The sequence below is a fragment of the Pan paniscus genome, chromosome 6 (genome assembly GCF_029289425.2).
Source record: "Pan paniscus chromosome 6, NHGRI_mPanPan1-v2.0_pri, whole genome shotgun sequence".
NCBI classification, from domain to species: domain Eukaryota; kingdom Metazoa; phylum Chordata; class Mammalia; order Primates; family Hominidae; genus Pan; species Pan paniscus.
The window spans coordinates 53,959,242-54,031,330 of NC_073255.2; the positions used below are offsets into that span (position 1 = coordinate 53,959,242).

At 38.5% G+C, this 72,089-nt stretch overlaps 1 long non-coding RNA gene across 2 annotated transcripts; it reads left to right on the top strand.

The window, feature by feature from the left end:
• Positions 1–21,251: 21,251 nt before the first annotated feature.
• LOC103784782 (uncharacterized) lies at positions 21,252–56,448 on the top strand. 2 transcript variants are annotated; one of them, XR_008626243.1, is made up of 3 exons: positions 21,252–22,008; positions 30,995–31,064; positions 52,630–56,448. It is a non-coding gene; the product is annotated as an uncharacterized LOC103784782 (long non-coding RNA). The 2 variants fall into 2 exon arrangements; XR_008626244.1 differs by lacking the exons at positions 21,252–22,008; positions 30,995–31,064 and adding an exon at positions 45,697–46,393.
• The last annotated feature ends 15,641 nt before the right edge of the window (positions 56,449–72,089 follow it).

The window sequence follows — 72,089 nt, forward strand, 5'->3', positions numbered from 1 at the left end:
ATATATACATATATAACATATATACTATATAAAGGTAAAAAATAAGATATGAAAGACAGGATGATAATATCTGAAATATATCCAATAAAAATATTGGAAGAAAAATTGAGTGAATTGTATAAAAATAGCATTTAATAAAAATGCCTGAGAATTTTATAAAAATAATGAAAGATTTCCTTCATATTTAAAATTTTAAGTGGCACTCTCACCATAAAAAATTGTAAATTGGTGAGGTGATGGATATATTAATTACCTTGACTGACTCTTTTCATAATATATTCAAAGATCAAAACATCACATTGTGCCCCATAAATATACAGAATTATTATTTGTCAATATAAAAATAAAAAATAAATAAATAAAATTTAAGTAAAATTGCTGAATATTAAGGACGAAGAAGAATCTCAAAAGCACCCTGTTTACTTAAAAGGATCACAACAAGGCAAAAAGAATAAAGAATAGAAACAAAAAAATTAATATTATTTATAAATGATTAAATAATATAAATTGAAGAACTTATTAAAATACATATGAAAATCATAAAATATATCAATATAATTTACCATTCTAGAGCCATTTGAAAATTTTAATGATCAAACTAAAGGAAATTAACAGTAAATTGATAATTTAAAAACGCATTTAGCTTGAAGAAGGATTAATATACACTAATTTATATAAGAAGCACAAAATTCAGTAACAAAAGACAATAGAAGCATAGTCTTTAATGTATTTTCATTTGTAATATTCAATAATATTCTAGAAATCTCAGCCAGTATATTATAGATGCTTGTAAAATGTTTAAAAGTAAAAAAAAAAATAATATTTCATCACTTTCAAAGAAATTTTCCAGAGAAAATTCAAATATTTTCTTAACCAATCTATACAATCTAATAAAATATGTCAGCAAACTTTTTGGTTATAATATATGCACAATCAACATTATTTTAAAATATGAATTTTAATTATTATATACTTCTGCTACTATAAAAGAGAGAGTGGGGGTTCCAGATTAATTATCTTTAGTGAAAGAACTTGTCAACCAGATGAACTGTATGAAATGCTTTTCAGACATTGGGCATTAGCCAGTGCAGAACCATGCTTACAGATAGAAGAGAAGCATACAAAGTGAGCCCTGTAATTGCCTAAGTTACTTTCTAGAAAGAATTGTCAAGCAGTGCACGATGAAGAAACCCAGAGATCTCTGTGAGTTCAAGAGGTGGAGTTGAAAGTCCAATGAGACAAAGAAGTCTGTAATTTGCAGACAGTACACCACGAGAGCTCTGAAGATTGGCAAGACTCTCCTTTGATTTCATTTAGCGAATATAATCACTTATCAGCACATGCATAAAAGTAAAGCATCTGAAGCTAAGAAAGGAATCACCCTAAAGGATTAGAGAGAACAATCCTGAGCTCACCAATCAGTCAGGATGAATAACATCATAATTCAAGGAACACTGTGTGGAGTACACAGAAAGGTACTGCCTCCATTGTGGGACAAAACTAGCACAGGAAAGGCTGCTCAGATTCTAATTCAGCCAAGAGAACTTCCTTTTCCAGACACGATGAAGTAATAATGATAGATTCACCTTCCTGCCTGAAAGTGTTAGGGTAGATGACTCATTCACTTTAGATGAGACTGTAAATTGGTAAAACCCAAAACAAATATAAAAATGTCCGTAGCAGAATTGTTCATAAGAATCCCATACTGGGAACAATTCATATGCATCCCAACTCATATGATGCAACTCACAAACATCAATAGTGGAATGTGTATATAAATTGTGATTTATTCATAAAATGAAAATGAGTGAATTATATACCTGCATGCAACAAAATGAAGCATTCTCAAACATAATATTGAGTGAATAAAAGCCAGGTATAAGAGTAAATATCATGTATTGCATTTATAAAATTTTCAAAAACTGGCAAAATGGACCCAAATTTGTTGAATATTTGGATACTGGTATAAAATCTTTGCAAGTGAGAAACATTTTAGAGATGAGCACAGCATATATAAGCTTTACAGTGCTGTCATGATTCTCTTTCTAGAACTGAGTAGAAATTCATCAAGCTGTAAACTTAAGATAAGCATTTATTTGTATACTTGTTGCACTTCATACATACATTTCTGAAACTATGCAAGGAAAGGCAAAAGCATGAAAAAGATGAGCAAATATAAGTGATAAAAATAAGACAATAGAATTCAAAAAATGTCCAAAGTCACCATACATGCAAGTAAATTGAACATACCTTTTAAAGAATAGAGCTTGTCAGACTGAAAATAAATATAATGTCCTCTTTGATAAGAGCTAACATACAGAACACAGAAATGCTGAAAGTAACGGGATGGTAAAAATAATTTCAGGAAATGATGGCCCAACATAAGATGGAGGCAAAATAGATTTCATGACATGAGATATAAAGAGATTCTTTAAATATTATATAGATTTCAATTTAACACAGTAAGTTTGCTGTTTATATTTTAAAGGGCCTTGAAATAAACCAGGAACATTTTATAAAACTATGTAGAGAAACTGACAAATTCAACATGATCTCCAAAATTTTGAAACTTTCAATTATTAATAGGTCAAACATAAAAAGTAGCAAAAATATACAGCATTTAAAAAACAATGAGTAACTTTATTCATTGCACGTATAAAACATCTTTTACCTAAATGTTGAGAAAAAATGGTGCGCCCTCTAACATACTTGCTACATTTTCACAAACTGAGAATGTTGTAGGCTGTAAATTTAGGATTTAAACTCCTAAAATCACATGAATTTAAAAATTATTATATGAACTACTTTATATGCCAAATGCCTGCAAAAATAATATTTGTTTTTAGTGCATATTTATAAGTAGCAGAATTTTTTTAATGGCATGGGAATGAGAAATTTCAGAAAGTTGTTATCTCTGGATGGGGGACAGAGATGAAGAGAAAAATCTTTAAAAAAGCAAATTGAAATCTAATTTAAAATCTTTATACCTTATAACTAGGTACATGATCGTCTATTTTATTTTTCTATGTTATAAAAATATTTTATTTAAGAAAGCAATAGTAGAATAAATCTTATCTAGATTGTCTGAAGAAACTCTTGTCCTGGGAAAGATAAGAATAGAGAATATCGAAAATGGAAGAAGGCAACTACAAGCTCAGTAGAATTACCACAGCAAAGGACGGTTGGGGACGACACCAGTCACTCCAAACACTTATGTGCCAGACACTATTTTAAGCACTGCACTTTCATTAATTCATTTAATCTCAAAATAGTCCTAGGATTTTAACCTCTATTAGAGAGGTGAGCTAATGAAGGCAAAGTGAGGTTGTTAAGTGGACTGGATCACACAGCTAGGAAGTGTCAGAACTCCATAGATTAAGCTTGATCACCACAGACAAAATCTAGACTTTAGGGCTCACTTGAAGGCAAGATGTCATGTTGAGTTTATGTTTAATTGTTTAAATTTTTAAAAAATATGTATACAAGTATATATTTATATCTTAATTGATATATAAGATATTATATGCGTGTGCGTATATATATATATATAAAACGTATTTCAAAAATACATGGTAAGAGAGTGTTAACTACAATGTCATGGAGTCTTTTTGTTAATTTTGGGTATTAGCTTCACATAGCATCTCCATGGAATTAATAGTTTTGGAACCTGTATTCCTTGGTAAGTGAACTTTTAATGCATTTTGTTTACTTCCGCAAATAAATGATATAGAATTAACAGTTTGAAACATTTCACAGATGTTCTTGAACTTATTTTACACCAAGCTAATAAACTGTCAGGACTGTGCCTTAGAGAACTAGAGTGGCGTCAAATAGGGTTCTGCTGACAAAAGCATAGGAAACAACATCAGAAAGTTTGAATTCCTCCCCGTAAAGTCCTCGTGTTTGTTTTAACACATTTCTAAATAAATTTTTGTCTGTAATAGATTCTCAAGCTTAGAAGCCTCAGCAAAGACCCAGTGAATTGATGTTAAATATATAACCAGAGAGTCCTTAATCTCCTGATAGGTGTATAGGAAACTTACAAGGCCATAATTGATCTGTCAGCTTCCACTGAATTACTCAGGGCTGTGCTGCAGTCACACTGGATGCTGCAGCCATTCTATTCTCACGATTCACATACATCTGATCTTGCTTTAGGCTGAAATATTCTTCTTTACTTCTTAAATTACTCCTAACCTTTACTAGTTCTCTAAGCTTGTATAGTATTTTTTTCATTGACCATATTTTGACTCTTTGCAATTATCCCTTTACTCCTTTGCTTTTTGAGTAATTACCAGCACATTGCTGTAACTTATACATCCATTCTGAGGATCTAATATACAGTATAGTGGTGATGGATGTGTTAACTAATTTGATTGTAATAATCATTACATAATGTATATGTACATCGAATCATCACATTGTACACCTTAGGTATATACAATATTTATTTGTCAATTAAATATTTTAAAAAGAATAGATGAGGTAGGCCTATCACATGAGTCTGACTGAGACATCACACTTACAAGATACATCTAGTGGGCGGGGTCAAATTTTTACAAGTTGAATAGATGGATGCAGTGACGCACTCCTTTAGTCCTGAAAAGAGCCAGGCACATTCCTCAGCCCTGGGCTCAAAACAAACAAGCCCAGTACAAACACATCCCATCCTCCCATCCCACCACATATCACCATATATCTCTTAAACTTCCCCCGGGCTCAAAACAAACAAGCCCAGTACAAACACCACCAGGAAAGTCTCCGATAACGGGACAGATGAGGGGACAGCCGTTCAAAGTTTTACTGAAAGAGCGGGAACCAAAAGAATTCCTTTGTTCCCCTGTAACTTTCAGGCTATAAAAAAGCAAACACTCGCATTGTTCGGGGCCCTCTTGTATGCTGTGGAATGGAGGGACCAGGTTCGAACTTGTAGTAAAGATCCTTGCCGCTTGGCTTTGACTCTGGACTCTGGTGGTCTTCTTTGGGGAACTAACGGTCTGGGCATAACATCTGGGGGCCCGTCCAGGATTCCCCAAGCCCACCAGACCCCTGGTCAACGGATCTGCTAGGATCGATCTACTGATAGGTGAGCTGGCTCGTCTCCGTTTGTCTGTCTGTGTCTGTTCTGAATCCGAATCTGTGACTCGCGAGGTCTGAAACTGGAGCTGGCACAGTCCTGGCGGACGCACTATAGGACGGCCAGTGGAGACCGGTGGGAGACGTCCCCTGGCTCTCATCTGATCTATATTGCGATCTGAGCTGCCCCGGTTTGGCGGGCAGCAGCCGTATCTGAGCTGCCCGGTTGATCGAGCAGCATCTGTTTCTGATCTGAGCTGCCCCGGTTTGGTGGGCAGCAGCCGTATCTGAGCTGCCCGGTTGGGCAGGCAGCAGCTGTCTCTGATCTGAGCTGCCCTGGTTTGGTGGGCAGCAGCTGTCTCTGATCTGAGCTGCCCCGGTTTGGCGGGCAGCAGCCGTATCTGAGCTGCCCGGTTGGGTGGGCAGCAGCTCTCTCTGATCTGAGCTGCCCCGGTTTGGCGGGCAGCAGCCATATCTGAGCTGCCCGGTTGGGCGGGCAGCAGCTGTCTCTGATCTGAGCTGCCCTGGCTTGGCGGGCAGCATCTGTCTCTGATCTGAGCTGCCCCGGTTTGGCGGGCAGCATCTGTCTCTGATCTGAGCTGCCCCGGTTTGGCGGGCAGCAGCCGTATCTGAGCTGCCCGGTTGGGAGGGCAGCAGCTGTCTCTGATCTGAGCTGCCCCGGTTTGGCGGGCAGCATCTGTCTCTGATCTGAGCTGCCCCGGTTTGGCCTGATCTGAGCTGCCCCGGTTTGGCGGGCAGCAGCTGCCTCTGACCAGGGCTGCCAAAGTGCGCCTGCGATTAGATATCATTAATAAGTCAGATCAGATTTCCTTTACAGGGATTCAAACCCACATTCCTTTACAGGAAGAGACTACAAATTATTACAGGATGGGTAATACCCAGAGCACTCCTCTATCTCTCTTTATGAGTAATTTCAAAGAAGTTAGAGCAAGGGGCCATGATCTTGGTATAGAAATCAGGAAAGGAAAGCTAATTACTCTGTGTCGCTCCGAATGGCCTGCCTTTGATGTGGGGTGGCCGCCCGAAGGGACCTTCCGACTTGCTGTCATCACTAGGGTAAAGTCCAAGATTTTCCTACCTGGGCATGCGGGCCACTTAGATCATATCCCATATATCCTCATATGGCCGGACCTTGTTGAGAACCCGCCTCCTTGGCTGTCCCCTTTCCAATTGGCCTCTGAACCCTGTAAGGCACTAGTTGCTCGACCACTAAAATCCAAGCAACCAACTGCCCCCCCCATCCTGTTTTACCTGACAGCGGGGACCCACTGTTCACAGAACCCCCTCCGTACCCCTCCGGGTCCCAGGCCCCAGCCCCCCTGGCTGAGCTGCGGGAGGGAGCAGGTGGACAGGAGGCAGCCGGCACACACGGGCCCGCTGAAAGGGAAAGTAACTTTGAAGGGCCGGCGGGGAGGATGCGAGGGCGCACTTCGCAGACTAGCCCCCCTCAGCCGCCTGACTCCACGGTGGCTTTACCCCTTCGGGAAATAGGACCCCCGGATGACACAGGAATCCCCAGGCTCCAGTACTGGCCATTCTCCACCAGTGATCTGTATAACTGGAAAACTCAGAGTGCTCGGTTTTCAGACAACCCCAAAGATTTACTGGCTTTACTAGATAGTGTCATGTTCACCCACCAGCCCGCTTGGGATGATTGTCAGCAGCTCCTCTGAATTTTGTTCACCACGGAAGAGCGAGAGAGAATACAGATAGAAGCTAGAAAGCTGGTCCCGGGGGACGACGGTCAACCGACTGCCAACCCCGACCTCATAAATGCAGCCTTTCCTCTGACCAGGCCGGCGTGGAACTACAACACGGCAGAAGGTAGGGGACGGCTACACCTTTATCGCCAGACTCTAATGGCGGGTCTCTGGGCAGCTGCTCGTAAGCCCACTAATTTGGCTAAAGTATATTCTATTCTGCAGGGAAAGACAGAGAGCCCAGCTACCTACTTAGAAAGATTAATGGGAGCTTTTAGACAGTACACCCCCATAGATCCAGAGGCTCCAGGAAGTCAGGCAGCTGTTGTAATGTCTTTCGTAAATCAGGCAGCCCCAGATATTAAGAGAAAACTCCAGAAATTAGAAGACTTGGAGGGAAAGCGGATTCAGGACCTCCTTCAGATAGCCCAGCGGGTTTACAATAACAGAGACACTCCAGAGGAAAAGCAATTTAAGGCCACTAAAAAATGACCAAGGTCCTGGCAGCAGTGGTACAGAAAGAGCATCTACAGCCAGAGGTAACATATCTAGGGTACCTGCTTAAGGGAGGGCAGCGCTGGCTAACAGACGCCCGGAAACAAACTGTTCTGCAGATCCCCAGGCCACAATCCACCCGACAAGTGAGAGAATTCCTGGGGTCGGTGGGATTTTGCAGACTATGGATACCTGGGTTCGCAGAACTGGCTAAACCCTTGTATCAGGCAACACGGGGGCAACAGCCATTTAATTGGACAGACGAAGCCGAGTTGGCCTTCCAACAGATTAAAACCGCCCTACTCTCCGCGCCTGCACTAGGACTACCTGATGTTACCAAGCCCTTCCACTTATACGTGGATGAGAATAAGGGTGTCGCCAAGGCGGTAATAACTCAGAACTTAGGCCCCTGGCAGAGGCCAGTTGCCTACCTGTCAAAGAAGTTAGACCCAGTAGCTGCCGGGTGGCCCCCTTGTCTCCGAATGATTGCGGCCACGGCACTGATGGTGCAAGATGCTGATAAACTTGTCATGGGGCAAGAATTGCGGGTCGTTACTCCACATGCCATCAAAGGTGTACTCCAACAGCCACCTAATCGATGGATGAGTAACGCCCGGCTCACCCACTACAAAGGACTACTACTAAATCCTCTCAGGATAATTTTCCTGCCCCCAACGACCTTAAACCCTGCCTCGCTGCTGCCCAACCTGGACCTGGACGCCCCACTCCATGACTGCACCAAGATACTAGCTCAGGTGCACGGAGTTCGAGAAGACCTGCAGGACCGCCCACTTCCTGACACCGACCTCGTCTGGTTCACTGATGGGAGCAGCTTCATGCATCAAGGCCAGAGGTACGCTGGAGCGGCAGTAACTTCAGAGACTGAGGTAATCTGGGCGGAACCCCTGCCCCCGGGGACATCGGCCCAGAAGGCCGAACTGATAGCGCTCACCCAAGCTCTTACCTTAGGGGCGGGGAAAAAGCTGACAGTATATACAGACAGCCGATATGCTTTTGCAACAGCGCATATACATGGGGCCATTTACAGGGAATGAGGGTTACTGACGGCTGAAGGAAAAGAGATAAAAAACAAGCAAGAGATCCTAGCCCTGCTAACAGCCCTATGGAGGCCAGAAAAATTAGCCATTGTACATTGCCCAGGGCATCAGAAGCTAACTACTCCAACTGCTCAAGGCAACTTTCTGGCAGACCAAACTGCAAGGAATGTGGCGAAGGCTCCCAGCCAACTGCTTGCACTCCAGCTCCCTGACCCGGGCCCGCGGGACTTGCCATATTTCCCTGAATATTCAGAACAAGATCTCCAGTGGATTGACAAACTTCCCCTGAAACAAATCCAGAATGGGTGGTGGACTGATACTAATGACCAAACCATCCTACCAGAAAAATTAGGACAACAGGTGTTAGAACACATCCACCGAACCACCCACCTGGGGGCCCGGCGGATGATAGACCTGATCAGACGCTCCAAGCTCAAAATCAGACATATAGCTGAGACGGCCAGCAGTATCGTGACAAGTTGCAAAGTCTGCCAGCTTAACAACGCATACCCCCAATCTCAAGCTGCAACAAGAACAAGGCTCAGGGGAACCAGGCCCGGTATCTACTGGGAAGTAGATTTTACTGAAATAAAGCCAGGAAAGTACGGGTACCGGTACTTACTTGTCTTTGTAGATACTTTTTCAGGGTGGACTGAAGCATTCCCAACCAAAAGAGAAACTGCTCAGGTCGTAGCAAAGAAAATTCTGGAAGATATCCTTCCCAGGTATGGCGTCCCCATCCAGATAGGGTCAGATAATGGGCCCGCTTTCGTCGCTAAGGTAAGTCAGGACTTGGTTTCAATCCTTGGGGCAAATTGGAAGCTACATTGCGCTTACAGGCCCCAGAGTTCAGGACAGGTAGAAAGGATGAATCGGACCTTAAAAGAGACCTTAACTAAATTGACTATAGAGACTGGCGCTAATTGGGTAGTCCTTCTCCCCTATGCTCTGTTCCGGGCCCGTAATACCCCTTACAAACTGGGCCTCACCCCTTACGAAATCATGTATGGCAGACCTCCACCCCTGGTTCCTAGCTTAAAAGATGACCTGCTTAAGTCTGAAACAGAAAATGTCTCTAAATTCTTATTTTCCTTACAAGCCTTACAGAAAATTCACCAAGAAATCTGGCCCAAGCTGAGAGAGCTATATGAGACCAGTCCCCAACCGACACCCCATCCGTACCAGCCGGGAGACTAGGTCCTGGTTAAGCGACACCGACAAGAGACCCTAGAGCCCAGGTGGAAAGGACCACTCCAAGTACTCCTGACCACACCCACCGCCCTGAAGGTAGAAGGCATTGCGTCGTGGATCCACTACACCCACGTCAAGCCAGTGGACCCAACCTCCGACCTTCTGGGGCCAATCACGGCGGCGGCGGCTGAAGCACTGGACACGTGGACTGTGGACACAGCTAAGAACAACCCCTTAAAACTCACCCTGCGCCGGCAGCATAACTCACTGCAAACATGCAGTTAGGTAGTCTAACTCTAACATTAGTCGCCCTAGTGGCCGCTGGGGAAAACATAAAGCCAGCTCCTAATCCCTTTGTCTGGAGATTCTGGCTTTATGAAAACCAAACCCACCCTGGGCAACCTCATAAGCCCGGGAAATTAGTGGCCAGTGCAGATTGCCCCTCCTCAGGGTGCAATAGCCCAATTTTACTAAATTTTACCGATTTCCCAGTAGCCAAACCAGTGGCACCAATAATATGCTTCGAGTATGATCAGACTGAATACAATTGTAAGCACTATTGGTGGCACCAAAGTGCCGGCTGCCCTTATAACTATTGTAACATCCATAAATACCAATGGTGGGGTGGAGAAGAACAGATAGATCCCAGATGGCCCTTCCATCGCAGACGAGATAGAGACCTTTCATATACATGGATGGTTAGAGACCCCTGGAACTCCCGCTGGACCACGCCTCAACACGGGGCTGTATACTACTCCTCCGCCTCCACATGGCCTAGCAGTCACCTCTATCTGTGGTGGGGTCTAGTGCAGGTACGGCCCCTGGTCCATGGAAATATCCAGCGACAAGAAAACCTCCTGACACAAGATTTACGTCCTTTTTCCTGGTTAAAATTATTGCAAGAAGGATTAGAACTTGCCAACCTTACAGGACTTCACAGCCTGTCTGGCTGCTTTCTATGTGCCACTCTAGGGCGTCCACCGCTAACCGCTGTCCCCCTGCCATGGGGATCATCCACCTCTGCCCAAGCTAACAACCACCAAAACCTCTCATATGCCCCTATCCCTAAACCTAAACTATACCTAAACCCCAGTCAAGAGAAGTTTCCCTACTGTTTCTCAGGAACTAATTCCAGCCTCTGCAACATCACTGCAACGCCCCCTAACATCACCTTAAGGGCTCCGTCAGGCATATTCTTCTGGTGTAATGGAACATTATCTAAAAACCTATCAAGCCCCTCTGTTACCAACCTACTGTGTCTTCCTGTCACATTAGTTCCCCGGTTAACTCTACTTACTGCCGGCGAGTTCCTAGGGTATACCGGTAACTGGACTAGTGCTGTTATTCACCCAGACCCTAGACCGAGACCTGCACGAGCCATATTTCTCCCCCTCATTGCAGGAATCTCCCTCACCGCATCCTTCATGGCGGCCGGACTGGCTGGGGGAGCCCTAGGTCACACCCTTATAGAAAGTAACAAGCTGTACCAACAATTTGCCGTTGCTATGGAGGAGTCAGCTGAGTCCCTTGCCTCCCTCCAGCGGCAGCTCACGTCCCTAGCACAGGTAACCTTGCAGAACCGGAGGGCCTTAGACCTACTCACTGCTGAAAAAGGGGGAACGTGTATGTTTCTAAAGGAATACTGTTGTTTCTACATAAATGAATCAGGACTCGTGGAAGACCGAGTCCAACAGTTACGCAAGTTAAGCACAGAAGTAAGAACACGGCAGTTTGCTTCAGCTGCAGACCAATGGTGGAACTCATCTATGTTTTCTCTGTTAGCCCCCTTCCTTGGACCCCTGCTGAGTCTACTATTTCTGCTTACCGTAGGACCTTGTGTTGTTAACAGAATTTTGCGGTTCGTTAAAGAAAGGTTTAACACTGTACAACTCATGGTCCTCAGAGCCCAATACCAACCTGTAAACGCTGAAACAGAATCAGACTTATAAGACCCAAGATTGGCTCTAAAAAAAATACCTGAAAAGAAAGGGGGGAAATGAAAAGAGCCGGGCACATTCCTCAGCCCCGGGCTCAAAACAAACAAGCCCAGTACAAACACATCCCATCCTCCCATCCCACCACATATCACCATATATCTCTTAAACTTCCCCCGGGCTCAAAACAAACAAGCCCAGTACAAACACCACCAGGAAAGTCTCCGATAACGGGACAGATGAGGGGACAGCCGTTCAAAGTTTTACTGAAAGAGCGGGAACCAAAAGAATTCCTTTGTTCCCCTGTAACTTTCAGGCTATAAAAAAGCAAACACTCGCATTGTTCGGGGCCCTCTTGTATGCTGTGGAATGGAGGGACCAGGTTCGAACTTGTAGTAAAGATCCTTGCCGCTTGGCTTTGACTCTGGACTCTGGTGGTCTTCTTTGGGGAATTAACGGTCTGGGCATAACAGTCCCAGCTACTTGGGAGGCTGAGGCAAGAGAATACCTTGAGTCTAGGAGTTTTAGTTCAACCTGGGAAATATAGCAAAACCACATCTCTAAAAATTAAATAAGATGAAAAAAATTTATGAATTGAGCTATAAGTAGATTCCAAGCTATAGGACGCTATTTGTGTAAGAATTGAGCATCAGCAAGATGAAGGATGAGATATTAGACAGACTCAAATCCATGAAGCCCAAGTCTTTACAGGGACACAGGGAAATGGGAACACAAAGGCAGGAAGACTGTATTGGTGAGCCAGGCAAGCCTGCTTCAGTGGGGAACCCCATGTTCTGGCATCCATGCTGGCTGAACTCCCTGGTCACAATGCAAGATTAGGCTGAGTGAAAAGCTATAGGCCTTTCTGGGACCACAGAATGCAGAGCTGATAATGACATGATCAACAAAATATTTCTTAAAATCTCTCTCTCTCTTCTAAAATTAATTATAACCTTCCACCTAAAACAATTAAATAATACCATTTCCTATTTTGTATTAGTTTTATAATTAAATTCTTATGAAAGTGTTTTTTAAAATTAATGCCTCCTGACTGATTCATTTTTCTGGGTATAATCCTAATAGGCTTCACATTTACTTTCAAAATGGCTGCTCTCATTTTCAGAAAAGTATAATAAATACTATACCCACAGATATGGAAAACATGACAATTCTGAGAACATATTTCGATAATCTTCTCTATGACCTATTGTAATTCTTCTGTAAAGCAAATGCTATCTTGGATTAAGAGTATTTTATAGGCAAAGGCAGGGCGAGATGGCAGAATAGAAAACTTCACTAATGACTCCTCCCCCCACTGGCAAGAACACAAATATAACAACTATCTACACAAGGAAAGCACCTTCATAAGAACCAAAAATGAGGTGAGCACTTGCAGTACCTGATTTTAACTTCGTATCTCTGATAGAGGCACTAAAGAGGTATAAAAAAGTCTTGAATTGCTGATGCCACCGCTCCTCTACCCCTGGGCAACAGCTGCAGTGGTGTGGAGTGCATTTCTCAGCAGTCGGGGGAGGGAGGGCACAGCAACTGTGAGACATTAAACTCAGTGCTGTCTTGTTAGAATAGAAAGGAAAGTAGGACAAAACTCCGCTGCTGCCCACCTGTGGAGGGAGCATTTAAACTAGCCCTAGCCAGGGCACAATCCCAGATACCAGTGTTCTGAACTTGAGTTCCTGTAAAACTCACCACCAAGGGCTAAAGTGATTGGGTCTTTAAGTAAACTTGAAAGACGGTTTAGGCCACAAAAACTGCAACTCTTAGATGAGTCCTAGTGCTGAACTGGGCCCAACAACAGTGAACTGGAGGGGCACGTGATCTACTGAGACACCAGCTGGGGAGACTAAGGGAGTGCTGGCAACACCCCTCCACTAACCCTAGGCTCCTTCCTTCCCCTTGAGGAGAGGAGAGGGAAGAGTGTGGAAGACTATTTTGCATCTTGGATACCAGCTGTCAGCCACAGCAGGGTAGTCCACCGGTCAGAATTGCAAGGCCTGTGCTCTAGGCTCTAGCTCCCAGGTGACATTTCTAGACACTCCCTGGGCCAGAAGAGAATCCACTGCCTTGAAGGGAAGGAATCAGTCCTGGCAGTACTCATCATCTGCTAATTGAAGAGCCCTTGGTCCCTGAATAACCAGCAATGATACCTAGGTACTAACTACATCAAGGGCCTTGGGTGAGACTTACTAGTGAGGTAGAGAAACAGGTGGGCTCTTGAAGTCCCTGATTCCAGCATTTCTGAACCTGCCCTGTGCCAACGGGGAGCCCACTGCCCTAAAGGTCGAGTCTCAAGCCAGATAGCATTCATAGAAAACTGACTTAAGAGACCTTGGGCCTTAAGGGAAAATTGACGGTAGCCTGGCAATACTTCCCATGGGCCTGTGGTGGTTGCCATGAGATAAGGCCCCTCTGCCTTTGGAAAGGAGAGAAAAGAGTTGGAAGGGCTGCATCTTGTGGTTTGAGTGCCAGCCCAGCTGCAACACCAGTTACATTTCTAAGGTATTTTACTCTAGTTCCTGAATCCTTATTGGCACTTCTGGACCCACCTGGGGACCAGGGGAACTCGCCACCCTGAAGGGAAGGACACAGGCTTGGGTGGCTTTGCCACCTGCTGATTAGAGAACCCCAGGTCCCTGATTGAACACAGGCAGTAGACATGGAATAGCTATAGCAGGCCATGGGTGGGACCTAGAGCTATACTGGCTTCAATTCTGACCCACTACAGTCCTAATGGTGGTAGCCACAGGGGTGCTTGTGTTACTTTACCTCCAGTTTCAGGTGGCACAGGACAGAGAGAGAGAGAGACTCCCTTTCTTTGGAAGAAAGTAAGAAAAGAGAACAAGAGTCTTCTCCTTGTAATCCAGAGAATTCTCCCAGATCTTGTCCAAGATCACAGGGCAGTACCTCTGTGAATCTATAAGAAGCACACATTTCTGGCTTTGAGATGCCCCCTAAAGAAAATACAGCTTAGATCACAACACTCAAGTCCTTTCAAATATCTAGAAAGCCTTTCTAAGGACAGGTACCAACAGGCCCAGACTGTGAGGACTACAATAAATATCTAACTCTTCAATGCACAGACTCAGACAAACATCTATGAGTATTAACAACCAGGAAAATATGTTCTCACCAAATAAACTATAAGACACAGGGACCAATCCTAGAGAAACACAGATATGTGCCCTTTCAGATAGAGAATTCAAAATAGGTGTATCAAAAAACTCAAAGAAATACAAGATAATACAGAGAAGTAATTCAGAGTTTTGTCAGATAAATTTAACAAAGATGGTGAAATAATTAAAAAGAATCAAGCAGAAATTCTGGAACTGAAAAAATGCAACCAACATACTGAATGTGTCAGTCTTTTAATAGCAGAATTTATCAAACAGAAGAAAGAATTAGTGGTCTTGAAGACAGACTGCTTAAAAATACACAGTCAAGGAGACACAAGAACAAAGAATGGAAAACAATGAAACATGCCTCTAGAATCTAGCAAATGGCCTCAAACAGGCAAATATAAGAGTTATTGACCTTAAAGAGGAGGCAGACAAAGAGATAAAAGTAGAACATATATTCAAAAGGATAATAACACAAAACTTCCCAAACCTAGAGGAAGATGTAGATTCAAGTACAAGAAGGTTACAGAACACCAAGCAGATTTAACCCAAAGAAGACTAGCTCAAGGCATTTAATAACCAAACTCCCAAAGATAAAGGATAAATAAATGATCCTAAAAGCAGCATGAGAAAAGAAACAAATAACATACAATGAAGCTCCATTACCTCTGGCAGAAGACTTTTCATTGGAAACCTTACTGGCCAGGAGAGAGTGGCATGACACATTTAAAGTGCTGAAGGAAAATCCTTTTTATGCCAGAATAGTATATCCAGTGAAGATACCCTTCAAGCATGAAGGAGCAATAAAGACTTTCCCAGACAAACAAAAGCTGAGGGATTTCATCATCAGACCTCTCCTATAAGAAATGCTAAAAAGAGTACTTCAATCAGAAGGAAAAAGACATTAATGAGCAATGAGTAATCATCTGAAGGTACAAAACTCACTGATAATAGTAAGTACAAGAAAAACACAGAATATTATAACACTAAGTTTCGTGTGTAAACTACTCTTATCCTAAGTAGAAAGACTAAACAATGAGTCAATCAAAAACAATAATTATGACAACTTTCAAGACATAGACATTTTAATATCTTAATAAATAGAAACACAAAAAGTTAAGAAGCAGGTGAAAAGAGTCAAAGTATAGAGTTTTTGTATTTTTTGTTTATGCATATAATGTTAAATTGTTATTAACTCAAAATAATGGGTTATAAGATAATATTTGCAAGTCTCGTAATGACCACAAACCATAAAAACGTACAACAAATACACAAAAAATAAAAAATAATAATCTAAATCATATCACCAGAGAAAATCATCTTCACTAGAAGATAGGAAGGAAAAAAAATAAGAAAGAGAAGACCACAAAATGACCTGAAAAATAAATGGAAAAATTACAGGTGCAAGTCCTTACTTATCAATAATAATATATTAATGTAAATATACTAAACTCTCTAATCAAAAGACATTGAGTGGCTGAATGAATGAAAAAGCAAGACTTACTGATCTGTTGCCTATGGGATATACACTTCACCTATAAAGACACACAAAGACTGAAAATAAAGGGATAGAAAAAGATATTCTATGCCAGTAGAAGCCTAAAAAGAACAAAAGTAGCTATAATTGTATTAGCAAAATAGATTTCAAGACAAAAACTTTAAGAAGAGGAAAAGAAGGACAGTATATAATAATAAAGAGGTTAATTCAGCAAGACGATATATAAATTTAAATATATATATGTGCCCAACAGTGGAGCACCCAGATATATAAAGGAAATAGTGTTAGATCTAAACAGAGAGATAGGCCCCAATATAATAATACCTGGAGATTTCAACATCCCACTTTCAGTATTGGAAAGATCTTTCAGAAAGAAAATCAACAAAGAAACATTGGACTTAATCTGTACTATAGACCAAATTACATAATAGATATTTACAGAACATGTTATTCAATGGTCACACAATACACATTCTTTTCCTCAGCACATTGATCATTCTCAAGGAAAGACCGTATGTTAGGTCATAAAACAAGTCCTAACCATTCAAAAAAAACTGAAATAATATCAAGCATCTTTTCTGATCACAATGGAATAAAACTAGAAATTAATAACTAGAAAAATTTTGGAAATTATAGAAATACCCAGATATTAAACAAAATGTTCCTGAATGTCCAGTGAGTCATTGAAAAAATTAAGAAGGAAACTGAAATTTTTTGCACAATAAAGGAAACACAAGATACCAAAACTATGGGGTAGAGAAAAAGCAGTACTAAGAGGGAAGTTTATAGCTATAAGTGTCTACATAAAAAAAAAAATCAAATAAACAACCTAGTGCCTCATCTTATGGAACTAGAAAAAGAAGAGCAAATCAAACCCAAAATTGGTAGAAGAAAAGAAATAATAAATATCAGAGCAGAAATAAATGAAATTGAAATTAAGGAAACAATACAAAAGATCAATGCCACAAAAGTTGGTTTTATTAAAACGTTAAACAAAATTGAAAAACCTTTGCCAGATAAACAAAGATAAAAAATGAAATATACAAATAAATAGAAACACAAATGAAAATGAAGATGTATTTGTCTGTTTTCACCCTGCTATTTATAGATTAACTTATCAATATAAGAGGTTTAATTGACTCACAGTTCCACATGGCTGGGGAGGCCTCAGGAACCTTATAATCATGGCAGAAGGTGAAGAGAAAGCAAGGCACATCTGATATGGCAGCAGGAGAGAGAATGCATGCAGGGAAAACTGCCACTTTTAAAACCATCAGATCTCATGAGAACTCCCTCACTATCATGAGAACAGCATGGGAGAAACCACCCCCATAATCCAATTACCTTCCAACAGGTCCCTCCCTGGACAAGTGGGGATTACAATTCAAACTAAGATTTGGGTGGGTACATGGAGCCAAATTGTATCATTCTGCCCTGGCCCCTCCCAAATTTCATTTCCTTCTCACATTGTAAAATCGATCATGCCTTCCCAACAGTCCCCCAAAGTCTTAACTAATTCTAGCATTAACTCAAAAGTCCAAGTCCAAAGTCTCATCTGAGACAAGGCAAGTCCCTTCCGCCTTTGAGCCTGTAAAATCAAAATCAAGTTATCAAGTTAGTTACTTCCAAGACACAGTGGGGGTACAGGCATTGGGTAAATGTTCCCATTCCCAGTGGGAGAAATTGGCCAAAACAAAAGGGTTGCAGGCCCCATGCAAGTCCAAAACATGGCAGGGCACTCATTAAATTTTAAAGCTCCAAAATATGTCCTTTGACTCCATGTCTCCCGCTCAGGGCATGCTGATGCAAGGGGTAGTGGACTAGTCCATTTTCACACTGCTATAAAGAACCACCCAAGACTGGGTAATTTATAAAGGAACAAGCACCGGCAACCAAAGCAAATATGGACAAATCAGGTTAAGTCTTAAGCAGAGCATAAAGGTTTGGAACATTTGCCCCCAAACAATGTGGTAGAACATAAAAAAGCATTTTCTGGGGAGAAGTTCAATCTGGCTGCATCAGTAACAAGGAGCCGAATGTTAATAGCTAAAGAAATGGGGAAAATATCTCCAAGGCATTTCAGAGATCCTCAGGGCAGCTTCTCCCATTACAGGCCTGGAGGCCTAGGAGGGTGAAATGGTTCTGTGGGCAGGGCCTAAGCCCTGCTGCTCTGTGCAGCCTTGAGATATGGTGCCCTGCATTCCAGTTGCTCTAGCTTCAGCTATGGCTAAAAGGGGCCAACATAGAGCTCAGGCTTAAAAAGTTAAGTTAAAAAGCTTGGGCACAGCGGCCGGGTGCAGTGGCTCATGCCTGTAATCCCATCACTTTGAGAGGCTGAGGTGGGTGGATCATGAGGTCAGGAGATCAAGACCACACTGGCTAACATGGTGAAACACCACCTCTACTAAAAATACAAAAAATTAGGCAGGCATGGTGGCGGGCATGGTGCCTGTAGTCCCAGCTACTTGGGAGGCTGAGGCAGAGAATGGCATGAACCCAGGAGGCAGGGTTTGCAGTGAGCAGAGATCTCGCCACTGCATTCCAGCCTGGCCAACAGAGTGAGACTTTGTCTCAAAAAAAAAAAAAAAAAAAAAAAAAAGACTTGGGCACAGGAAAGAAAACAATCAACAGAGTGAAGAGACAACCCACAGAATGGGAGAAAATATTTTTAAACTACCCATCAGACAAATGATTAATAACCAGAATATGTAAGAAGTTCAAACAACCATAGGAAAAAAAAACTAATAATCTGATCAAAAATGGGCAAAAGATTTGAATAGAGATTTCTCAACAGAAAACATACAAATGGCAAACAGACATATGAAAGGGTGGTCCACATCATTTACCATCAGAGAAATGCAAATCAAAACTATAGTGACATATTTTCTCACCCAAGTTAAAATAGCTTATATCCAAATGATAAATGCTGGCAAAGATGTGCAGAAATGGTAACCCTCCCACACCATTCATGGAAATGTAAATTTGCACAACCACTATGAAGAACAGTTGGGAAGTTCTTCTGAAAACTAAAAGCTACCATATCATTCAGCAATCCCACTGCTGGGTACACACCCAAAGGAAAGGAAATCAGTATACTGAAGAGATAGTTGCATAGCCCAACAGGTGACTATAATCAATAATAATTTAATTGCACATTTTTAGATAACTAAGAGTATAATTGGATTGTTTATAACACAAAAAAATAAGTGCTTGAGGGAATGGATACCCCGTTTTCCATGATGTGATAATTATGCACTTCATGCCCATATCAAAACATCTCAAGTATTCCATAAATATATACAACTACAATGTAAGAAAAGTTAAAAATAAACAAGAATGTATTATCATAGTTACAAAAGAGATTCTTATGGTGCACAAGGGAAGAGATTAAACATAGCCTGAGAGGTAAACTGAACTTGTAAACAAAAGTTATTGAAAACACTATGGCCACAATGGCCAGTTGTCCATTTGCCACTTCTGATTGTTTTTGAAAGCATGCCAATTTCACAATCTTTTCTTGTACTTTAAGGCTCAGTCAGTGACAGGCAGAAGATGTTAACATGGATCGAGACTTGAAATGTCTCAGACCCAAATCCAAACTTCTGGGGAGACATACTTGTTGAGAATTGTGGATCTCTTCATTATGACCACCGTGCTCATGGATGCATTGCAAAAGCCATGGAGTAGCTGAGCAGAGAGGCTAGAAAACATCCACAAGACGGGCCGTTCTGTACTTTGGGTCACCGCATGATTTATCTGCTAGGTATGCCCTGTGGTGGACATTGTCAAGGGACACTCAGAGCCACACCTTTTCCACCATATGGCCATCCATGCTTCTTCTATAGATCTCTTGCCACCAATCTTCTGATCTTGCCCTTTCTATACCCCTGACCAACCAGCCAAACAATTCACTGCTGTACCAATGTGTTTGCATGCTGCAGGTCACCTAACATTCCAGACAGAGTAGACACCAAGTGTATTGTCCCCTAGATCTCCCTTTTGAGAAGATTTTATTTTACCACTTCATTTAGGGCCATCCCTTAGTCTCTATCAGTTAACTATAAAGCCACAAAAGTGGGTGAACAAGAGGCAGTGACTCCAGCTCTCTCTAGGTGGCGTAGGAGTCTGGTATACCTATTTATTTAATTTACCTGTGTCTTTTGAACCAGCTCAAGCCTAGAGCCTGACACTGTATTTCATTATACAGCAGATTGCTATTGAACCTGTCTAAAGTATGATTCAGAAGTTTCAAAAACACACAGCTCATGATGGACAAGACAGTTCAGGGAAAAGTAACATTTTTTCCATCAGAAGCTTAATTTCTACTAGGTGTCAGTGACACACAAGGAGCTGATTTTCAAGCAGAGCATAACCTTGCACCAGAACTCGAGGAGTATGTGCCTGTCTCACTGGGGCTTGTCAGAGACTCACTTAACATCATTTCCTACAACATTGTTAGCATTTTCCTATCTTCTGGCCATTAGGCTCAAGTGGCAGAGCAACTTGCTCTATAGCCTAGGTATGCTGCAGAGCATTCTCTTGCACTGGGACCCTCTTGAGGCTGAAAGCATCTCTCAGTGAATAGGTTGCCTCAATATTTCCAAATGTTATGCTGCTTCCATAACTTTTTGAAGCCTGATAAACACCACTATCTTTCTTACTGCAAGCTGCAACAACCTGTTCTTTACCTGAACAAGGGTTACACTGGCAATGCAGGAGAGCACTAGATTCCAAACACCTGACTGATTCTCAGGTGTATCAATCTTTGAGTCATGTAGAGTACATATCTGCTACTCCTAGTTCACCAATTAGCTGGACTTTATTATAATATGGACTTATGTGATACTTTTTCAAATAAAAAATACACAAAGTCTCTGTAGCTTCTACAGTAACAGGAGATCAGGAGTTAACACTGCTCTATAGCAAGATGGTGAAGGTGAATTACTCTCCTTGTCATTCAAGGATGAACTACTGTTTATTTCCTCTGATTGGTATCAAGCAGAAAGTAGGTACATGTACAACAAAATTAAAAAAAAAAACTCTAACATACAGCCATGTAGTTTTGTGAATCAGTAGTTTAATCCTGTTAGACTTATTATTTGTGTTCTATTGTACGACTTTGCTCCAATGCTTTTATCCTTTCAGTTGTCAGACATTTGAGTTCTTTCTAGTTTGAGGGTATTAAGAATAAAGCCACTGTGAAGTTTCATGTACAATTATTTTTGTGAATATATGTTTTCCCTTTTTTGGGGTAGGGGTGGAATTGCTTATTCTTATGTAAAGATATGTTTAACTTTGTAAGAAATTTCTAAATTGTTCTTTTAAGTGGATGTATCATTTTATATATTCACCAGTAATCTATGAGTTCTATTTGCTCCACATCCTCATCAAAATTGTTATTGTCAGTGTCAGGCCTCTGAGCCCAAGCTAAGCCATCATATCCCCTGTGACCTGCATGTACACATCCAAATGGCCGGTTCCTGCCTTAAATGATGACATTCCACCACAAAAGAAGTGAAAATGGCCTGTTCCTGCCTTAACTGATGACATTGTCTTGTGAAATTCCTTCTCCTGGCTCATCCTGGCTCAAAAGCTCCCCTACTGAGCACCTTGTGACCCCCACTCTGCCCGCCAGAGAACAACCCCCCTTTGACTGTAATTTTCCTTTACCTACCCAAATCTTATAAAACGGCTCCACCCCTATCTCCCTTCGCTGACTCTCTTTTCGGACTCAGCCAGCCTGCACCCAGGTGATTAAAAGCTTTATTGCTCACACAAAGCCTGTTTGGTGGTCTCTTCACACGGACGCACATGAAAGTCAGCCTGTTAAAATTTTACCACATCTCATGAATATGCACAGGCAGAACATTGTGAGTTAATTCAATCTGACGACCAATGACAGTGAGTATTTTTCTATGTGTTTATTGGCCATTTATATATCTTCCTTTCTAAAATGTCCCTGTAAATTTTTGCCCCTCTATTGCTGAGTACATTATTTGTCTTATTATTATTTAATTATAACTTTCTTTATTCTGGATGCAAGTTCTTTGTCAGATGTTATGTGTTACAAGTATTTTTTCCAATCTGTACTTGTACTTCATATTTTCTTTTGTTTTTTAGAAAGCAGATTTTTTTTTTATTTTAGTGAAGTCCAATTTACCAATTTTCCTTTAGAGTCAATATATTTTGTGTCTTTTCTAAAAAAAATCTTTGCCAATCCCAAGCATTTAATTGGTTTTTAATCTTACATCATGATCAAAAGAAGAGATCTGTAGATCGAAGAACTATTTTTTGAGAGATTTTTAGGAAGTTATTCAAAGTCGTATAATAAGATTCTTTAAAACAAATTCTTTTCACCTGATGCTTTCACTAGTAATGGTGAACAAAACAGGGCTTTTCTTTATTTCCTATATAGGCTTTTATACTACAATATCTACATACCTAAGAACCCGCAAATAGTCAAAAGTCAACATATCAAAACAACTATTTTAATAGAAAAGTAATGATGTAGTAAACAAGGTGTGTCACACTTAAAAGAATAAGTTAAATTTTCCATAAGATATTCAAATGTAAGTGTTAATTCAAAAACAGATTTTAATATAGTTGTATATCTTAATTTCAACCTGGAGCTACACGTTTGTTAATAAAAATTGCTTTCAATAATCTTTTTTTTCTCTCTGACACTTTTCCTGGTCTTGTAATTTTCTCACATCACAATACATAATAGAGAATATAAACAATAAACAATAAAACACAGTGTTTCATTTTAGAAGAGAGTTCAAATAGAGGAGTCGACTAGCAAAGAGATCTGAGTATTTCTACATATTTTATAAAAGCTTTTTCTTTATTCCTGAGGGTAGAAAGAAGAGCTTTCTTCACATTACCATAGAACCAGTAATGGTATGCACCCAGTGAGTTGTGGGTGTGATTCAATTCCTTTGAAAATATTCCTGCTTTAAAAGAAATGCCTGCATTTGAAAATGCAGGTTACAATGCCACTTATAATGGCTGCAATGTTATTCTGAATGCTTTTCTTCAATTTAATCTTAAAATAGTTTTGTGGAATTATTTTTTTCTCTAAAAAACTTTCACATATATGTGATAAAAAAAGCAGCCCGTTCACCCTCTACTTTCTGCTTGAGAATTTCTTCACTTTTTCCCCCCTAAAGAAGGTATGGTTAGTTCTATGCCTCAAGACTGTGTCAGATAGAATCTCAACAAATATAGAAGAAAACTGCCTGAGAAATATACCCGTAATTAATATGGTAACAAGGCTATATGTTTCCGTGAGTCTTCAAAATCTTTTAATTATGAAATTAGTTTAATCACTATTGTATTTTAGAAACATGTTACTATTACAGGTATGTTGAGAATCAATGGGAAAAAATACAGTTTATATGAATATAATATAAGATGAAATCAATAGCGTCAGATGAACTATATTAAAGTAAATTTAAACCCAAATTTTACTTCAAAGTTATCTAAACTTGTTTGGCTATTGCTTAAGTAATTAAAGAAAAATTGTGTATACATTGAGCATGAAATATGATGTATTAGCACAAAGTCCACCAAATAGAAGATGCCTAACAAACCTTTGTTGTTGATCAATTTGTAGCACTATCATAACTTGATGCCTTTCTTTCTGACAATCACAAAGATAATTTTAGGTAATATTGTATTACAGGATTTAAGGCTGTGAGCATTCTCCTAGTGACAGACTTCTCCAGAAAGTCTACAACTAACTAATGAAATTATGAAGGTTAATGTTAAGGAAAAAATCCACATTGCAAGAGCTGGAACACAAATTTCTAATGCAATAAAATGTTGAGTGCCATTTTAAGAAACAATTCTCAGACTACAAATGCACTGCTCAAAGTATGCCAAATACCTGCCGCTTAGCTCAAAAACTGAGACTCTTAACATAAAATTTGGGACCTAGTTTTTGATACGATTTTTAATACATAGTAGGATTCATATTTTACTTATTTACTTGGATCAGTGCAATTAATTATTCAACATTTCTTCATTTATACAATTACAAATGTTTATTAATTTTACTAAGAAATATTTTATTTTCTGTTCATATCCAAATGTCTGATTGCAATTAGTTTTTAAGCTAAGCTTTCTGATGGTTCCATGATTTTACTTCAAATTAATGAATGTAATGCTGGTTTTCTGGAGACATCTTTGATCCACACATTTCAGATAAAATACTACTTTGTCCAGCACTGAAAGTATATAAATATTATCTTCAAAAACCCAAATAGATTAAATATATTTTCTGACAGAATGCAATGCACAAAGTGTCAAATAATTATTGGTCATATTAATGAGCAAGACATAATCCTATTCAATCTAGAGAAGATAAAATATTTACTCCAAATGCTAACAACAAAGTTACATAAACATTTAAGAATGCAACTCCTTGGAATACTTTTTCAGAAAATGCAAGTAGATATACTGGTAATGACAACAATAATTAACAATGCAATAATCATTAGTTTTATCCCTACTATATTTGATTCACTGATAGGGAATTTGTTATATATATATATATAAAATATACAATCAATGTGCTATTTATTGTATATAAATCATATAAAATAAATGTACTATTTACTGTATATATAAAGTGTATATATACAATACATTTATTATTTATTATGATAACCTTTGTATTATGCTGCTGAAAGGTGAGGGAATCAAGGTTTTAACCGATGCATTACTTTACAAACTATCACATACGGTAAGTGAGAAAATTAGCTTTTTCATTCAGACTTCAATCAGTTCTTTGAGATATCTTCAACCCTTTGCCATTTAAAGGTAAAATCATTTTATATTTAATATGATTCACAATAGATGATGTGAATTCAAACAGAGCATATGCGTGATCTACTCTTCAAATATATGAGTGCATTTTATTTACATCTGTTTATCTAAGGATCATTGCAGTCTGAATTATTAACAAATTCAAAGGAGAAACATTTTAAACCAAAGTCATTTCATATGTCTGTCTTAAAGTTGTCATGTATCAAGTGCATTGAATTTCACTTAATATAATTTATTTTGACAGTCTATTTTTAGGATAAGGTCCTTCATTTGCATATCTTGGTTAATGTTTTTATTTCCACTTTTATCTTCTATTAATTATAATTTTGAAGATAATATATTATTGTTAGTTAATTGTAATAATACAGTGTCTGTTCTGCATTCCTTTTTATTGTCTTCATCCTTTCTTCATTACTCTCACATCTGAGCCAATTTCCTGAATTTATCATCATTTGCCTTGAATGTATTTTTTCATTGTTCTTTGTTGTAAGTCTTTTGTTGTATTGTAATTCTGATGTGTTTGTACTTTTAATGTATACAGTTATGTTCATATCTTATTAATGACACTTTTATTTATACCAGAATATACTGGGACCATTTCCTAATATGTCCTGTTGTAGAGAATAAACATATTTCAGATAAGACACTTCTTGGATCTTGTTTGCACATTGCTCTTTTCATAGGCCCCACGTGCTGCAGTGTATATCAGAGGGGTCTATGGCTGGGTAGGTGTGGTTCCAAGTTGGCCCCTGATTTAAATTGACTCATGATTTGTTTTCAAAATTTGCTCTTTTTGTTTTTTACGAGATGTGTCAGTGGTCAATTTTCTGTCAATGACAACTCATTGTCAAAGATGAACATTGAAACACATATTTCCCTCAAAGATTGTGATTCTCAGACTTTATCAACTATATAATAAACACCTCAAATACTAGGAGGTGAAGAAATTAGGGAGATAAATGGTGCCTCTTCAAACTGCAGGATTCAAGGCTGAGTGAGACCTGAGCTGAGGGAAGAGACAGAGCTGTAAAACAGATGAGGTTTTGAACGTTTGATGTTATGTAGACTGGGTTTTTTGCTCTCTGAAGGTGAGATTGTTCATTAATAATTAAACTATGTCTAAAATAGCTAAGGGATCTGACTATTATATAATCCAGAATCAGATAAGTGAGAACCAATGATGCACTTTGAAAGACAGTAGTTTTGAGAAAAAAAATAAAGTGATTAAATGATCTCCACAGACATCCCCTCTCTCAGTAAGCCATGTCTATCTCTGACTGAGCTCCTGTCGACTTGAAAGCCTGTGGACAACGGTGTACAAATGAGCTGCACCTGGCACTTTTCTTCTGGGGATACTGTGCCAGAAAAAGCTACCCAGGCTCTGGGCAACTGAAATTTACTATCGCTGCTGAATCTAAACCTTTCCACTGTATTATTGCATGTTTCTGAGTATTTATGGGTTGAAGTTCCTGGTGTTGACACTTAAAACACATTCCAGCTACATTGCAAGTATTCTTCACACAAGAGAACCTTATACTAAGGTTTCTTTTTATTTTTCATTTAAAAAAAAACAGAAATGTATTGTCTCACATTTTTGGACACCAGAAATCCAAAATCAAAGTGTCAACAGAACTAGGATTCTTCTGAAACACGTAGAGGAGAGTCCCTGTTTGCCTCACCACAGCTTCCGATGTTTGTCAGCAGACCTTGCCATTCCTTGTCTTATAGCAGCAACACTTTTGTCCCTGCATCTGTCATCACGTGGATTCTCCTGTGTGTGTCTCTGTCTCCGTGTGTCTGCTCTCTATAAGGACACCAGTCATATTGGATTAAGGGCTTATCCTACTCCAGCATGACCTCATTTTACTCATCCTACCTAATTACCATCTACAATGACCCTATTTCCAAAGAAGATCATATTCTGAGCTACTGGTAGTAGTTAGGTCTTGAACAAAAATAGATTTAGTGAGATATAGTGAATATTCAAAGAGATGTGCATATTTAATGTGTACAATTTGATGAGTTTAGACATATGAAAATATGAATGATATTACCACAATGAAGGTGGTATGTTTTGGCTGTGTCCCCACCCAAATCTAATCTTGAATTGTAGCTCCTACAATTTCCATGTGTAGTAGGAGGGACTTGGTGGGAGATAATTGAAACATGGGGGTTGTTTCCCCCATACTGTTCTCCTGGTAGTGAGTAAGTCTCACGAGATCTGATGGTTTTATAAAGGGAAACCCCTTTTGCTTGGCTCTCATTTTCTCTATTGTCTGCTGCCATATAGGACATGCCTTTCACCTTTTGCTATGATTGTGATGCCTCCCAGCCACGTGGAACTGTGGGCCCATTAAACCTCTTTTTCTTTATAAATTACCCAGTGTCAGGTATGTCTTTATCAGTAGCATGAAAACAGGCTAATATAGTAAATTGATACCAGGTAGTGGGGTGCTGCTGTAGAGACACCTGAAAATGTGTAAGCAGCTTTGAAACTGGGTAACAGGCAGAGGTTGTAACAGTGTGGAGGGCTCACAAGAAGATAGGAAAATGTGGTAAAGCTTGGAACTTCCTAGAAACTTGTTGAATGGCTTTGACCAAAATGCTGATAATTATATGGACAATGAAATCTGGGCTGAGGTGATCTCAGAGGGAGATGAGGAACTTACTGGGAACTGGAGTAAAGGTGATTCTTGCTATGTTTTAGCAAAGAGACTGGCGGCATTCTGCCCCTGCCCTAGAGATTTGTGGAACTTTGACTTGAGGGAGACGATTTAGGGTATCTGTCAGAAGAAATTTCTAAGCAGCAAAGCATTCAAGAGGTGGCTTGGGTGCTGTTAAAAACATTCAGTTTTAAAAGGATAACACAGCATAAACGTTTGGAAAATTTTCAGTCTGACAATGCAATAGAAAATAAAAACCCATTTTCTGAGAAGAAATTCAAGCTGGCTGCAGAAATTTGCATAAGTAATGAGGAGCCAAATGTTAATCACCAAGATTATGGGGAAAATGTCTCCAGGACATGTCAGAAGTCTTCACAGCAGCACCTCCCATCACAGGCCTGGAGGCCTAGGAGGGAAAAATGGTTTTATGGACCAGGCCCAAGTCCTCCCTGCTGTGTGCAGCCTAGGGACTTGGTGCCTTGCATCCCAGTCACTCCAGCCACAGCTAAATGGGGCCAAGGTGCAGCTCAGGCTGTTGCTTCAGAGGGTGCAAGCCCCAAGCTTTGGCAGCTTCCACTTGATGTTGAGCCTGCAGGTGCACAGAAGTCAAGAATTGAGGTTTGAGAACCTTCACCTAGATTTCAGAGGATGTACAGAAACATCTGGATGCCCAGGCAGAAGTTTGTTGCAGGGGTGGTGGCCTCATGGAGAACCTCTGCTAGGCCAGTGTGGAAGGGAAATGTGGGGTGGGAGTCCCCACATGGAGTCCCTACTGGGGCACTGTCTAGTGGAGCTGTGAGAAGGAGGCCACCGTCCTCCAGTCCCCAGAATGGTAAATCCATCAGCAGCTTGCACCATGTGCCTGGAAAAACCACAGGCACTCAGTGCCAGCCTGTGAAAGCAGCCAGGAGGAGGATTATACCCTGAAAAGCCACAGGGGTGAAGCTGCCCAAGGCCATGGGAGTCTACCTCTTTCATCAGTGTGACCTGGATGTGAGACATGGAGTAAAAGGAGATCTTTTTGGAGCTTTAAGATTTGACTGCCCCACTGGATTTCAGAATTGAATGTGGCCTTTGGCCCCTTTGTTTTGGCCAATTTCTCCCATTTGGAATAGGAATATTTATCTAATTTCTGTACCCCCATTGTACCTAGGAAGTAACTAACTTGCTCTTGGTTTTACAGGCTCAGAGGCAAAAGGGACTTGCCTTGTCTCAGATGAGACTTTGGACTACAGGCTTTTGAGTTAATGGTGAAATGAGTTAAGACTTTGGGGAAGAGTTGGGAAGGCATGATTGTTTTAAAATGTAAAAACATGAGATTTGGGAGGCTCCAGGGTTGGAATGACATGGTTTGGTTGTGTCCCTACCCAAATCTCATCTTGAATTGTAGCTCCCACAATTCCCATGGGAGGGACCCACTGGGAGATAATTGAATAATGGGGGTTGTTTCCCTCATACTGTTCTCCTGGTAGTGATTAAGTCTCATGAGATATGATGATTTTAAAGGGAAAACCCCTTTCACTTTGCTCTCATTTTCTCTCCTGTCTACTGCCATGTAAGACATGCCTTTCACCTTGCACCATGATTGTGAGGCCTCCCCAGCCACATGGAAATGTGAGTCTGTGAAACCTCTTTCTCTTTACAAATTACCCAGTCTCAGATATGTCTTTATTAGCAGCTCCAAAAAGGACTAACACAGAAGGTAATACACAGAGCCAGAACCTTCCAAAGTTCACTTGTGTCCTTTGTTTTTGTTGTATTGTTGTTATTGTTGTTGTTTGTGGTAAGAACACTTCTTAACATGAGATTCCCTCTCTTAACAAATGTTGAAGTGTGCATCATTACATTGTAAACTATAGGCACTATGTTATACAGCAGAATAAGCTGTCTTTTAAAATCTTTCCTTTCAAAACTGAAGATCACTCAAGCCAATGTTTCTCATACTGGGATGTGAATATCCAAAAGGGAAAAGAACGGTACATTTTTTTTTAGTTACTCTTTTCCTTTCAAAGATTTTTAAGAAAAAATTAACTAGATTACTTAAAATATACTGTAACAAATGGATATATCACACAATGAGATATAAAGCTGCAATAAATTTTAGACATTCTGCTACAGGTTTACATGTGGCTCCCTTATGTGTGGAAGGGGTCATGGAGGGGGTACTTCCAATTTCTTGGGCCAGTAGGAGAGCTCTCAAAACTGTCAAATATGAGGCCACCTTGTCACTAAACTGCTGCATTGTTTAAACTTCTACATTCAAATAAGCCAAATTCTTCCATCACTTCTTTGAAGCTAGGAGAAATATTGGCAGCTTATTTGTCATGTTATCTTCGATTGAACTTTGAAGACAGTTGTTAAATCTTTCATATTATTTTCTATTTTTCAAAAAATCCATTACTTAATTTTTGCTTATAAAATTTACTTCCATTTCATTTGTTTTTCCCTTAAAGAAATTATCTCTTGAATGACATAAAGATTATTTGTATATTGTACTGAGAAAGGCAGAAGAACATGTTATTAATTGCTGTGGTTAAACCAATAGGCTTGTACAAAACCTTTCAACTAAAAATATATGTATGAAACCTAGGAGACAGTATTCATTTTCACTGTCTTAATCTTTCCTCAAAGATAGATCCCATTTATCTGTGTTTAGATAATTTTATTTCTACTGAACACTTTACTCTTATAATTTTATTTTTCTCATTATTGTTACTTTATAGTATTACAAATATAAGTATACTATGGTTTACTTATTCTACTGTTGATGTTTGTTTTCTCCCACAATTTTGGCCATTTCCAGTTAAACTCTTCTGTGTTTCTTCTGATGAACAAATCTACACATACATGCCTAGCAAGGGAATGGCTAGGACATAGACTATGAGCATGTTCAGCAAAAGTAGATGCTGCCATTTAACCAAAGTGTTTGTACTTTCAACTGCACTGTGAGAGTCTTCCCACCAGTATCCTCCAACAATAACGTGATCTTCTCCTCATGCTTCTACTTGCATTTTCTTGAGGATTAATGAAGTTGAGAAGCTTTGTGTTTATTAGGAAATTTTATATCCACTTAGTGAAGTGCTGATACAAAACACCTGTCTATTTTTAAATAGAGTTAAATTATTTTTACTTACCGATTTTGAGTACCTCTTTATATATTTTGGAGATGTTTCCTTTGTAAAGATATAAAGAGAGTCAACTTTCACTCATAGATTCTGTATTGGCACATTCATCAACTCACCAAAATTTATCAGTAACTACAAAATCAACACTTACGGCATCTTTGTGATCATTCACATACATGTGCATGGTGGTAAAAAATATGAGTGGAGTTTTCTTATACACATGTTATCAGCTGAGCTTGAAAAAGGTGATGCACTCTCTTCCTGTTTCAGCTTCATACAGAGATGAGCAGAAGATGGAGAGGGTATAGGGCAGTGCAGTGCAAGGAAATCTGGATGTTGGGTAAGTTGGACAGGATGTGAATTGCAATTCTGACAGGTGTTAGCATGGGACCTCAAACAAGTCACTTAAACATGCTGAACATCATTTTCTTTTGTCGTAAAATAAAGAAAATAGCATCTACCAGGATTTAGGATTATAATGCATGTGAGATATTATAAATATATATATATAATATGAATTTATGAACAATAGAGTAATTGTTCAATATTCACTAACTGCAACATTTTAATAAAACATAACTACTTTGATTAATAAGAATTGAGCCTGATATAGAAATAATTTCATGATCTGTGCTTGGCTTTTTACTCTTGTAATGGTGTCCTTGATTAATAGAATTTTATAGTAGTTCAGAGAAATATATAATTTTTTATCCTTTATGGTCAGTGGTTTTTGTGAACTGTTTATAAAAATCTTTGCCTATATCAAGGCATAAATACATTGTTCTATGTATTATTATATGTTTTATTTTTATCTTCTAAATGTGGATATACACTCACCAAAAACTGATTTTTATATATGGTGTGAGATAGAGGTTAAGAGTCATTTTCCTTTGCTGGATGGATATCTAATTAACCCAGCTTAACTTATTGAAAGGACCATCTTTTCTTGATGACACTTCAGTATTATTACTGCCATTAATCAGGTGACTATATGTGTTTGGGCCTGTTTCTGGATTCTATTGTGTTTACTGGTCAATTTGTCAATTCACACACTAATACTAGACTTTCTTACTAACCACAAATTCAAAATAAGATTTAATATCTGGTTTTATGAGTCCTGCAGTTTTGTTCTCTTTCTTCATTTCCTATGCCTTCCCCTCCTCTCCTCCTGCTTCTCCTCTTCTTCCTTCTTATTCTATTTTTCCTGTACAGAATTGCTCTAGACACACTATTTTTTAATTTGGATTTTCATAAAAAACAGATTTTTAAAAATAATTTTAGAGTTAAAAGAATACCTCCTGCATATCTACTGCAATAACATTGTATCTATATTTTAAGAAGAGTTGATATCTGTATGATATGAAATCTACCAAACCTTGAATGTGATATATCCTCCATTTATTTGTTTATTTTTAATTTTCTTATATAATGTTTTGTATTTTTCCATGTGTGGGAATTTTGTATATTTCTTTACATGTATCCCTGGGTATTTGATGCTTTTTAAACTATGTTAAATAATGTTTTATACTCTCCATTTTTTATTTGTTGCAATATATATAATTGATTTATTTTGCCATGTCAGCATTTATTGTACTGAATTAATTTTGCTTTTTTTTTAAGATGAGATCTGTTGCCCAGGCTGCAGTGCAGTGGTATGATCTCTGCTTGCTGCAGCCCCCACCTCCCAGGTTCAAGCGATCTTCCCACCTCAGCCTCCCCTGTAGCTGGGAGGCTAATAGGTCACCAAGTCTGGCTAACTTTATTTTTGGTAGAAAAGGGATTTTACTATGTAGCCCAGTCTGTTCTTAAACTCCTGAGCTCATCGATCCACCCGCCTCGGTGGCCTCCCAAATAGCGGGCATTACAGGCTTGAACCACAGCGCCTGGCTTAAATTTACACATGTATTTTTTTATGTGCTTCTTTGGATTTTCTTTGTGTATAAGCTTGTCGCCTGTGAATAATAATTATTTTATTTCTTCTTTTCTAATCTGCATGCCTCTTCCTTCTTTCCCTCACCTCATGGCACTGGCTGGGCCGTCCAGTGCACTGTTGAATACAAGCCTGAGAGGGAGCCTCCCTGTGTTGTCCCTGGTAGTCACAGGGATAGCTGCCACCCTGTCAACACTGCGTGTGTGGGAGCATGACTGTGGGGCCAGACATCAGATTAAAGAAAGAACCTTCTATTTTAGTTCACTGAGAATTTTTATACTGAACTATTGGATTCCATCAAATAATTTTCTGCATCTAAACTATTACCAGAAGATATATCAGTTTTCTTTTGTTGCTCTTGGTGGGTTTTATAATATGGAATTATAATATGCATTTCACAATATTTCTGAGATGTATTTTTTTTTACTGTGACTTTCTGCTGAAGTTTTTAATCTCCCTATGCTGTACAATTCCAGAATTATTTTTAAAATCATGTGCCCAAGTTCTCCGGTCGACACCCGTATGCCTACAACTCTTCTGAATTGTGTCTCCTTGCAGTATGTGCAATAACTTCCAGCCTGTCAGCCGCCTGCCTGTTGCTCAGATAGCAAATGCTCCCAGGGTGAGAGTAGCCACAGAAGCCATTTTATCTTGCTGAGTTCTGCTCTTCAGAGAATTAGCTGTTCGGTTCCAATTCTCTCCATTATTCTCCATTGACTTCAATCCAATGGTTAATTTATTTTAGCAGACATTTTGTATTGCATCTGTGACAGTTCTGTATACAGCCAACTATATTTCAAAAGGGAGAAGTAAGTTATCTCTATTTAAGTTATTTCAGACACCCTATTCAACTATCAAATATTTTAGAGAAAAATCTGCATAATTTTAGAGCAATTTTATAGCAATTACATTAATAATCTCATCACAAATATTTTAAAATTATTTGCATCTTTCTTTCTTGATTATTGAAGTACATATTATACTTAAACATAGAGGAAATTAGAGATTACGTGGCAGTGTACATCTTCACTTGATATTATATTATGCATATTTTTCTACTGTCCAATCTATAATATATCCATTACTCTTTCCTTGCCCCAGCCCTGTATAATGAATATAGGTATATATCTTTTTACCTTCCCTATGATTATAAATTGTAAAACAGTTTGCTTCCAGAAATGGTTGATCGCTTGCTTTGTTTCAACCTTCTATTGACAACAAATATAAACTGAATCAGATATATTTAAAATAAGTACTTTTGAAAGAATTACAGAACTATCACTCCGGCAAAGATTTTCAGGGCAACAGTTTGAGAGAGAAGGGAAGCTCAGATTGGTGACGCCAACTTGGCACCACCATTTTCCTAGTAAAACATTTGATGACTTATTAGTGAGGAAGAAAGGTAGACAGGATACAGGAGACAATCCAGTTTGGGGGAAACAGAGAATGGGGAAATTATTTGGAAGAAAATTTTATAATAGGTATCAAAATTTGAAATATGCAAACACTTTGAATAAACTTTAAACAAATAATTTCATATTTATAAATCCAAACCCAAAGTTCAGAAGTATGAAGAAGGGAAAAAAAGGTATGAATAAAGCTGGCCACAAATATGTGCAATATATACACAATGTGTACAAATGTGTACAATATCTTAGAGCTTTTTACAAGAGAAAGAAACTCATGAAACTATTATGATCTAAGGGAAAATGTACTGTCATAAAGGTATTTTATCTTGATGCATGTATTAATATTTGCTATTTAGGAAAAATACTAGACATAGTAGATATAAAACAATAATGTGCACATGTACCTCTGTATGTGTACTTGGATGAGAAAGACATTGTACCCACCAGCTGTAAAATGCAGCATGCCACCTGTATGGATGGGGAGAGTGTAGTCAGGGTGGTTAGGGGTAAGGAAGGGCCTTAACTGTTTTATCCTATGCATTTTGGTGTTGCTTAAACCTTTTATAATGAGACATTCATGAACTCCTTGAGCATTAAAGTATATATCTGCAAATAAAATATTGTTCTTGGGAATGCCGTATTTTTCCCTTTTATTTTTTAAATAAGTCTGTGTTCCCATTATTCCCAGGGGAGAAAACTCACTGAGGTCTCAGTAACAGAAAATTATATGTATATTTTGTTTAGCAAGTTTATTTTCATTGTGTAGTCCTGTAGATCATTTAACTAATTGTATTCCCCTCTTATGGTCTATCATCTAAGCCACTTAGATCCATCTTTATGGTCTAGATTTCAGGTGTAAAGTGATTACTAAAACAAATCAGAGTGGCTGGGCGCTGTGGCTCATGCCTGTAATCCCAGCATTTTGGGAGGCCGAGATGGGAGGATCACAAGGTCAGGAGATCGAGACCATCCTGGCTAACACAGTGAAACCCCGTTTCTACTAGAAATACAAAAAATTAGCCAGGTGTGGTGGCAGGTGCCTATAATCCCAGCTACTTGGAAGGCTGAAGCAGGAGAATGGAGTGAACCCAGGAGGCGGAGCTTGCAGTGAGCCAAGATTGCACCACTGCACTCCAGCCTGGGCAACAGATTGAGACACTATCTCAAAAACAAAGCAAAACAAAACGAAACAAAAACAGATCAGACAGAAAAAAATTAGAAATTGTAAGGTAATAAGATATTACATATTATGATCATGGATCATTTGAATACTTAGAAGGCTCTTTAGTTTAATTAGATCCCATTTGTCAATTTTGGCTTTTGTTGCCATTGCTTTTGGTGTTTTACACATGAAGTCCTTGCCCATGCCTATGTCCTGAATGGTAATGCCTAGGTTATCTTCTAGGGTTTTTATGGTTTTAGGTCTAATGTTTAAGTCTTTAATCCATCTTGAATTAATTTTTGTATAAGGTGTAAGGAAGGGATCCAGTTTCAGCTTTCTACATATGGCTAGGCAGTTTTCCCAGCACCATTTATTAAATAGGGAGTCCTTTCCCCATTGCTTGTTTTTGTCAGGTTTGTCAAAGATCAGATAGTTGTAGATATGCAGCATTATTTCTGAGGGCTCTGTTCTGTTCCATTGATCTATATCTCTGTTTTGGTACCAGTACCATGCTGTTTTGGTTACTGTAGCCTTGTAGTATAGTTTGAAGTCAGGTAGTGTGATGCCTCCAGCTTTGTTCTTTTGGCTTAGGATTGACTTGGCGATGTGGGCTCTTTTTTGGTTCCATATGAACTTTAAAGTAGTTTTTTCCAATTCTGTGAAGAAAGTCATTGGTAGCTTGATGGGGATGGCATTGAACTTATAAATTACCTTGGGCAGTATGGCCATTTTCACAATATTGATTCTTCCTACCCATGAGCATGGAATGTTCTTCCATTTGTTTGTATCCGCTTTTATTTCATTGAGCAGTGGTTTGTAGTTCTCCTTGAAGAGGTCCTTCACATCCCTTGTAAGTTGGATTCCTAGGTATTTTATTGTCTTTGAAGCAATTGTGAATGGGAGTTCACTCATGATTTGGCTCTCTGTTTGTCTGTTGTTGGTGTATAAGAATGCTTGTGATTTTTGTACACTGATTTTGTATCCTGAGACTTTGCTGAAGTTGCTTATCAGCTTAAGGAGATTTTGGGCTGAGACAATGGGGTTTTCTAGATATACAATCATGTCATCTGCAAACAGGGACAATTTGACTTCCTCTTTTCCTAATTGAATACCCTTTATTTCCTTATCCTGCCTAATTGCCCTGGCCAGAACTTCCAACACTATGTTGAATAGGAGTGGTGAGAGAGGGCATCCCTGTCTTGTGCCAGTTTTCAAAGGGAATGCTTCCAGTTTTTGCCCATTCAGTATGATATTGGCTGTGGGTTTGTCATAGATAGCTCTTATTATTTTGAGATACGTCCCATCAATACCTAATTTATTGAGCGTTTTTAGCGTGAAGGGTTGTTGAATTTTGTCAAAGGCCTTTTCCGCATCTATTGAGATAATCATGTGGTTTTTGTCTTTGGTTCTGTTTATATGCTGGATTACATTTATTGATTTACATATATTGAACCAGCCTTGCATCCCAGGGATGAAGCCCACTTGATCATGGTGGATAAGCTTTTTGATGTGCTGCTGGATTCGGTTTGCCAGTATTTTACTGAGGATTTTTGCATCAATGTTCATCAAGGACATTGGTCTAAAATTCTCTTTTTTGGTTGTGTCTCTGCCCAGCTTTGGTATCAGGATGATGCCGGCCTCATAAAATGAGTTAGGGAGGATTCCCTCTTTTTCTATTGATTGGAATAATTTCAGAAGGAATGGTACCAGTTCCTCCTTGTACCTCTGGTAGAATTAGGCTGTGAATCCATCTGGTCCTGGACTCTTTTTGGTTGGTAAGCTATTGATTATTGCCTCAATTTCAGAGCCTGTTATTGGTCTATTCAGAGATTCAACTTCTTCCTGGTTTAGTCTTGGGAGGGTGTATGTGTCGAGGAATTTATCCATTTCTTCTAGATTTTCTGCTTTATTTGCATAGAGGTGTTTGTAATATTCTCTGATGGTAGTTTGTATTTCTGTGGGATCAGTGGTGATATCCCCTTTATCATTTTTTATTGCGTCTGTTTGATTCTTCTCTCTTTTCTTCTTTATTAGTCTTGCTAGCGGTCTATCAATTTTGTTGATCCTTTCAAAAAACCAGCTCCTGGATTCATTAATTTTTTGAAGGGTTTTTTGTGTCTCTATTTCCTTCAGTTCTGCTCTGATTTTAGTTATTTCTTGCCTTCTGCTAGCTTTTGAATGTGTTTGCTCTTGCTTTTCTAGTTCTTTTAATTGTGATGTTAGGGTATCAGTTTTGGATCTTTCCTGCTTTCTCTTGTGGGCATTTAGTGCTATAAATTTCCCTCTCCACACTGCTTTGAATGTGTCCCAGAGATTCTGGTATGTTGTGTCTTTGTTTTCATTGGTTTCAAAGAACATCTTTATTTCTGCCTTCATTTTGTTATGTACCCAGTAGTCATTCAGGAGCAGGTTGTTCAGTTTCCATGTGGTTGAGTGGTTTTGAGTGAGTTTCTTAATCCTGAGTTCTAGTTTGATTGCACTGTGGTCTGACAGACAGTTCGTTATAATTTCTGATCTTTTACATTTGCTGAGGAGAGCTTTACTTCCAACTCTGTGGTCAATTTTGGAATAGGTGTGGTGTGGTGTGGTGCTGAAAAAAATGTATATTCTGTTGATTTGGGGTGGAGAGTTCTGTAGATGTCTATTAGGTCTGCTTGGTGCAGAGCTGAGTTCAATTCCTGGGTATCCTTGTTAACTTTCTGTCTCATTGATCTGTCTAATGTTGACAGTGGGGTGTTAAAGTCTCCCATTATTATTGTGTGGGAGTCTAAGTCTCTTTGTAGGTCACTCAGGACTTGCTTTATGAATCTGGGTGCTCCTGTATTGGGTGCATATATATTTAGGATAGTTAGCTCTTCTTGTTGAGTTGATCCCTTTACTATTATGTAATGGCCTTCTTTAGCTTCTGCACAGCAAAAAAAAACTACCATCAGAGTGAACAGGCAACCTACAAAATGGGAGAAAATTTTCGCAACCTACTCATCTGACAAAGGGCTCATATCCGGAATCTACAATGAACTCAAACAAATTTACAAGAAAAAAACAAACAACCCCATGAAAAAGTGGGCAAAGGACGGGAACAGACACTTCTCAAAAGAAGACATTTATCCAACCAAAAAACACATGAGAAAATGCTCACCGTCACTGGCCATCAGAGAAATGCAAATCAAAATCACAATGAGATACCATCTCACACCAGTTAGAATGGCCAGCATTAAAAAGTCAGGAAACAACAGGTGCTGGAGAGGATGTAGAGAAACAGGAACACTTTTACACTGTTGGTGGGACTGTAAACTAGTTCAACCATTGTGGAAGTCAGTGTTGTGATTCCTCGGGGATCCAGAACTAGAAATACCATTTGACCCAGCCATCCCATTACTGGGTATATACCCAAAGGACTATAAATCATGCTGCTATAAAGACACATGCACATGTATGTTTATTGCGGCACTATTCACAATAGCAAAGACTTGGGACCAACCCAAATGTCCAACAATGATAGACTGGATTAAGAAAATGTGGCACATATACACCATGGAATACTATGCAGCCATAAAAAATGATGAGTTCATGTCCTTTGTAGGAACATAGATGAAATTGGAAATCACCATTCTCAGTAAACTATCGCAAGAACAAAAAACCAAACACCGCATATTCTCACTCATAAGTGGGAATTGAACAATGAGAACACATGGACACAGGTAGGGGAACATCACACTCTGGGGACTGTTGTGGGGTGGGGGGAGGGGGGAGGGATAGCTTTAGGAGTTATACCTAATGGTAAATGACGAGTTAATGGGTGCATCTCACCAGCATGGCACATGTATACGTATGTAACTAACCTGCACATTGTGCACATGTACCCTAAAACTTAAGTATAATAATAATAAAAAGAAAAAAAAAGAAAGCTGACTATTTTTGGCATGAATAGAATGAATTGACTAATGAAATTGAAGAAAATGTTGACAGTAAGGGAAGCGCCAGTAAGATCCCTGAAGACATAGATATGGTCAAGACAAAGTTGTGGTACTATCCCGGTGTTTTGCATCCCAGAAGGATATGGAACACTTGGAAGGTGTTTGAGTAGAGACTTTGTCTGAGACTCTGGAGGGAGGAGAAGCAAGGCACTGTGCCTCTACTCACTGTCCCCTTCCCTAATGGTTCAGACCATTGTGACTGCACCATGTGAAGCAGGGCCACTCCCTGTGTCCCACTGGAGAGCTCCATGAATGAAAACATTCTCTAACAGGACCTCTGAGCCAAGAACGTGCAGGGGGCTGGGCAGGTCACATAAAGAGAAAAGCGTGACTGAGAAAATTACCTGCCAAACTAACCAAACTTACTTTTTTATGTTTTCATTTACTTTTTACTCTTTTATGATGTCAACATTTAATAACATGAAAGCAAATCTTTTTTCTATGTATAATATAGTCTTTTTTCAAATTTATTCACGTATTTATTTTAAATTGTCAGATATAATTTTATGTATCTATTGAGTACAGCATGATATTTTGAAGTATATAGTTCAAGAGATCTGTCACACAGCATAGTGATTGTAGTTAATAATGGTATATTTTATTCTTGAAAAATGTTAACAGACTGGATCTTAAATGTTCTCCCTATAAAAATGATAACTATCTGAGGTAATGTATATTTTAATTAACTAATTTTGTACAATCTAGGTAACAGAGACCCAGTGAAACTGCAAGTAAGTAAGCACACAGCTGGAGTGTGGCTGAGAAAGCAAGCCTGCTCTCACCAGGCCAGGGAGAGTGGCCGGCAAGGTTGCTCTGGGGTCCCTGAGGTGGTGGCCGATATGACTGTGCCCGAGTCACCCAGGGAAAGGGTTCTGAGCTGTGGGAGAGATGTCGCAAACAGGTCCCCATGCTGGAACACTTGGACTTCAGGCCCAAGAGGATGCACAGCTTCTGTGCTGGCTGCTTTCCTTGCGGAAATGCCTGCAAAGGATTCATGAGCATGCTGCAGGGAGCCTTCCGTGAGTTAAGATTTCTCTTCCTTCCCTGACCAGAGTTTGACCACATGGCTCAAAACAACAGGAAATTTGCAAATTTGATGCAGACAGGGACTTGAGTGCTTGAGCTGTGGGACTCACCCTGTGGTGTGCTGCCCTGAGGCCATGTGTGCAGCAGCAGCAGCATGAGGGAATACAGACACAGGGAAAAGCCCATCAGATTGGGAGAATTCCTACATGCACACTGGTGTCATTTGCACCACTAACAGTTGGCTGGTTTGCTTTGCAGCTGTAGGTAACTTAGGCCCCTTCCCCCACCCTGGAGAGCCACTGGCATGGAGTACTCAGCCCCAATGCCACATGGTGGCATTAGCCCCTTGAGGGTGTGCCCCTAGGGAAGAGTTCAAAATGCATCCCACCCCTATGTGTTCCTGATATGGTTTGGTTTTTTGTCCCTGCCCAAATCTCCTGTCGAATTAGAGGAGGGGGCTGGTGGGACATGATTGGATCATGGGGGCTGCTTTCCCCCTTGCTGTGCTCATGATAGTGAGTCAGTTCTCACAAGACCTTATGGTGTAAACGTTGCAGTGTGGCACTTTCCCCTTTGCTCTCTCTCTCTCCTGCCACCATGTGAAGAAAGTCCTTGCTTCCCCTTTGCCTTCCACCATGACGGTTAGTTTCCTCGGGCCTCCCAGTGATGTTTCCTGTTCAGCCTGTGGAACTGTAATTCAATTAAAACTCTTTTCTTCATAAATTGCCCAGTCTCAGTTAGTTCTTTAGAGCAATCTGAAAACAGACTAACACAGTTCCTCAGCAACATGCAGAGTCTCTGTCACAGAGATCAGACCGTGGCTTCTCTTCTCCAACTCCCATACCCTCTGCCTCAAGAAATCCATACATATCGGTCCATAAAGAATCATCCCACCCCCATGAACCCTCAAAAACTGGGTGGTAACGAAGCTGCCCCATTTCACAAAGTGGGTGTGTGCTGTCTCACTTCAGGCCAAATGACAGTTGGGGCTGCCCCTAGTCTACTTCCACACCCCTCCAACCTGGAGGTCTGGCATTTCAGGGAAGTAGCTCAGACAACAGATTGAAAATGTTTCACCCCTGGAAGCTCCAGTCCGCTTTACTGGAAAGCCTTCCCTGAGAACAACATGCAGGAGCTGGCAGGAGGTGAAGCTTTGGTGCTGTTGGGAAAGAAACCACCTCGGCATCAATAGCCACTGAAAGAGCCATAGAGCCTAATGATTGATTGTGGGTTCTAAAGTCCAACAGCCTGCGTTTTAATCTTGGCTCTTTTAATTAATAGTTTGTGACCTTGTTCAACGTTCTTATTGTCTATATGCCTTAGTTTCTTCACTTGTCAGTGGGTTTAATAATAATATCTATCTCATAGAGTTGCAGTGAGGATTCATTGAGTTAATACATGTACAACCTTGTCAATATCTGGTACACGCGGAGCATATAAAGCATGTGAACTGTTATCAGAGGTGCTCAGGGATGTGTCCTGGTTTCTGTGTGCCAGCCTGCTTGGTACCCGGCTGCAGCCAGAAAACTGAAGTAGAACTGAAGACAGCTGATAATCTCACCAACTTGGAGACAGGGCTAGACTGGGCATCCAGTCTGGGCATCCAAAACTTCTTGTTTTGTCATAGAGCAGAGCCTTCAATAATTGACTGAGAAAGATATTTGCATCTCAGTTTATAGAGGGACAGCCAGTTACAATATGATGATTGTAAACCTATGAATATGGCATGTGATGCAATCAAGAAAAGAATAAATGTAAACATCTCATCTAATTATTTCCTGGGAGGAAAATAACAAGAATATCAAGTTTGTTTATTCTGTTTTTCCTTCTAAGTTAATTTTGGTAATTGCATACTTTCATCCACATTTTGTTGTCTGCTGTACATTCTCTCCCACCAGGTGGAGATGGCCTCTTGGGTCCTGTCTATAACATAAGGGCATTGTTGCTTTGGGGATGTAGTCATGGCAATGCAGTCACAAAATGTTCCTTTGATATCCAAAAGCATCCCGTGACCCCAATGCTATCAAACCATCCTTCATGTAAAGGGCTATATACAGTATAGTTACTATCTTAACACTTTACCTGTAAAACTGTTGTTAATTTCAAAACTTCCATAAGATTGTAAACCAGGTGGGATTGGGAGAGTTCAGGGTGATATAAAATTACTCAATAAAATACGAGCTAATTGAATCCAACAGCATATTAAAAAGATAATCCACCATGAGCAAGTGGGTTTCATACCAGGGATGCAGGGATGGTTTAACATCCACAAGTCAATAAATGTGATACACCACGTACACAGAATTTTTTTAAAAAATCACACAATTATCTCAATAGATGCAGAGAAAGCATTTGACAAAATCAAGCATTCCTTTATGATTAAAACCCTCAGCAAAACTGGCATAGAAGGGACATACTTTAAGGTAATGTAAGCCATCTATGACAAACTCACAGCCAACCCTATACTGAATGGGGAAAAGTTGAAAGCATTCCCCTGAAAACAAGAAAAGGGTGCCCACTTTCACCATTTCTATTCAACATAGGACTGGAAGTCCTAGACAGAGCAACTGAACAAGAAAAGGAAATAAGGAATATCCAAATTGGTAAAAAGGATGTCAAACTGTCGCTGTTTGCTGGCTATATGATTTTATAGCTAGAAAACCCTAAAGACTCATCCAAAAAGTTCCTAGAACTGGTGAACGAATTCAGCAAAGTTTTAGGATACAAAATCAATGTACACAAATCAGTAGCTCTGCTATACACCAACAGTGACCAAGCTGAGAATCAAATCAATAACTCAACCCCCTTTACAATAGCTGCAAAAAATAAAATAATAAAATACTTAGGATTATACCTAAGCCAGGAGGAGAAAGACTTCTACAAGGAAAACTACAAAACACTGCTGAAAGAAATCATAGATGACACAAACAAATAGAAAGACATCCTATGCTCATAGGTGGGTAGAATCAATATTGAGAAAATGACCATATTGCCAAAAGCAATCTACAAATTCAATGCAATTCCCATCAAAATACCACCATCATTCTTCATAGAACTAAAAAAAATCCTAAAATTCATATGGAACCAAAAATGAGTCAGCATAGCCAAAGCAAGACCAGCCGAAAATAACAAATCTGGAGACATCTCATTACCTGACTTCAAACTATATCATAAGGCCATAGTCACCAAAATTGCATGGTACTGGTATGAAAATAGGCACATAGATCAATCAAACAGAGTAGAGAACCCAGAAATAAAGCCAAATACTTACAGCCAACTGATCTTCAACAAAGCAAATAAAAACATAAAGTAGAGAAGGATGCCCTATCCAACAAATGGTGAAGAGATAATTAGCAAGCCACATGTAGAAGAATAAAACTGGATTCTCATCTCTCACCTTATACAAAATTCAACTCATGAGGGATCAAAAACTTAAATCTAAGACCTGAAACCATAAAGATTCTAGAAGATAACATTAGAGAAACCCTTCTAGATATTGGCTTAGGTAAAGACTTCAAGACCAAGAACCTAAAGGCAAATGGAACAAAAACAAAAATGAATGGATGGGACTTAATTAAACTAAAAAGCTTCCGCACAGTAAAAGAAATAATCAGCAGAATAAACACAGAACCCACAGAGTGACGGAAAATCTTCACAATCTATACATCCAACAAAAGAGTAATATCCAGAATCTACAAACCACTCAAACAAATCAGCAAGAAAAAAAAAAATCCCACCAAAATGGGCTGAGGGCATGAATAGACAATTCTCCAAAGAAGATATACAAATGACTCAATAAGCATGTGGAAAAATGTTCAACATCACTACTTATCAGGGAAATGCAAATCAAAACCACAATGCCCTACCACCTCACTCCTGCAAGACTGACCATAATCAAAAAATCAAAAATGTAAACTAGTACAACCACTATGGAAAACACTGTGGAGATTCCTTAAAGAACCAAAAGTAGATTTACCACTTGATCCTGCAATCCCACTACTAGGTATCTACGCAGAGGAAAAGAAGTCATTTCATAAAAAACATACTTGCACACACATATTTATAGCAGCACAATTACAATTGCAAAAATATGGAACCTGCTCAAACACCCATCAATCAACAAGTGGATAAAGAAAATGTGATATATAATGTGTGTGTGTATATATATATACATACCATATATATATATACATATCATATATATATATACACACATATATATACTACTCAGCCATAAAAAAGAGAAATAATGGCATTTGCAGCAACCTGGATGTGGATGGAATTGGAGACTATTATTGTAAGTGAAGCAACTCAGGATTGGAAAACCAAACACCACATGTTCTTACTCATAATTGGGAGTTATGTTATGAGGACACGAAAAGCATAAGAATTATACAATGGACTTTGGGGACTGAGGGGAAAGTGTGGGAGGAGAGTGAGGCATGAAAGACTACACATTACCTACAGTGTGCACTGCTTGGGTCATGGGTGCATGAAAATCTCAGAAATCACCAATAAAAAACTTATTCACGTAACCAAATACCACCTGTTCCACATAAACCTATTAAAATAAAAAATGAATTTAAAAAAACAGATTATAACACAGAAGTAGTACCCAGTTGACCTGACATTTTTTCTTCAAAGTCAAGATGTTCATAACAAATATTTAAAAAAAAAACAGAGAGAGACTTTTGTGCTCCTACCTAAAAACAATTGCTGAATTGTGTAGAGAGGACAGAGAGTGGAGTATAAGATATGTCATGTTCCTGAACTATGCATCAAGCTCCAACTGTGTTTCCAGGATGGACCACTGAGCAGAATCACTTGCAGGGCCATTCCTTCTATTTTCTCACATTCTCCTCCTTTGACAATCCTACTGAGAACAAAAGCCCAAACAAACAACTGCATTAGCATTTTTCTGCTCAACAGTTTCTAAACTCTAATATTATTGAATCCCATTTCTTCTTCTTTTTTTTTTTAATTATACTTTAAGTTTTAGGGTACATGTGCACATTTCTTGATAATTGTTCCCATCATTAATTCGCTTCTATGGTTATCATTTTCCAGAATTAAAGATAACATTATTATGTAAATTTCAGACCCAATTACAATGAGAGCTCTTTTGGACACAGTGCTTGAGGCATCTTATCGGAAGACTAAGGTTCTTGATGAATGGACATATAGCGGGGTTCAGCATCCACATCCTGCCAGGGAGGATGAGAAGACTGTTTAATGAAGAGATTATAAATCACAAGAAAAGTGAAGTTAAAAGAATGAGACATTGCATAAACATCCTATGAATCAGCATATAAAATAATGCCAAGGTATTTACATTCATTAGCAACAGTGAGATAATGCTATTGTTCTTTCTGACTTAAGTGTTTAATCGTTTATGAGAAGACTTTTATAACAATTTTTTAAATTCTATTATTATTATACTTTAAGTTTTAGGCTACATGTGCACAATGTGCAGGTTTGTTACATATGTATTAGAACAATTTTGTCTATGTTTATGATGTTCTGTATGAGGTGGAAAGGAAGGTACACATGAATAACTTCTAAAAACGATGGACACTTGTTATAGAGTTTATGTCCATGAGGGGATTTTGGAAAACCCCTTTCTTGCCTCAAGGAAAAACACTGTTTAATTCATCTCGGACAGATCAAGTTTACCAGGCAAGAGTGCTTAAACAGAGGCAGGAGGCTGTAGGAGGAGGGGCAGCCCTTTTCAGCCGTCCAGCAAGCTTGTCTGTTCGGAAATGTTTCTTTTCCCAAACTGTAATCTTCATGCTATTGTCTATCATCTTTATCCCCTGATTTCAGGCCAGTGTTGAACAACTCACTCACCCTCTTCTGAAGCCTCTCAGTACCTGAGCAAGAGTCAGTCTTCACCAAGACTCAAGAAGAAACTCCTCCATGTGGTCCAAATCCGGGGGCAAAAAAAAAAAAAAAAAAAAATCACCACTGCAAACTATGGCCTTGGATAGCCTTCAAGAACTTCCCAGACACCGTGTGTCCACAGTTGCCTTGTCTCCCATCCTTGTTATTTAAAGGAGTCAGGAGCCTGTACTCTCAGGGCTGCCATCTCCCTGAACTCTGTTAAACTCTGCTGAGATCCTTGCAGACAGTAGTCAACTTGCCTTTAATTTAGCACTCAAGATTAAGGTTTGTAAACTTTTCTTAGCAAAATGCTTACTCTTTGGATGAACTTTGTCTTCTAAGAAGAAAATGCACATCTAGTAGGTTAGGGACACCAAGAATTTAGCCTAGGGATCTATGTGGAATTTTAATAACTCTACATTATGATACATTCTAACGAAATTTGCTTCCATTTTTTATAACTGCTGTCTAAACCAAATATTAATTGGAACTTACGATATTCCTATAAACCATTTTTCTTTCAAGTTTGTATGCATTGACTATAATAGTTCTAGAAACAGGCATTTATAAAAAGTGGCTCTGTCATCAAAAGGGTTGCAAAAGTTTGCATGATATCAGTTTGTTAGGAAAGTCACAATGCCTATTAGTATATTAAAGACATTAATACATTTTGCAGAAGAAAAACACGTTTAACTCATTGAAACCAACATTGTTAAAATTTTTGTGATGGATTACCCAGTAATCCATTAACTATTAGGCCAAGAATTGTATTCTGAGACCTATTTAGGAAGCAAATTTCCAGATCACTTCTTGAGCTTACTATTTTGACTTCTCTCATTCCAAGGCAAACTCTGATTCCTAAACAGGTTAAGACTTTTCTACATCCACTTGCCTATATCCTTCACCTCTATATTTCTTCTTATCTATCTGTCTACTCTCTGAGGTTAACCTAAACATATGTATTTCTCATAATGCCATCACATCTGCGGCATGTTTAGGACTTCCTCATCGATGTCTAACTTGGGTACCATCCTAGCATGGCACCCTCTCGACAGTGAAGATACCCTATGCCTGTGATGCTCAGTATTCCTAGTCCTGAACACAGAGCTTCTGTTATGTTTTCTTTTGTTAATTCTGATTAGCACCCTCTCTCTATTTCAGAGTAATGAGAGGTTCAGAGCTTCTTATTTTGGTAGTTAAATGACCTTATATCCAGATTCCCTCTACAAAGTTAAGAGAATAAATGAATGAGACTCATTTCTTAACACTTTCTTTCCTTCAGATTACATAAATCTAGTTTTGTACTGTGGTATAGCCACTTCCTTTCTACCTTCCCAACCAGAGTAAATTTATGTCTAACTTTGTCTTCAAGTCTTTTGGATGTTATAAATGATAATAAGTAGTTCATTTTGGCCAGGCACGGTGGCTCACGCCTGCAATCCCAGCACTTTGGGAGGCCGAGGTGGGCAGATCAAGAGGTCAGGAGATCGAAACCATCCTGGCTAGCACGGTGAAACCCCATCTCTACTAAAAATACAAAAAATTAGCTGGACGTGGTGGGGGGCACCTGTAGTCCTAGCTACTCGGGAGGCTGAGGCAGGAGAATGATGTGAACATGGGAGGCAGAGCTTGCAGTGAGCTGAGATCATGCCACTGCACTCCAGCCTGGGTGACAGAGTGAGACTCCATCTCAAAAAAAAAAAAAAAGTAGTTTATTTCAATCTTAAAGTATTAATAAAATACAGATGATTTGTCATGGCAATAGAAAAATAAATACCTTTTTTTCCTTTCCAAATGTTTATGTAGTTCCATCTGGTCCACATGGTTTCAAAAGCACGTCTTAACAAATACGCATCACCTTTATAGAAAGAGCTTACCAAAAGTTAGGCAAAAAGTAAACAAACACACAGCAAAGCAACAGAACTTTCCAATGACTTCGAAAGAAGGAAAGAAAGCAAATAACGACAACTTTGGTGATTTATCATCTTGTTTATGGAATATCCAGGCAGTTTTTAAGGGGAATATTCCACTCCGTTTATGATTGTATAAATTATGGTTGAAGGCAGTTTTTGTTTCTCTCAGTTGCTGCAGCTGTGTGGGACTATGTTGAGAGAAATTTGATATAGTATTGACATTATTTTATGAAAGCTGTGTCAGGTTTTATTTGTGCAAATCATAGCTGAGAGACCCAAGTGACTATCACTTATTACTGAGAACAGCAAAGGAGATAAACAGATGGAGACGAAATAGACTAAACTTGGGCCACAAACTAAAGGAGAAAGAAAAAAAGTTATGCTTATTTATGTCATGTAAAAATAATGCTTAGTGAGTAGTTCATTCTCTAATCGCCCTTATCAAATGTGGCAGAAGACTAGTTAGTAAGAATTAATAAGCTCCTCAAACTAGACTTTATGGAAACATTTGCAGAACAATCTTTAGTGTGTCTGATTTCTTTTTAGTTTTATATTTTTAAAAGCAGGTTGCTTTTCTTTTTGTTTTAAACTGATGTAGCTACTATAGGACTTACTCGTATACTCTAGAAGGGGCAAATCAGAATATTTTAGAAATACAATAATTAGCAATTCTGGGCATAGTTGGTTTATTCCAAAAGTACAGATACTCACATCACATCTTCAATAAAAATGTTTAAAGGTGCCCTATTACTAACGGTGCAAAGCCTCTCTCTTTCCAAAGTATTCAAGGCGATTTGAAGTCTGACCTCAAACCTGATCCCATGCTATTTCTTCAACTAAATCACAGCTCTTTCCCCTCACTCCATTCTTTCTAAGACATCCCCACTTCCAGTCTCACCTGACTAATTTCCATTACTAAGAGAAACTTGCCCTTCTCAGGGTGGATGTCTTGTGTAATTATGGCTGAGGACAGAGTGCCTCTTTGTCTGCCGTGTACTTCCTTGCAAAATCTTACCTAACCTTCTCATGGGGCTAGAAAAACTTTTCGAAATTCTCTCCCTGTCGCTGTTGTTATCATCATCTTCATAATCAGTCACTATCATCATCATCAACCACAAAAACAGGATTAAAAGAGGTTTCATTTTCATCATACTCATATTTCTACTTCAAACCATGAAGTTTTCCTGAGTATTGACATTTAAGAAGTTTACATAATCCCTTTAAGAAAAATAACAAAAAAATTACACATAAAATAATCTTAGGTATAAAAAACAAATATAAATTCAGAATGAGAAAAAATACCATAATAAACTAAAACTTTTTTAACCTGACAAAAACTAAAAACACTACAAAATCTGAAAATATTTTATAGTATTTGAAACCTTGTTTTAGTATTCTTCTTTTGGGTTGCGTACACTTTGATAGTTTTTTCATATGCAATTATTTTGGAATATAGTTCTTTGTAGGGTAGACTTTAAAAAAATCAGTCTTCCTGTAGAATAGTTGTTCAAAAATATTATTTTTTATTGATAACTTGAATTTTTTTCCAGCCACACAATTTTTTATTGGTAGTTATATAAATTTCAAAGGCCGTGTTAATTTGGGAAAAACCCCAACCAAATCCTGCTTTCAAATCTTGTTTTCTTTCCTTTATCCTATATGTGCAGTGCCCTACCCTCACCTGATTCAAAACCAGGTGAATCCACAGAGGGATAGGTGAGTATTCTTGGACCTTATCCCTCTGGAACCCAGCTAGCAAAGACCTAAATATTCAGTATGTAACAGCAAAGCACAAAAACAATAAAACCAGAATACATGCATCCTATTTAAATGTTTCATAGCGGCTCCCCAAATATCCAAACCTACTGCTACACCAGGAATGTATATATGTGTATATATGTACACACAGGTACATACATATTTATATATACACACATATACATATATACACAAATATGTATGTAAATATGTATGTATATATGTATATGCATGTACATATATACATACATATACATATATACATCCTGGTGTTGCAGTAGGTTTGTATATACACATATATACATATATGTGTGTATATGTATACATATATGTATACACACATACATGTATACATGTATATACATACTCATCTGTGTTTATGTATGCATATACACAATATGTGTATATGTGTGTTGTGTGTTTATGTGTATATATATATACTAGTGAACAATTACTGTGGTGCCTCCCAGAGCCTTGAAAGGTTGAAAGGTGCAGGCAAAAGCAGAAGCTCTGAAGCCTAGGCCTCATTGGCAGGGCAGTCTGTCCAGCAATGGAAGGTTTAAACTCCTTACCTACACAGGAACCTGATAGACAGAATGCCTCCTCCCCTGGGCTCCACTGCCCAGAGTCCAGAGCCTTCCTGGACCCTCACTTCTCAGGTGGAAGAAGGCAAGTGATTCAGGTCTGCAGCCATTCTTGGCAATCTCTCCTTCCCACTCTGGTCCCTGTGCAATAAGTGAGTCTCCTTCATTGGTCTGGCCAGCCCTGCTTCCCCGCTAGCAATGTCAGTAAAAGAAAGTAGATACTCAGCCATTCCCTGCCCAATAAGAAAGAAAATATATACCTCGGGGCTCCAGAGTAAACACCATCTAGACTGCCTTATAAAGCCATCTTTATTTTATATTTGCCTATTGATAATTGTGTATGTGTGACTTCCTTTTAACACAGGTCCTTAAAAGAAAAGAAAAAGTGGCAGGTGGTGTAATTTCATTATTAAATGTAATCTGAACCTTCAACAATTTGAGCAGGTTCAACTCTCAGGTGTATGGGACGTGCCAATTTATGTAGAGTCACAGCACTGAGACAGGGGATTTTATCAATCTTTTATTTACCAGCTAGTAACGATTCAGTAACTGGATAGACTATTAGAGAATAACGGTGTATCGAGATTACTAATTAAAATACTGTCTTATTCTACATTGTATTTCCTGCTTCATTAAAGCAGAAGCACTTTTAAACCTGTGAGACATACTTGGGTTTTCTGAATAACAATAACTTAATACTATGATTTTATTGTTCTAATTGCTCCAGAATTTCAAATTTATTTGTATAAAAATTTTCTACTTTGTAAAATCACAACAATTTCATTCAAAATTGGCAAGCTGCAAAATTCACCCCTGAGGGGAGAATGTATTAGCTAGTAAAGAAAACTTGTCAATGTCAGTGTTTGAAGCTCCTTAAAAAGAAAAATTGAAGCAAAGTCCAATCTTTGTCATATCCTTTGCAATGATAAAGCAATTTAAAATGTAATGTGCATAAGCCATTATAAAATATTTGATAAAATAAATAGCTCTATTTTTAATAACTCTTGTGATTAATATCGGGGCATAGCACATCCTCAGAAACTTGGAGACATATTTTAAATTTGGTTTGACATTTAAATTGCACACCATTATTTTTACATATAGACAATAAGAAAAACCATATTACTTTGTCAAATGACCTACTTAAATTATGATTTAATTACTAATTATTTAAATTACAATTAGTGTCATTTACGGATTTTAAGGTAACAATTACAGGATAAGAAATTAAGTTTACTGAGTATTACTCTTTTCAAAGAAGTGGCTCATTTCAACACAGTGAGGAAGTCAGCTATGAAAACAAGAAAAGCCAGCTAACACTCCATCATTTAACAACAATGGCTGGTATAAACAAATATGTAACATGCAGATTTGTGCTAGGAAAAATAAGGACAAAAAAAGAAATAAAGGAGGGAAGCTGATTACCCCAAAGACAAGTATTTGATGACAGATCCAGGTTTCAATTTTTAATAATTCAATTTTGCATGCTTTTTACTAGAATATAATATATGGAACAAATATGTTATTGCTATAATTTCTAATATGAGAGGGCATTGGTGAGACTAAGGAAGTTCCTGCTATTGAAGGACTACCTTCTAGTCAATGAAATAAATCACTACATTATGAAACAAAATGCTATAATTTTCTAGGAAAATGCAACAAGTTGAATGACACAGTGGCACAGAGCAGAGTGGTCAGTGGCACTTAAAGAAATCAAGGAAGGCCTCATAGAGGTGGGGATTTGTTAACCGGGCCTTGAAACTTTGGAATTGGGAGAAGACAAAAAGCCAGCACAGGAGGCCTGGGAGATGGGGTAAGAGTCAAAACAGGACAGATGCATTAGCCCAGTGCTGCATTCTTTTCTAGAATAAAAGAAAGAAGGAAAAGTGAATTTGCTGAAGTCCCATGAGAACTGGGTTGAAGGGGCTGAGAAAAGTCAGTGGATGTAGCAAAGACAGATGAAAGAACGAGAGACTGGATAGATGGCATTTTAAAGAGAACCTCATTTTAATCCCATCTAAAATGGCATTTGTTTCCTATTTATTCTTAGCTAAAAACCAAGTGTTCAATATTGGGATGTTCAACTACTACGATACTCAATGCTGGGCTCACAGGGAATTGTTCTTTCTTCTGTCTTTTGCAGGAATTTATTATTAGCATTATTATTTCCCCCTAAAAATGTTATTCCCATGCAAGTGAGTTTAAGGCATTATCCTTTTAAATTGATGATCTGTTTTTGTTTGTTTGTTCTTTATCCACTATTTAGGAGGAGTCTGGGTGAGCTCACAATCTACTGTACACAGGCAAGGGGATGGGCTCTTCAGCTTTGATCAGGACAGCAGCCTGGAGGACTGAGGGGACCCAGAACCTTCCCATCAAGCTATAGCAAAGGACAGCCTATGTTCTATGGAACCTGAAACACGTCCTGAGAGTTTGATGCCTGCTTCATATTTGTGGTTACACAGTTGAAATTTCATCCTATAGTTTATCTATTGTTTATATATATATAATCAGATCTAATATGAAGTGTTTGATGTTGTACCTGCTAACATTTCTGATGTTCTGCAGTTTTTTACTGCTTGTAATTCCATCTACCTAAGGAAGAATTCCCCTTAATCCTACTATCTGATTCACTCAGCATGAAGAATCTAGTTTATTACTGCATAACTTAAAGTACTATTAAGTGGTAAGTAATTTCACCTCTTGAAAAACAGTGGGTTAGGCACACATAAACAGTTGCACACACACACACACACACCCCTTGTAAACACAAATCACACCATCTACTTTATCCTTCCAGGCTCTGTGATTTCATCTTCATTTCACCCAGGAATTCAGGAAATTTACCTAGGTTCAGCAGCAGACTCATTACTTTTCTCGAAATCTGAGTAGCTGAACCAGTGCTGAAGGAGGATTATCTACAGACGTAATACGCTGGGGTGGGTACATGGCCCAAACTCCTGGGAGAGCACTGCTTACTTCTATCTTTGCTGAGTGAGTTCCACTTTTTGGTTAAGGGTACCACTGAGTCTTGGTTGATAAAAATTTCTCCAGTTGTTTGTCAGCTGTGCCACTAAAACTTTGCTCTTCTTTTTTATAGTAGTGCATATTTCTACAGTTGAAAAGATGTGGGGATGAATCATGTTCATAACTTTATGTCCATTACCTTGAATTTCTTGACCAATGCAAACATGTAGCAATCAATTAAAAGATTTTTGTTATTGAAATAGGAACTTTAGTCCCCTTTTCCTACTTGATAAGCACCGAATATTTGCTTATCTGCTGTCTCCTTTAGGTGTGGTATATTATTACTACAGCACATTAATATTCTGGCAGGATGGCACTCTGAAACAAAATAGACAGTTAGGGATATTTCCATTGGTGGATTCTGCTCCCAGTGGTACCATGGAGTCAGTCCCTCTTAACCTTGAAGCAGGAACGCATGTGATTTTCTACTTCTATACTCAACAATGACATCACATTTCTCCAAATCAAACTCTAGTCAACCCCAGGATTTGTTCAAAAAGTTTATGAGTACTTCTTTTCAAAGTAAATTGATATATTTTAGAAAATCAAACACATTTTTATTCCTTCACCTGTGCTTTTTTATAACTAAATTGCCCTCAGCCTTCTCTGAGAACACAAAAATCTAGTGAGAGAGAAACATACAGCAAGTAGCAAGACTGATAGAGGCTGTAGTTTCAGAATATTCGGGGAAAAGTAGGGGAGAATGATGTCTTTCCAAATATGACGAGGTAACTTTTTAAACTATCAGCAAAAAGTGCCTTTGTACTGTTTTTTGATTGTTATCATTTATAGAGGCTTACTTTTCTCTATTATTTGGTAACTGTGGACACTATTAACTTAGCAATCTTAAAATAACACACTATAAGGTGACAGGTATAAACTGAGAGAACAAAGTAAAATTTTCTATTTAGAGAAGGATTCTTAAAAATACTTTCAGTGTGGTGGCTATTCTTATGCATTTATCATAGACTTTCAAGAGCCATCAGGATGGCAAAGACCAAACCACCTTCCAGGGAATGTCTGGAGGAGTTCATATCTAAGCTGGCCAGAGGGTCATGGAATCTCTATGGCCTAAGAGCAACAGCTTGCTTACCTGTAGCAAACAGAGCAAGTGGCTTCCTTCCTTTCTCCTTCCCTCCTTCTCTTCTTTCCTTCCTTCTCCCTTGTGTTTTTTTCTGTTGGCTTCTTCAGTTAAATTCTATCTTCAAATCCTAGGAATACACTTGACTGATATACATAACCACACAGCTTTCATTAAATCTTAAAGGAAGGGCCAGGCGCAGTGGCTCACACCTGTAATCCCAGCACTTTGGGAGGCCCAGGTGGGTGGATCACGATGTCAAGAGATGGAGACCATCCTGGCCAACATGGTGAAACCCCGTCTCTACTAAAAATACAAAAATTAGCTGGGCATGGTGGCATGTGCCTGTAGTCCCAGCTACTTGGGAGGCTGAGGCAGGATAATCACTTGAATCCGGCAGGTGGAGGTTGCAATGAGCCGAGATTGCACCACTGCACTCCAGCCTGGGCAACAGAGTGAGAGTCCATCTCAAAAAAAAAAAAATTCATAAAGGAGGGAAGAATGATGGATACACTCCTTCCATGAGAAATAATGTAAAAGAAAGGAGCCCACAGTAACTTTTATTTACTAACATCTAAGAAAGAATCAATATATGTAGACAGGGACCACCACCATCATACACTTCGGGTAAATCTTCCAAGCATGCTGTTCATCCTAACCCCTGTTGTTTCTGCATGGTACTTAGCAGTCATGCAAAGGGCTTCAAGTTCAAAGGTAAGTTTGACAAGAAGAAGAACCTCCACACCTTCATGGGAAGAGTGGGACATGGCCACACTAAAAGACAAGAGGGAGGCTAAACTGTTGAGGTCTCCATCCGGATATTAACATTGGAGATAATATGAGCATTTGTGTGACTGAGAATGTCCAAGAGAAAGACCAGAAGGAAATTCTCACCCTTTACTTTGTATGGGTGAGAAACCTGAGGATCTAGGAGGAGAAATCATGTTCCATAGCACACTGATGAGAGCAGGCTTCACGGAACTTGAGTGTCGGTCTGATACCCCATTTCATAGCACTTTTTTTTTTTTTTCTTAAGATGGAGTATCACTCTGTTGCACAGGCTGGAGTACAGTGGCGTGATCCTGGCTCACTGCAACCTCTGCCTCCCTGGTTGAAGCAATTCTCCAGTCTCAGCCTCCCTAATAACTGGGATTACAGGTGTGCACCATCACGCCCAGCTAATTTTTATATTTTTAGTAGAGATGGGGTTTCACCATGTTGACCAGGCTGGTCTCAAACTCCTGACCTCAGATGATCCACCTGCCTCAGACTCCCAAAGTGCTGGGATTACAGGCGTAAGCCACTGTGCCCGGCCTGCACAGCATTTTTTTACTACAACAAATGGTGGAAGACAATCAGTTGAGCTATCCATGTGTGGTTTCCCCATACTTTCCATTCCTCTTTCCCGTCAGGCAGTCATTCATATTGTGTTCCTCTGTCTTAGGGAAAGTAAGATTCCATGGCATGAAGGACATCAAACAATTCCTCACCCTTTGTTTTTATAGAAGCCAAACATAATGAGGACATTGCATTAGGTTTGTCCAGAGGAAAGAAAAGAGGGCAAAGGACTTTGGAGGACTGTAGGTAACAGCTGAAAACAAAATTGGATGGTGATAGGTGACCTAAATTAAAATGATCAAAGGAAAGGAGACATGAGCCCCCAGTTACTTCTCTGAACTTCTTGGACCCTTCCTGCTTATGTGAGAAAATCCAAGAACTGACCTAATCACATATTGATAATGACTATTTCAAAAAACACTGTAGGCTTTAGCCAATCATCTGCCAGCTTATCTCTGTTAACAAATGGTATTTCTATGTGAGCAGTCTGAGACTGCCTTGCTGTACCTTCTCATTTTGTCTTTTAAAACATGCTTGTAACTGTCCTAACTCAGAGCACCTCTCAAGCTTAGTTTAGTAGATTGTTTCCTGGGTTGCAATCCTCAAATTTCGTCCAAATAAACTCTTTGTTTATATGCATTCCCCTTTGTTCTTCCTTTTAGATTGACATTCTGGCATACTCAGTAGGAGTCAGCATAGGATTTTTCTTTGAAAGTAATGCTTAAAGCTAGCATGGACCCATTGTGTTCTCCATCTTCAGAAGTCCCACTGGGCACTGTGGGTGAGTGCTCCTGATTTCAGACCTCCCTTCCTTTGCTTGAGGTCTAGATTTTACTTGGGTAGTTTCTCTTTCGACCCTTTCAGAATGAGGGTCTCTGTCTCTGACTTCCCTACTTATGTTAGGAGATAAGGCTATTTTCCCACCAACATTTATGTTTTGAGTCAGAAGTTTGCTTTCATCCCCAGCTGAGATCTCGTTGTGTTGTGGCATTTCATTTTGGAAACCTGACTTGTTTCACTCATGATGAACCTCTCTTGGATTTTCTTTCCCTAATTTATGAGAATGGATTATTCACTCCAAAGATAAAAGGTACTTGCTTCCTCTGGCTAATTAGGGCACTCTCCATAATTAAAGACTTGATAGCTATGTCAGGACTTTTGTCCATGACGTGCAGCAGCCTTACAGTGCTTCCACTCTCAGAGGAACTTCTGTAATTTCTCCCACTCTGCCAGCCAGTGCACATAAAGACTGGACACTCAGCACTTGTGAGCCCTCTATGACCTTCTGGACACTTGTGAGCCTCTGTGACCCTCTGGGGACACAAGAGTTTCTGAGACATGTCCAAGAGTGGATCTGAATCAGTGGCGACACACTGAGGAGCCACACTTATAAGCGGCACATTTCCTAGAGCTTGATTGTGAGTGATTTAGGCCTCTAAATTATGGGTAACAATCATCCAAGTCCTAGGGCTTTCTGAGGAGGCAGCTCCATTTGGAGACACAAGCTGGATTTATTTGTAACATCTACAGAGCTTTGTCTTGTAAATATTGGACAAATGCTCCCTCATAACGAGATCACCACAAATTACAATAGCCATAATAGACGTCCCTTTAAATTCCCATATTAGTTTAATTGCATGCACAATTATAAAACACTGGGTTCAGAATCTGACGAAGTGAATGGGAAACTTATTTCCAATGCTATGCTGATGCTTCCAAGTGAGGGACAGACAAGATTGCCTCCCTCCAAGAAGTTAACAAAAAACTTTCTGAAGCCATTTCTGAACTTAAGAAAACCTCAGAAATTCCTTCTCTCTCTCCCACAACCATTCCTTATCTTATCTGCTTATCTGCCCATGATCCTGATCTTCCTGAACTCTCTTGCCTGACTTACCTTCTCTCTCTCCTCCCTCTCCTCTTCAACTAAACTTCTTTCCCTTCCTGAAAGTAATTCCAAATCCCCTGTCATAGCGGTTCCCTTTGAAACAAAACATATAATGAGGTGAGGGGAGCCAGGTCAGATCTATACAACCTGGACTGGAATTGAACTTAAGAATACTGTCAAGAATTTCTCAAACCCTACAAAAGACCCCTGGGGTTTCTAAAAAAAATGATTTGAAATTGTCATAATAAGTGTCATGACAAGAATTTCCCAAGCCCTGCAAAAGACGCTTTGGGGTTTGCAAAATAATTTGATTTGAAATTGTCATAATATTGTCATAATAATGTCATTGCATTGTCTGCACTTATGATCCTGGATACTTAAATTTTTACCTGTTAATTCAAATGTTAGTCTCAGAATGAAAGGCCACAGAATGGCTGAAGTGAGCTAATTGGGTTAATCCACTAGAAGATTTTTAAAATATGCAGAGGAGGGTCAGGAATGGGTTTGTCACTTAGGGAATGCATTCCACTGGGCTATACTGCAAATTTTCCATAATAATGTTGAGTGGAATAAGATCTGGCAATGTAAACAGAGGCCAGATGAACCCATCCTTGATAATTGTAAATAATTTAAGAAAAGCTTTGAGCAAAATTTTGGTGTGGCCAACGCCAGCCTTTAGAATTATCACAATGGCATCCTTTTAAACTCTGCCTTCCTTAATGGGCTAATTAAAAACTTAGCCATTTTAGTAAACTGGCACCAAAATAATTGGGTCACAACCGAAATGCATGACCTTGCCTATCTAGCTGACCAACTCTCTAAAGTTCTCCAAAGAAGGGGAAAAACAAGGCTTTAAAGGTCATGAGTGTACAGTTCCAGCAGCTAACATGCCAGAATAAGCCCCCCTGAGACAAAGCAAGCAACCCCTAATGACCAGCAGGGCATCTTTTGTTACAGAGAGCCTGATCACTTCAAGAGGGATTGCCGAAACTTAAAATGGCAACTCCAGCAAAAGCTGTCTTCCAAGGAAGAATGAGGCTGCTTGAGGATTAAAAGGAGGCTTTTCTATTTCTACTTACAAACACTCTTGGGAAAATAGACATGTTAATAAATGGAGACCAGACCTAGGACCTCATTGATCCCATGCCACTTTCTCTGTTCTCAACCCCACTGCCTTAAAACTGTCTCCTTCCTCAGAGTAACAAATACTGTCCAATGGTGGGGGTATGTAGACAACCTAAGATTGTCTATCAATTCCAACTTTTGGAATTTCAACAAGAGATATTAGCTGGTATTCTTTCCGTTTTGCTTGTTCCTTCAGCTCCCATATATCATCTTAGTAGAATTTTTTTTTTTTTTAGAAATTTCCAATGCACACATTTCCTTCTTTCAAAAAGGGAAATAGTTGTGAACGTGGAACATAATTTAAAGGGATAGAAAACTCAACCTACAGATAATGAAAGCACAGACACTGGAAATATTCCTATACAAATCCAATGAAACATTTCAGAACCAATGGATGATACTGACAACACTACCAGATCATTTATGGCCACAGTCATTCACAAACATTGGAAAAATAATTTCAGCCACTCCTATTAAGGTTGGAGTAAATCCACCTAAACTTTTACCTAAAATAATCTAGTTTTAGGTAAAGAGTATAAACCTTTACCTAAAACCAGATACAATTGAAGGAATAACTCCCCTAATGCAAGATTATATAAAAAGGTACGGGCCGGGCGCGGTGGCTCACGCCTGTAATCCCAGCACTTTGGGAGGCCGAGGCGGGCGGATCACGAGGTCAGGAGATCGAGACCACGGTGAAACCCCGTCTCTACTAAAAATACAAAAAATTAGCCGGGCGCAGTGGCGGGCGCCTGTAGTCCCAGCTACTCGGGAGGCTGAGGCAGGAGAATGGCGTGAACCCGGAAGGCGGAGCTTGCAGTGAGCGGAGATCGCGCCACAGCACTCCAGCCTGGACGACAGAACGAGACTCCGTCTCAAAAAAAAAAAAAAAAAAAAAAAAGGTACGTAATTATCTTTTTCTATTAATGTCTGAAACAGTATAATTCTTCAATTTAGAAAACCGAATAAAAAGGGTGGATATTTTGTTCAATATTTGAGGGCAACAAATAATATTATAATTTCAAGACATCCTATGGTTACGTAACTCCCATACCCTCTTATCAATAATACCCACCAAGCTGGGCGCAGTGGCTCATGCCTGTAATCCTGGCACTTTGGGAGGCCGAGACGGATGGATTGCCTGAGCTCAGGAGTTTGAGACCAGCCTGGGCAACACAGTGAAACCTCTACTCTAGTAAATACGAAAAAATTAGCCATACTTGGCAGCGTGCGCCTGTAGTCCCAGCTACTCAGGAGGCTGAGGCAGGAGAATTGCTTGAACCCAGGAGGCGGAGGTTGCGGTGAGCTGAGATCTTGCCACTGCACTCCAGCCTGGAGTGAGACTCCATCTCAATAATAATAATAATAATAATAATAATAATAAAACAAAACAAAACAATGCCCACCAGGAGTCAGATATTTATTATTTATTTATTTTTATTTTAATTTTTTCCTATGCAGTGCTTTCTTAGTATTCTAGTGGATACAGACAGCCAATACCTGTTTGCTTTCACCAAGCGTGACCACCAGTGTAGCTGGACTCTCCAAGGATATACTTAAAGTCCAACTAATTTTCCCAAATGTTGAAATTTGACCTAGCTGATCTGGACTTCTGAGGAGTCTGTACTCTGATGCCTACAATATGTAGATAATGTCCATCTCTGTTCCTACAGCTTATTGGTTCTTAGAAATAACAATATAAAAGCAATTGGCCCTAAAGGGAAATAGCTCTTTAAGGAAAACTTCAGTTCTCCTAAAACCAATTAAAACACCTACGATGTTTAATTTTCAAAGATAGGTTGCTAATAAATCCAGAAAGAATCAAAAGAATTCTGGCCTTTCCTCAGCCTTCTACCAAAAAACAATTCAGAGGGTTTCTAGGTCTGGCCAGATGTTATTAGAATGAGATAACCAATTTTTATTTACTAGCCCTGACCCTGTGTGCCTTGCTAAAGGGAATCCAACTAGATCCTCTTATGTGGATCCCAGAAGGACTATTAGCAACAGAAAGCATTAAGGGTAGTCTTATGACTGTCTTTAACCCAGGCACCCTAATTACAACCTCCCTATTTTCTTATTTGTACTTGAAGATAAGGGAAGTGCTCTGGAGATCCTAACTCGAAAACATAGGGACAGTAATAGACCTATAGGATACTATAGGTTTCTACAGACAATAGATGCAGTAGCAAGAGTTTGCTATTCTGCATGAGGGCAATTTCAGCTACTATCATGCTCCCCAAAGCAATAGAAGAAATTATTATGGGTTCCTTGGTCACTGTCTATGTGCCCCTGTGTGAAAAATCTGCTAAATTCTCACTAGCCCAGCATTTTTCTGTCAGCACACTTGCTTCACATGAAATTCTCCTCTTGTCTCCCCCAAACATTACCATTTCTTGGTACAGCAACCTTAACTCTGCCACCCTGCTGCCATTACCCTCCCATAAAATACCTCACAACTGTGTTGTCTTGACTGAATAAATCCTTATACCCAGACAGCACTTACAAGAGACCCATATCCACAACGTTGACATAATCTGGTTTATAGATGGTTCATAACTTTGGAATGATTCGGGAAAATACTACAAAGGCTATGCTATTGTCTCCTTAGCTGAAATCACAAAAGGCAACCCTTTTCCAGAAACAAAATTAGCTCAGCAAGTAGAATTGATTACCTTAAATACAGCATGTCAATAGGTGGAAAATAAAATTGCAAAGATTACACAGATAGAAGATATGCATCAGTAGTCCCTAATTTTGGGGATGCTCTGGAAGCAATGTGGCTTTTTGACCTCTTCAGGGCAACCCATCAAGAATGGCCAATTGATTACTTTTTAGCAAAAGTTTAATATATTAGAGCAGTTTTGTGCCTTTGGCAGATAGTAGAATAATAATTGGCATAGGACTGATTGTAACAATGTTGTTGCAAAAAAGAAAGTGATAGGTGGTTGAAAATGTGGCTGGTGTTTATCTTACAGGTGGTGACAGTTTAATTATCATGAAGAGTAAGGTGGGGTTTTTTTTCTTTATTATAAATGCTGGTAGATGGGTTGCAGTAGCCATCTCCCCTTTCTTGAAGCAAGACTTGGCTGTGTGTATATATGGAGTCAGCTTGAATCATGGTGTCTTTGTTGTCCAGTGAAAAATATGGTCTTCATAGGTGGTGTTATAACCTTATGGTGTGTCACAGTGAAGTTGGAAACTGTAAAGAAGTCAGAAACAGGGATTACAATATGATCTGAGTTCCTGCTAAGACCGGTAGTGGGAGAATGGTGGCAAATATGAGAGATTTCCAGTGGAGGCTGCTGCCTGAAAGAGCTGGATCAAAGTATTCTCTTGTCAGGCTAGGGACAATGTAAAAAGGGTGAGAATAGGAAGAAAATAGAGAAGAGACACCTTTATAAGAACATGTCCTTAAGGTACAGATCACTCATACTACTGTTTGTGGTTTAGGAAGGCCTTTAAGCTGTTTTCCACCCTGGGTGGGCCAGGTGTTCCTTGCCCTCATTCTGGTAAACCCACAACCTTCAGCGTGGGCATCATGGCCATCATGAACATGTCACACTGCTGCAGAGATTTTGTTTATGGCCAGTTTTGGGGCCAGTTTATGGCCAGATTTGGGGGCCTGTTTCCAACACTGCCCTGCTATACCTCCTCCTCCTCCACATTCTTATGCAAGTTATCTGAGATACAATCTGGGATTTTTCTGACTGAAGCATGTAATTTAACCATATTCTCTTGACCAGAACAGATTATTTCTTGAATCAAACTAATAAGATCAATTGACTAATTATATGTGGAATAAGTTGCTGAAATGTGAATCTCAGATGTGCATTAGAGGACAAGTCTTAATGCTGCAGCAATATGCATTCTTTTTTTTTTTTTTTTGAGATGGAGTTTCACTCTGTCGGCTAGGCTAGAGTGCAGTGATCCAGTCTTGCCTCACTGCAACCCCCCCCATGAATACTATTCAGCCATAGAAAAAATGAGGCAGTGCTCACGCCTCTAATCCCAGCACTTTGGGAGGCTGAGGGGGGGTGGATCATGATGTCAGGAGTTCAAGACCAACCTGACCAACATGGTGAAACCTGTCTCTATTAACATTTAAGGTTAATATTGTTATGTGTGAATTTGATCCTGTCATTATGATGTTAGCTGGTTATTTTGCTCGTTAGTTGATGCAGTTTCTTCCTAGCATCGATGGTCTTTACAATTTGGCATGTTTTTGCAGTGGCTGGTACCGGTTTTTCCTTTCCATGTTTAGTGCTTCCTTCAGGAGCTCTTTTAGGGCAGGCCTGGTGGTGACAAAATCTCTCAGCATTTGCTTGTCTGTAAAGAATTTTATTTCTCCTTCACTTATAACACTTAGTTTGGCTGGATATGAAATTCTGGGTTGAAAAATCTTTTCTTTAAGAATGTTGAATATTGGCCCCCACTCTCTTCTGACTTGTAGAGTTTCTGCCGAGAGATCTGCTGTTAGTCTGATGGGCTTCCCTTTGTGGGTAACCCGACCTTTCTCTCTGGCTGCCCTTAACATTTTTTCCTTCATTTCAACTTTGTGTCTTGGAGTTGCTTTTCTCGAGGGGTATCTTTGTGCCGTTCTCTGTATTTCCTGAATTTGAATGTTGGCCCGACTTGCTAGGTTGGGGAAGTTCTCCTGGATAATATCCTGAAGAGTGTTTTCCAACTTGGTTCCATTCTCCCCGTCACTTTCAGGTACACCAATCAGACGTAAATTTGGTCTTTTCACATAGTCCCATATTTCTTGGAGGCTTTGTTCATTTCTTTTTATTCTTTTTTCTCTAAACTTCTCTTCTCGCTTCATTTCATTCATTTGATCTTCAATCACTGATACCCTTTCTTCCAGTTGATCGAATCGGCTACTAAAGCTTGTGCATTCATCATGTAGTTCTTGTGCCGTGGTTTTCAGCTCCATCAGGTCCTTTAAGGACTTCTTTGCATTGGTTATTCTAGCTAGCCATTCATCTAATCTTTTTTCAAGGTTTTTAACTTCTTTGTGATGGTTTCGAACTTCCTCATTTAGCTCGGAGAAGTTTGATCGTCTGAAGCCTTCTTCTCTCAACTCGTGAAAGTCATTCTCCATCCAGCTTTGTTCCATTGCTGGTGAGGAGCTGCGTTCCTTTGGAGGAGGAGAGGCGCTCTGATTTTTAGAATTTTCAGTTTTTCTCTTCTGTTTTTTCCCCATCTTTGTGGTTCAACCTTTGGTCTTTGATGATGGTGACGTACACATGGGGTTTTGGTGTGGATGTCCTTTCTGGATTCCTTCTACTCTACAATTGTGTTTTATTTTATTAAATTCTACCTCTTATATTTATTATTTTCCTTCTATGCTTTAGGTTTAATATGTTGCTTCTAACTTTCAGAAATTGATAACAATTTTTCTTTTCCAACATATGTATTTAAGATTACAACCTTCCCTCTATGTACAGTTTCACCTGCAACCTGCAGGTTTGCCTGTGTTCTGTTTGTATTTTCATTCAACTAAGATATAGTCTAATTTCCACTATAACTTTATTTTTGTTCCCTGAGCTATTTGAAAATGTATATAGTGCTTAGTGCTTAGTTTCCAAATATTTTGAGATATCTAAACTTCTTTTTTTTTCTGTTTTTTTTTGTTTGTTTGTTTGTTTTAGATGGAGTCTTTGCTCTGTCCCTTAAGCTAGAGTGCCGTAGCATGATTTTGGCTCACTGCAACTTCCGCTTCCCAGTTCAAGTGATTCTCCTGCCTCAGCCTCCCGGTAGCTGGGACTATATATGTCTGCCATCACGCCCAGCTAATTTTCATATTTTTAATAGAGATGGGGTTTCACCATGTTGGCCAGGCTGGTCTTGAACTCCTGACCTCAAGTGATCTGCCCAACTGTGAGCTGCCACACCTACCCTAAACTTTTACTATTACTGTTTTTAAAACACCCAAAACCATCAAGAATATCCATAAATCATCAAGTTCAGGGCAAACAACCCAATAAGAAGTTGGAACAAAGCATATAAATAAACAGATTAATTAAGAAAAATCTCAAATAATTGAGGAATATATGAAGATATTCTCGAAATGACAAATATTCAGATAAATGAAGACAACAAGATGGCACTATTTTATCAGCAGCATTGCAAACGTTATTAAGGTAGAGAATGCAAATTGTTGCTGATGCTGTGAGGAAAAAGCTTTCCATGGTTTATATTATTTTTAAGTGTTTTTTAAAGTCATAATTTGTGAATCTATTCAGTTTGACACTCTGGTAAATGAGAAGGCTAGCAATTTTTATTTAATTAGGAATACACAAATACAGAGCCACTTTCTAATAGATTTTTAATATTTTATTCTTGAAATTATATCCTCTTTCTGTGCATATGAAAACATATATAAATATTAAATTTCTAGTGGATACATTATAGGGACAAATAGTTGGATAGTTCATTGAACTATCCTGGTTTTATCAGAAAATATCAAAAAGAGGTTTTTTTATGGATTTCATAAGTTTTCTATGTTACAATTACCCCTTGATTGACTGCAATTGTAAGTTGCATTCAATTGTTAGATGATCTTCATTTCAGAAATATACATTGTGAAAAATCTACATTGCAGAGATGATGAGATAGAGTTAGCATTACCAAATTATTCAGCAAAATATTCTACACATTTACATTACCGTCATCTGTGTATCACCAGACCTGTTTTTCCTAAGCACTCAAAAACTTGCTATTAAACTGTTTCATTATTATTTTCCTTCTGATTGGACTGACTTGATATCTCACTTATATCCATATTTCTGTAATTTATATAATCATTATTTCATTTTTCTGAAATTTTTATCTCATTTAATTTTAAAAACAAAAAAGTAAATGTTAAAAAGGAGGAAGAATAATTAATATCAAGAGGTGAAGAGATAATATTATATCTGATAATCCTGAAATATTAATGGAACATAAGAAATAATAAAATCATTCTGTTTCATGATATATAGATTAAATTTCTGAATGATTGCATTTTGTCAGCACCATAAAACACTGTGATAATTAGTCTAAAAACACACTCTACTACATCTTCATGGATCTTGAAACAGAATGATGTTTCATGAATAAAAAAGGCATTATAAGTCATGTTCCAACTTTGTATAGTACAGTAACAGAGATCCCATTTTGGTTAGTTAAAATAACTTACACATATGCACACACTCATATGTATGTATTCATAATGAAATTCCTGGAATTATGTGTGCAATAAGTTCATTTCTGTTTTATTAGATTAGGTTATCTTTTTCTACTACATTTGCTTTTGGATATATTGTAATAATTATGTTTTTATAGAAAATAAAAAAAAATAAATGATTATTTTAAATGAACTAGCTTTAATATCAGCAACTGTTTTAATCCTTGGAATGTAAACAAAAACAAACATGACTCAGAAACTGTCAAAGTTTTACCTGCCAAACAAATATCAAAATCAATTATAAGAACCAACAAAAGCTCGATATACACAAAAATGGAAACTCCTTAAAGCATAAATCTCATAGGGCCTATAAAACAATAATGAAAAAAACAAAGTAGGTAACTAATGTGATGAATAGAACAATACCTCATATCTCAATATTAACATTGAATGTTAAAGGCCTAAATGCTGAACTTAAAAGATACAGAATGGCAGAATGGATTAAAAAAATATCAACCAAGTATCTGCTGTCTTCAAGAGACTCACCTAACATGTAAAGACTCACATAAATTTAAGGTAAAGGGGTTGAAGAAGATATTCCAAACAAATGGAAACCAAAAGCAATCAGGAATAGCTATTCTTATATCAGACAAAACAGACTTAAAAGCAATAACAGCTAAAAAAAAAAAAAGACAAAAAAGGACATTATATAATGATAAAAGGATTAATCCAACAAGAAGAAAATATCACAATCCTAAATTTATATGCACCTAACACTAGAGCTCCCAGATTTAAAAAACAATTACTACTAGTCCTAAGAAATGAGATAGACAACACAACAATAGTGGGAGACTTCAATAATCCACTGGCAGCACTAGATAGATCATCAAGACAGAAAGTCAACAACAACAACAAAAACAATGGACTCAAACTATACTACAGAACAAATGGACTTAACAGATATTTACAGAACATTCTACCCAACAACTACCAAATATACATTCTTCTCATCAGCACATTAAACATTCCCCAAGATAGACCATATAATAAACCACAAAACAAGTCTCAATCAACTTAAGAAAATTGAAATCATATCAAGTATCTCATTTGAAATAAAACTGGAAACCAGTTCCAAAAGGAACACTCAAAACTAAACTAATACATGGAAATTAATCTGCTTTTGAATGATTTTTGGGTTAACAATGAAATCAAGATGAAAATTTAAAATTCTCCGAGATGAATAATGGTGACACAAATCATCAAAACCTCTGGGATACAGCAAAAACAGTGCTAAGAGGAAAGTTCATGGTGTTAAACGTCTATATTGAAAAGTCTGAAAGAACACAAATAGACAAACTAAGGTCAAACCTCAAGGAACTAGAGAAACAAGAACAAACCAACCCTAACTCAGCAGAAAAAAAGAAATAACAATGGTCGAAACTAAATAATATTGAGACAAAAAATACATAAAACAAATGATGGTCTTTGAAAAGGTAAAATTGATAGACCATTAGTGAGATTGACCAAGAAGAGTGCACACCCAAATAAGCTCAATTAGAAATGAAACTGAAGATATTACAAATGATACCATAGAAATACAAAGGATCATTCAAGGTTACTATGAACACCTTTACACATTCAAACTAAAAAATTTAGAGGAAATGGATAAATTTCTGAAAATATACAATCCTTCTAGTTTAAATCAGGAAGAAATAGAAACCCTGAATAGACCAATAACAAACAGTGAGATTGAATCAGTAATGAAAAAAAATGCTAAAATCAAAGCCTAAGACCAGAGGAATTCACAGCTAAATTGTATCAGACATTCAAAGAAGAATTGGTACCAATCCAAATGAAACTATTTCAAAAGATAGAGAAAGAAGGAATCCTCCCTAAATTATTCTGTGAAACCAGTGTCACTCTAATACCAAAACCAGAAAGGGGATATAATAACAACAACAAAAAAACTACAGAACAATATTCCTGATGAACAGAGATGCAAAAATCCTCAATGAAATACTAGCTAACCAAATTCAGTATCATATCATATAGAAAAGATAACACACATCATGATTAAGTGGATTTCATGCCAGGAACACAGGGATACTTTCACGTATGCAAGTCAATAAAGGTGATATATTACATTAACCGAATTAAAAACAAAAACGTATGATCATACAGATGCAGAAAAAATTGATAATAGCCATCATAACTTTATGATAAAAAGCCCTCAACAAAATAAGAGTAAGAGGAACTTATCTCAAAGTAATAAAAGCCAAATCTGACAAACCCATGGCAAGCATCGTAGGGAATGGGGTAAAGTTGAAAGCATTCCCCCCTAAGAATTGGAATAAGACAAGGATACTCATTTTCACCACTTCCATTCAATACAGTACTGCAAATCTTGGCCAGCGCAATTATATAAGAGAAATTAATCAAGCAAGAACATCCAGATTGGAAAAGAGAAAGTCAAACTGTCATTGTTTGCCAATGATATGATTGTATACCTAGAAAATCCTAAACACTCGTCCAAAAAGCTCCTAACTCCAGTGATCAAATTCAGGAAAGCCTCAGGGCATAAAATCAATATACATAAATCAGTAGTACTGCTGTACACCAACAATGACCAAGCTGAGAATCAAATCAAGAACTCAATCCCTTTTACAATAGCTGCAAAAATAATCAAAATACCTACGAATATACTTCAGCAAGGAGGTAAAATTTCTCTACATGGAAAACTATAAAACACTGCTAAAAGAAATCATAGATGACACAAACAAATAGAAACACATCCCATGCTCATAGACGGGAATAATGAATATTTTGAAAATGACCATAGTGCCAAAAGTAATCTAAAGATTCAGGGCAATTCCCATATAAACACCACTATTATTCCTCATATAACTAGAAAAAAACAATATTAATAAATGAAAATTCATATGGAACCAAAAAGAGCACACATAGCCGCAGCAATACAAAGTAAAAAGAGCAAATCTGGAAGTATCACATTATCCAGCTTCAAATTATACTACAAGGCTTTAATTACTAAAGCAGCATGGTACTGGTATAGAAATGGCACATAGATCAATCAAACAGAATAGAGAACCCAGAAATTAAGCCAAATACAGCCAACTGATCTTTGACAAAGCATACAAAAACTTAAATTGGGGAAAGAACATCCCATTCAATAAATGATGCTGGGAAAACTGGCAAGTCAAATGTAGAAGAATGAAACTGGATCCTCTCCTCTCACCTTATACGAAAATCAGCTCAAGATGTATCAAATACTTAAACCTAAGAACTGAAACCATAAAAATTCTACAAGACAATATTGGAAAAATTCTTCTAGACATTCGCTTAGGCAAAGAATTCATGACTGAAACCCCAAAAGCAAATGCAATGAAACAAAAACAAACAAATAAGACCTAATTATACTAAAATATTCTGCACATCAAAAGAAATAATTAACAGAGCAAATAGACAACCCACAGAACAAAAGAAAACATTCACAAACTATGCATCCAACAAAGGAGTAACATGCAGAATCCACATGGAACTCAAACAAATAAGAAAGAAAGAATCTCATCAAAAAGTAGGCAAATGACATGACTAGACAGTTCTCAAAAGGAGATATAAACAGCCAACAAACATATGAAAAAATGCTCAACAACACTAATTATTAGAAAAATGCAAATTAAAAGCACAATGGGATTCTACCTTATTCCTGCAAGAATGGCCATAATAAAAAGTCAAAAAACAGATGTTGGCATGGATGTGGTGAAAAGGGAATACTTTTACACTGCTGGTGGAAATGTAAATTAGTACAACCACTACGGAAAACAGCACCAAGATTCCTTAAAGAAATAAAAGCAGAATGACCATTTGATCCAGCAATCCCACTCCTGGGTATTTACCCAAAGGAAAAGAACTCAGTATATGAAAAAGATGCATGTACGTGCATGTTTACAGCAGCACAATTTGCAATTGTGAAGATAAGGAACCAACATAAGCACCCATCAACCAATGAGTGGATAAAGAAAATGTGGTATATATACACCATGGAATACTACTCAGCCATAAAAAGGAACACAATACTGTATTTTGCAGCAACTTGGATGGAGCTGGAGGACAATACTCTAAATGATGTAACTCAAGAATGGAAAACCAAATATTCTATGTTCTCACTTATAAGTGGTAGCTAAGCGATGAAGATGCAAATGCATAGGAACTATATAATGGACTCTGGGGACTAAAAGGGAAAGGTTGGGAGGGGGATGAGAGATAAAAGACTACATATTGGGTAAAGAGTACACTGTTTGGTTGGTGGGTATACTAAAATCTCAGAAATTACCACTAAAGGATTTATTCATATAACAAAATCCACCTGTACTCCGAAAACTGTTGAAATAAAATGTTTTAAAAAACCATTAGTTCAGTAAGCCTCTTCATTACAGCTTCATTATTTTGCTGTAAGTGTATTTGATATTTTGTCATGAGTGGATTCCAAGTATGTATATAGTATTTAATTTTAAAATAAATACATGTAGATGTTTTGTGAAGTTTTTCAAAGCACTCAAAAGCAACACAGAAGGGGACTTTTAATGGGACAATTCTGTATTCCTTGAGACAATGGAGCCACCAATAAGTGTCTTCCCTGTTTCTATTTCTCTTTCACAGCAGGGAGTCCACAGGGCAAATGTGTTCAGGGCACTCTGGGACCAGGAAACCTTCTAGTTTAACAGCAACTTGGCTCACATTTCTATTCCCCAATATGAAATCAGCCCTTTTCTGGGGTACCTGATGTCACCACTGACAAAATTAGTTTCTCTGCTAGGAGCACAACCCTGTTACTTTTATTTGGTGTACTGAGAAATAAAATCAATGAACTCTGGAGGAAGGCTGGCAGCCACCAGCACCCAGGCATCTGCTTTAAGGAAATGACTATTCATAGCCCTTCAGCTTGTTTCAAAGACTTGTTCTTTCCAGAAAGCAACCAGCATTGTATCTGTCAGTTTCAAGCAAGAAAACAAGCAGGTTATGTATAAAATATGAAAATAAAGTAAAACTTTTATCTTCTGTGATAAATATTTATTATTGTTCAACATCTGGCAGGGAGCATCTTGCCTGACATCATTTATTATTTCCATCTGTCTCATCTGAACCTCACCCAGTGACCAGAAATAATCATTTGTGAGGCTTACTTCATTAGAGCGATATCATACCTCTTTTATTGGCTGTCTCTGAGGGAGGTTTTTAGCAATAAATTGTTGCTCATTCCATATTAGCTCTCTGTCATAATACAAAGATCAAAACAATAATAATGCTTTTTGCTGTCAGCAGGCTGTTTAGCATGAATTCCAAAATATTCTCACTAGATTGGGGAGAAAATGTAAGGGCAAGTAGCTTATTTAATCTGAGAATTAACAATTCTCAATATTTATTCATGTTTTAAATAACGGACTCTCCACAGATGTGCTTTAATAAGAAGAATGGCTTCAGCTCTCCAATGCTGAAATCCACTGAAAAAAAATGAAAAATTAGGTCATACCTTCCCTTTAATCTTAATGTCATCCAGACACACAATCCTATAATTAAAAAGTAACTGAATAACCTAAGTGCCAGGTGGCCTAATTTTATATCTAAAATATTGTAATCAGATTAAACTTATATTGAGATTGCTTTATTTAATTCCCAAGCAGACAAAAAAAAAAAAAAAAAAAACCCCCAAAAAAAAAAAAAAACCGAAAAGAAACTTTGCTTTTCATAGAGGAGTTTATTTAGTATGTACTTATTTAAACTCTGCAAACGGTCTCATGCTCCTCCCAGGGAAGAATCCCAACTCCCAGGAGCAGTTTGCTTAGTTTGTTGGCAACTGGTGAAGGGAAAGGCAAATACTATCTTGACCATTTGTTTTAGAGAAAGTAGTTTAGTCACTAAAGCCTGCAGTCGCCAGACTCTCCCAAAGGAAGACCAAAACATCTCTCAAACATACATCCTACATTGAACTAAAATGTGTAGGATGCAGCTAAGTCAGTGCTGGGTGGCAGGGGTCGGGGCATATTTTATAGCAATACATTCATATAGTGGAAAAGAAGAAAAGTC